The 70,948-nt window shown below is 46.7% G+C and overlaps 7 protein-coding genes across 8 annotated transcripts in view; all 7 read right to left on the bottom strand.

Annotated features, from left to right (window-relative positions):
- Positions 1–1,523, bottom strand: part of LOC139405421 (coiled-coil and C2 domain-containing protein 1A-like) — a 32,427-nt gene extending 30,904 nt beyond the window's left edge. Inside the window, exons 1-5 of the mRNA XM_071147745.1 lie at positions 1,359–1,523; positions 825–914; positions 589–712; positions 334–443; positions 1–50 (exon numbers count right to left, since the gene is read on the bottom strand). The exon at positions 1–50 is cut by the window's left edge and continues 178 nt beyond it. Of these exons, the coding sequence (XP_071003846.1) occupies positions 1–50; positions 334–443; positions 589–712; positions 825–881 (341 nt within the window). The 5' untranslated portion in view covers positions 882–914; positions 1,359–1,523. The remainder of the gene's footprint in view (positions 51–333; positions 444–588; positions 713–824; positions 915–1,358) is intronic.
- A 13,485-nt stretch (positions 1,524–15,008) lies between these two features.
- Positions 15,009–15,947, bottom strand: LOC139405406 (nanos homolog 3-like). The gene is made up of 2 exons (XM_071147724.1): positions 15,582–15,947; positions 15,009–15,206 (listed from the first exon to the last, which is right to left on the bottom strand). Exons 1-2 carry the CDS (start codon positions 15,945–15,947, stop codon positions 15,009–15,011), a joined length of 564 nt encoding a protein of 187 aa, XP_071003825.1.
- A 7,274-nt stretch (positions 15,948–23,221) lies between these two features.
- On the bottom strand, positions 23,222–23,887 carry LOC139405405 (nanos homolog 3-like). The gene has a single exon (XM_071147723.1). It carries the CDS (start codon positions 23,885–23,887, stop codon positions 23,222–23,224), a length of 666 nt encoding a protein of 221 aa, XP_071003824.1.
- Positions 23,888–29,550: 5,663 nt separating this feature from the next.
- On the bottom strand, positions 29,551–30,195 carry LOC139405424 (nanos homolog 3-like). Its single transcript, XM_071147751.1, has one exon. The coding sequence runs from the start codon at positions 30,193–30,195 to the stop codon at positions 29,551–29,553; it is 645 nt and encodes a 214-aa protein (XP_071003852.1).
- A 5,341-nt stretch (positions 30,196–35,536) lies between these two features.
- Positions 35,537–36,187, bottom strand: LOC139405425 (nanos homolog 3-like). Its single transcript, XM_071147752.1, has one exon. The coding sequence runs from the start codon at positions 36,185–36,187 to the stop codon at positions 35,537–35,539; it is 651 nt and encodes a 216-aa protein (XP_071003853.1).
- A 686-nt stretch (positions 36,188–36,873) lies between these two features.
- LOC139405397 (afadin- and alpha-actinin-binding protein-like) lies at positions 36,874–52,441 on the bottom strand. The gene is made up of 12 exons (XM_071147716.1): positions 52,378–52,441; positions 50,223–50,340; positions 49,517–49,586; positions 49,295–49,418; positions 47,250–47,319; positions 46,920–47,040; positions 41,864–42,017; positions 41,612–41,715; positions 39,588–39,749; positions 39,146–39,257; positions 37,265–37,448; positions 36,874–36,973 (listed from the first exon to the last, which is right to left on the bottom strand). Exons 1-12 carry the CDS (start codon positions 52,439–52,441, stop codon positions 36,874–36,876), a joined length of 1,383 nt encoding a protein of 460 aa, XP_071003817.1.
- Positions 52,442–62,867: 10,426 nt separating this feature from the next.
- The window catches only part of LOC139405411 (histone-arginine methyltransferase CARM1-like), a 24,128-nt gene continuing 16,047 nt past the window's right edge, over positions 62,868–70,948 (bottom strand). The window contains exons 13-16 of one of the 2 annotated variants that reach the window (XM_071147732.1): positions 66,982–67,079; positions 64,690–64,773; positions 63,969–64,037; positions 62,868–63,732 (exon numbers count right to left, since the gene is read on the bottom strand). In XM_071147732.1, the coding sequence (XP_071003833.1) occupies positions 63,593–63,732; positions 63,969–64,037; positions 64,690–64,773; positions 66,982–67,079 (391 nt within the window). In that variant the 3' untranslated portion in view covers positions 62,868–63,592. The remainder of the gene's footprint in view (positions 63,733–63,968; positions 64,038–64,689; positions 64,774–66,981; positions 67,080–70,948) is intronic. The other variant, XM_071147733.1, reaches the window with a different exon arrangement.

Raw genomic sequence — 70,948 nt, 5'->3', positions numbered from 1 at the left:
TTCTGAACCTCTTCATCATCATCGTTCTCCAACACCTCATTCAGCTCAGCCTGGGGATGGATAAAGACACATAAATGCATAAAACACACACAGATAGGGAGAGAGAGAAAGAGAGAGACACACACACACACAGATAGGGAGAGAGAGAGAAAGAGACACACACACACACACACACAGATAGGGAGAGAGAGAGAAAGAGAGACACACACACACACACACACACACACACACACACTTCAGGAAAAGTGTTGCCATTGGGAATGAAACAACAACAGATAGGAGGAAGATAAAGGACAAGAGAAGTGTGAAGAGGAGTGTAAACATGGTGGATACCAGGAGATCATCATCATCCTCCAGATCATCATCCCCATCATCATCATCCTCATCAAGGTCCTTCATACACAGAGCCGCCATACGCTCGATATCAGCCATGGGAACTGGAGCTGTGGAGAGGCAGGCAGGTCAGACACACACACACGGTTTCAACCCGGTTCTAGTGGTAGGGTCTGTGGAAGTTATTTCATACAAGATTGGGAGAAGATAATGGGTGAGGATGATGATGATGGTGAAGAATAGGATGATCCTCACCTTTTCCTGTCCCTTTCTTCCCCTGGGACCCGCCCATCAGAGCCAGTAGCTCCGCCTCCAGCTCTTTTTCATTTCCTCCTCCATCCATCCCTCCATCCGGAGACAGATCCAGGAGCAGCCCCATCTTAGAGAGACAAAGAGAGGGAGAAAGAAAGAGAATTTAAAACACAAATGACTGGTGTTATCAATGACCACTTGACTTACAGTTATCAAATCAATGATCAAAATGACGTTACCTGTTTGGCTCGCGCTGCCCCCTGTCCCCTGGGCGGGGGGTTCCGACTGTGACTCATGGAGAGAACCTTGTCAACGGACCTGTGGCACAACTACAACAACACAGAGGAACCAAAGAGACCTATTGTAACATGTGGCAAATAGTTCCAGTAGATAGCTACATTCAGCTTTTATCGTACACGTGTTGACAGACAAAAAATGGACAGCTAGCTACAGGACTCTGTTGAATTTACACTGCATTTAGCTAGTTGGATACGTTTCATTGATATCATGGCTGCTAATAACACATTCGTTGACTGCTCACGTTTTGTGTCAGTCTCTGACAACGCTTAGCAACAAATGAGTACAGTGACGTTAGCAATTAGCTAGCTATCAACAGCAAATTCATAGTATCATCCATGGCACAAATGTTGTTTATCCTCATTCGATGTTGAGCAGCTCTGACTTGTAGTAGTTAGCTTGTTAACAAGGTAACGTTAGCTTGCTATAAGCTGCCATGTCATTTGTAAACATTGCCACTAAAAGCTTTGTTTTACCTTGTCATACGTTATCCACGGACCATATGGTGAGCGCTTTCTTAGTCCATACGACGACTGATCATTTCGAAAACATACGAGAGAACCCTAGTCACGTATGAAGTATTGCTAGTTAGAGAGCTATTAAAAACACGAAAAGGTGTGTACATTGGCTACTTCCTACTTCCTGCATTGGGTAACCATTGGCAACGCGACTATCTCGCTTTACGGCGTTTGAAGGACACGCCCAGAAATCGCTGAAAAATATTCTAACAAGTGTCTGTCTAGCTGTAAGGTCCAGTCAAAGTTATATGTAAAAAATCTTATATTCGTCACCGAACATTAGATTTGTTTAAATCTTAGCAAGACAGTTGTGCTTGGTATGCACTGTAGCTATATGTTTCAGTGAGAGTGTTAAACGTTTGATAGCTAGCAAGCAAGAGAGACCACTCACAATCCGTCTTGATCTGCACTGCCAGGTAGGCTAGCTACCTACAGTTGTGACCAAACCAAGAGCTTGAGGAGAAACTAAGATCTCCCATCAAAATTCAAAAGTATTAGCTAGATAGATGTTATTGGCTAGTTGTCTTTGTTTTGAATGAGATGTTTTGTCAGTGTCGTGATATCTGATATTATTGGCAAATCATTGTTAGCTAACTTAGCCAACTGACACGTTGTCTCTGTTTTATTTTTGCATAGCATTGGAAGAGCTAGCTTGGGAGGATGACCAAAAAACAAAAGCAAACCACAAGTAAGACTGAAATAACCCCCGTTAAATTCACATCAACTGTATATTGGGGCTTAAAACGATCTCCAATACTTTCATTGGCTGAAATCATTCATTCCTAAAGTGAATACCTGGACATAAAACGTTCATCCAACGTAGTTTAATTTATCTGAGATTTTAATTTAACCAGGTAAGTCGACTGAGAACACATTCTCAGTTACAGCAACAACCTGGGAAATAGTTACAGGGATGAATGAGCCAATTGGAAGCTGGGGATGATTAGGTGACCAGGATGGTACGAGGGCCAGATGGGGAATTTACCCCAGACACCTTTATTAACACCCTTACTCTTACAATAAGTGCCATGGGATCTTTTAGTGACCACAGAGAGTCAGAACCCCCATTTAACGACCCATCCAAAAGACAGCATACACAGGGCAATGACCCCAATCACTGACCAATATTTGTTTTGACAAGAGGAAAGAGTGCCTCCTACTGACCCTCCAACACTACTTCCAGCAGCATCTGGTCTCCCATCCAGGACCAACCCTGCTTATCTTCAGAAGCCAACCAGCAGTGGGATGCAGGGTGGTATGCTGCTGGCAAGATACTGAAAAACAAAGTGAAAGGTTGCCAGTCCACCCGTTTGCTTGCTAATGTATGTGTGAAAGAAAGGACAGTTCCTTAGCATGAAGTGGATGTTTTCTCTCCAGGTTTCACACCTCCCCAGCCTAGGTCACTCAGGTCAAGGAAGAGAAAGTGCAGTGATGAGTCAGAGGAGAGCTCCCCCTCTGGAGAGACAGTGGAAGCACAGCCCTCACACCTTGAACAGGTAGCCACCAGAAGTTCCATTTGCTGGTTGAGCGTTTGTCAGTTACAATTCAAATGTTGCTATGTTCTAACTGATTCCTCCTCCTCTGCTGTGTGCAGCAGGACACTGAGGGAACAGTGTTAAACACCACCTCTCCTCCTAAAGATCCCCACTGCCCTCTGACCGCCTGTACTACTCATCCATCTCAGCAGGCTAACAAAGCGGGAGATACCACTGCACCCAAGCAAGAGGGGGATCCAGTGGAGGAAAGTCCGGTTGTGACTGGCTTCGAGGGAGAACAGGCCATTGGAGGGGCTGTGGAGCGGGCGGGCACAGAGGAGTCAGTTCCAACCAATCAGGATGGTGGAAATAGTCCACACGAAGACCATAGTGTGGAGTCCTCTGTCAAAGATGACAAGGGTAGAGAAGAAGAAGACATCAAGACACAGAGTTTCCTCAGCTTCCCCCCACACCCACTGACTGTAGCACAGCCCCAACCCCAGCCCTCCCTGCTTCCCTCCAAGGAGGTCAACGTTGGGGACGGGGACAGTCAAACCGACAAGAAAGAGGAGCAGTGTGGAGAGAAGAACCCAAAGCCCAATATGGAGGAGCTCGACAGTGAACAGCAGGAGGCTATAGATGACAGAGGTGTTTGTCTTGGTGGTGGGAGGGAGGGGCCACCAGTGGAGGAGGACAGATCTGTGGAGGAACCAGTGAAGAAGAGGAGAAGGAGAATGGGGATGTGTGGTCTGGGAGAGAGGGAGAGGAGGGGAATAGAGTGGCAGAAGGAACGAAAGAGTGTGACGGAAGGAGGGAGGGAGGGAGAAGAGATGGTGCTGGTGAGGAAAGCGGAGGAGGAGAAAGTGGAGAAAGAGAGAGAGGAGGACATCGGGCAGAGTGGTGATAGTGGTGGTGGTTGTGCCAACCTGGTGGCTGTAGAGGGAACTACAGCAGCATCATCCTCTGATCCGTCCCTCCTTTCATTCTTCCCTCCATCCGCTCCTCTGGGGAGTACCACTGAACAGAGGAAGGAAGAGGGGGAGAAGTTAGATGAGGAGCAGCTTCAGTCAGGGGGAGAGGCCAGCTATGCAGAACCCTGCGAAGTGGCTTATTCTGGGACAGAGCAGGTCACAGGAGAGGGTCTCCGGACCGGCCTGGAGGTGGACCCACTGAGTGAGCAGCCTGTGGTGTTAGTGGAAGAAGAGCTAGACACAGAGGGGGTTGTGGAGAAGAACCAGGAGGGGGACAGGGGGGGCTGTGGGTCTAATGAGCCAGAGGAGAGCCCCCCTAGGGCCCCTACACCATCCTCCACCACCACCCTTACCTCTATCCCTCTGGAGGCTGGGGCAGAGAGGGAGCATCACGGAGAGGTTCAGAGCTCATCTACCCAGAGAGAGGGGGGGGCTGAAGATGGGGCAGGGACTGTGGCCGACCCCCGGGCACTCATTCTGGCCCCGGCTGACAGAGGAGAGTCCACCATGCCTCCCCCCACAAAGCCAGGTCCTGGAAGGGAGGGGCACAACCAGGCTCCAGTGACACCTGGTGGCTCGGAGGAGAACAACCACGTGAGTGTTTTTGTTGACGTCTTTGTTTGTTACTTTGTTTGTTTGTTTGAGTCCTGATTGTTTGTGTATTTCAGTCCACCACCCCGGACCTGACCAGAGACAACGATGATGCTGCTGTCGTTGATCCGTTTGGAGTGCTGCCTCTGGACGACGTGTCTGACTCTCAACTCAACACCATCACTCTGACGTGAGAGAGGGGGAGGAAGGAGGGGGTATAGGAGGTAGACGCAGGCATGGGGGGAGGAAGGAGGGGGGTATAGGAGGTAGACACAGGCATGGGGGAGGAAGGAGTTTGGTATAGGAGGTAGACGCAGGCATGGGGGGAGGAAGGAGGGGGTATAGGAGGTAGACGCAGGCATGGGGGGAGGAAGGAGGGGGGTATAGGAGGTAGACACAGGCATGGGGGGAGGAAGGAGGGGGGTATAGGAGGTAGACGCAGGCATGGGGGGAGGAAGGAGGGGGTATAGGAGGTAGACACAGGCATGGGGGGAGGAAGGAGGGGGGTATAGGAGGTAGACGCAGGCATGGGGGGGAGGAAGGAGGGGGGTATAGGAGGTAGACACAGGCATGGGGGGATATACCACCTGCAGTACCCAGCGATAACCACTGATCTAGATATACCATCTGCAGTACCCAGCGATAACCACTGATCTAGATATACCACCTGCAGTACCCAGCGATAACCACTGATCTAGATATACCACCTGCAGTACCCAGCGATAACCACTGATCTAGATATACCACCTGCAGTACCCAGCGATAACCACTGATCTAGATATACCACCTGCAGTACCCAGCGATAACCACTGATCTAGATATACCACCTGCAGTACCCAGCGATAACTACTGATCTAGATATACCACCTGCAGTACCCAGCGATAACCACGGATCTAGATATACCACCTGCAGTACCCAGCGATAACCACTGATCTAGATATACCACCTGCAGTACCCAACGATAACCACTGATCTAGATATACCACCTGCAGTACCCAGCGATAACCACTGATCTAGATATACCACCTGCAGTACCCAGCGATAACCACTGATCTAGATATACCACCTGCAGTACCCAGCGATAACTACTGATCTAGATATACCACCTGCAGTACCCAACGATAACCACTGATCTAGATATACCACCTGCAGTACCCAGCGATAACTACTGATCTAGATATACCACAAATCAAATCAAATCAAATCAAATCAAATTTTATTTGTCACATACACATGGTTAGCAGATGTTAATGCGAGTGTAGCGAAATGCTTGTGCTTCTAGTTCCGACAATGCAGTAATAACAAGTAATCTAACTAACAATTCCAAAACTACTGTCTTGTACACAGTGTAAGGGGATAAAGAATATGTACATAAGGATATATGAATGAGTGATGGTACAGAGCAGCATAGGCAAGATACAGTAGATGGTATCGGGTACAGTATGTACAATGAGATGAGTATGTAAACAAAGTGGCATAGTATAGTATAAAGTGGCTAGTGATACATGTATTACATAAGGATACCGTCGATGATATAGAGTACAGTATATACGTATGCGTATGAGATGAATAATGTAGGGTAAGTAACATTTATATAAGGTAGCATTGTTTAAAGTGGCTAGTGATATATTTACATCATTTCCCATCAATTCCCATTATTAAAGTGGCTGGAGTTGAGTCAGTGACAGTGTGTTGGCAGCAGCCACTCAGTGTTAGTGGTGGCTGTTTAACAGTCTGATGGCCTTGAGATAGAAGCTGTTTTTCAGTCTCTCGGTCCCAGCTTTGATGCACCTGTACTGACCTCGCCTTCTGGATGATAGCGGGGTGAACAGGCAGTGGCTCGGGTGGTTGATGTCCTTGATGATCTTTATGGCCTTCCTGTGACATCGGGTGGTGTAGGTGTCCTGGAGGGCAGGTAGTTTGCCCCCGGTGATGCGTTGTGCAGACCTCACTACCCTCTGGAGAGCCTTACGGTTGAGGGCGGTGCAGTTGCCATACCAGGCGGTGATACAGCCCGCCAGGATGCTCTCGATTGTGCATCTGTAGAAGTTTGTGAGTGCTTTTGGTGACAAGCCGAATTTCTTCAGCCTCCTGAGGTTGAAGAGGCGCTGCTGCGCCTTCTTCACGATGCTGTCTGTGTGAGTGGACCAATTCAGTTTGTCTGTGATGTGTATGCCGAGGAACTTAAAACTTGCTACCCTCTCCACTACTGTTCCATCGATGTGGATAGGGGGGTGTTCCCTCTGCTGTTTCCTGAAGTCCACAATCATCTCCTTAGTTTTGTTGACGTTGAGTGTGAGGTTGTTTTCCTGACACCACACTCCGAGGGCCCTCACCTCCTCCCTGTAGGCCGTCTCATCGTTGTTGGTAATCAAGCCTACCACTGTTGTGTCGTCCGCAAACTTGATGATTGAGTTGGAGGCGTGCGTGGCCACGCAGTCGTGGGTGAACAGGGAGTACAGGAGAGGGCTCAGAACGCAACCTTGTGGGGCCCCAGTGTTGAGGATCAGCGGGGAGGAGATGTTGTTGCCTACCCTCACCACCTGGGGGCGGCCCGTCAGGAAGTCCAGTACCCAGTTGCACAGGGCGGGGTCGAGACCCAGGGTCTCGAGCTTGATGACGAGCTTGGAGGGTACTATGGTGTTGAATGCCGAGCTGTAGTCGATGAACAGCATTCTCACATAGGTATTCCTCTTGTCCAGATGGGTTAGGGCAGTGTGCAGTGTGGTTGAGATTGCATCGTCTGTGGACCTATTTGGGCGGTAAGCAAATTGGAGTGGGTCTAGGGTGTCAGGTAGGGTGGAGGTGATATGGTCCTTGACTAGTCTCTCAAAGCACTTCATGATGACGGATGTGAGTGCTACGGGGCGGTAGTCATTTAGCTCAGTTACCTTAGCTTTCTTGGGAACAGGAACAATGGTGGCCCTCTTGAAGCATGTGGGAACAGCAGACTGGTATAGGGATTGATTGAATATGTCCGTAAACACACCGGCCAGCTGGTCTGCGCATGCTCTGAGGGCGCGGCTGGGGATGCCATCTGGGCCTGCAGCCTTGCGAGGGTTAACACGTTTAAATGTCTTACTCACCTCGGCTGCAGTGAAGGAGAGACCGCATGTTTTCGTTGCAGGCCGTGTCAGTGGCACTGTATTGTCCTCAAAGCGGGCAAAAAAGTTATTTAGTCTGCCTGGGAGCAAGACATCCTGGTCCGTGACTGGGCTGGGTTTCTTCCTGTAGTCCGTGATTGACTGTAGACCCTGCCACATGCCTCTTGTGTCTGAGCCGTTGAATTGAGATTCTACTTTGTCTCTGTACTGGCGCTTAGCTTGTACCTGCAGTACCCAGCGATAACTACTGATCTAGATATACCACCTGCAGTACCCAGCGATAACCACTGATCTAGATATACCACCTGCAGTACCCAACGATAACCACTGATCTAGATATACCACCTGCAGTACCCAGCGATAACCACTGATCTAGATATACCACCTGCAGTACCCAGCGATAACTACTGATCTAGATATACCACCTGCAGTACCCAGCGATAACCACTGATCTAGATATACCACCTGCAGTACCCAGCGATAACCACTGATCTAGATATACCACCTGCAGTACCCAGCGATAACCACTGATCTAGATATACCACCTGCAGTACCCAACGATAACCACTGATCTAGATATACCACCTGCAGTACCCAACGATAACCACTGATCTAGATATACCACCTGCAGTACCCAACGATAACCACTGATCTAGATATACCACCTGCAGTACCCAGCGATAACCACTGATCTAGATATACCACCTGCAGTACCCAGCGATAACCACTGATCTAGATATACCACCTGCAGTACCCAGCGATAACCACTGATCTAGATATACCACCTGCAGTACCCAGCGATAACCACTGATCTAGATATTTCATCTGGTTTCAGTAACATTACTGGTCAGATACATTTATCCATCTTCCTAGAACCAGTACACTATTTTCTAACTTTGTATTGGCTTGTTTTGAAGCCTACGATGAACCCTTATTCCCCATATAGTGCACATGTGGCCCTGGTCGAAAGTAGTGCATTATATAGGGAATGGTGCCATTCTCTGTCTCTCTCTTCCCCTTAACTAGTGAGAAAGAGGAAGAGGATGGGCATGAAGACGCTACAGAACTGGTCTGTGGCCTGATCAGAGAACTCTCCTACCTAAAGTGAGTCTTCGTCTCTTTTCCTTCCTCTCCCTCCATCCTTCTACTGCTTCACCACTTTCTCCTAGTGATGACCTTTGACCTAATGAACTTTAGAAGTCAGCCTGATCTGCCCCACAGATTTCTGAGCTCAGATTGGCTAGATGGCTGTCTGCTCAGATGGACATAGATTAGGATCTCACCTCCTTAGTTAACACAGGAGAGGAGGAGAACAGGGGATGAGGTTCTAAATTCTGCTGTTAGCTGTGCCATGTGTTCCTCTCCCTCCTCCTTCACTACTGTTAGCTGTGCCATGTGTTCCTCTCCCTCCTCCTTCACTACTGTTAGCTGTGTAATGTGTTCCTCTCTCTCCTCCTTCACTACTGTTAGCTGTGTAATGTGTTCCTCTCTCTCCTCCTTCACTACTGTTAGCTGTGTAATGTGTTCCTCTCTCTCCTCCTTCACTACTGTTAGCTGCATCAAATCAAATCAAATGTATTTATATAGCCCTTCGTACATCAGCTGATATCTCAAAGTGCTGTACAGAAACCCAGCCTAAAACCCCAAACAGCAAGCAATGCAGGTGTAGAAGCACGGTGGCTAGGAAAAACTCCCTAGAAAGGCCAAAACCTAGGAAGAAACCTAGAGAGGAACCAGGCTATGTGGGGTGGCCAGTCCTCTTCTGGCTGTGCCGGGTGGAGATTATAACAAAACATGGCCAAGATGTTCAAATGTTCATAAATGACCAGCATGGTCGAATAATAATAAGGCAGAACAGTTGAAACTGGAGCAGCAGCACGGCCAGGTGGACTGGGGACAGCAAGGAGTCATCATGTCAGGTAGTCCTGGGGCATGGTCCTAGGGCTCAGGTCAGTTGAAACTGGAGCAGCAGCACGGCCAGGTGGACTGGGGACAGCAAGGAGTCATCATGTCAGGTAGTCCTGGGGCATGGTCCTAGGGCTCAGGTCCTCTGAGAGAGAGAAAGAAAGAGAGAAGGAGAGAATTAGAGAACGCACACTTAGATTCACACAGGACACCGAATAGGACAGGAGAAGTACTCCAGATATAACAAACTGACCCTAGCCCCCCGACACATAAACTACTGCAGCATAAATACTGGAGGCTGAGACAGGAGGGGTCAGGAGACACTGTGGCCCCATCCGAGGACACCCCCGGACAGGGCCAAACAGGAAGGATATAACCCTACCCACTTTGCCAAAGCACAGCCCCCACACCACTAGAGGGATATCTTCAACCACCAACTTACCATCCTGAGACAAGGCTGAGTATAGCCCACAAAGATCTCCGCCATGGCACAACCCAAGGGGGGGGGCGCCAACCCAGACAGGATGACCACATCAATGAATCAACCCACTCAGGTGACGCACCCCTTCCAGGGACGGCATGAGAGAGCCCCAGTAAGCCAGTGACTCAGCCCCTGTAATAGGGTCCACTGGGAGAATCCCAGTGGAAAGAGGGGAACCGGCCAGGCAGAGACAGCAAGGGCGGTTCGTTGCTTCAGAGCCTTTCCGTTCACCTTCCCACTCCTGGGCCAGACTACACTCCTGGGCCAGACTACACTGCATGACAGTGGTGATCAGATGTTCTGTATCCCTCCTCCTTCACTACTGTTAGCTGCATGACAGTGGTGATCAGATGTTCTGTATCCCTCCTCCTTCACTACTGTTAGCTGCATGACAGTGGTGATCAGATGTTCTGTATCCCTCCTCCTTCACTACTGTTAGCTGCATGACAGTGGTGATCAGATGTTCTGTATCCCTCCTCCTTCACTACTGTTAGCTGCATGACAGTGGTGATCAGATGTTCTGTATCCCTCCTCCTTCACTACTGTTAGCTGCATGACAGTGGTGATCAGATGTTCTGTATCCCTCCTCCTTCACTACTGTTAGCTGCATGACAGTGGTGATCAGATGTTTTGTAAGTAGTAGTAAAAACAGACAAATAGCAACTGAAAATAATATCACTCTCTCCCAATGCATCTCTTCCTCCCCTATCCTTCTCTCCTTTTCTCTCCCTCTTTTCTTTCCTCCCTCCATCTCTATCTCTCCCTCCTTCATCCCTCTCTTTCAGTCGGGTAGTGATGGCTACCCATCGGGAGCTAGAGTCTCTTCGCCGTGGCAACAAGACCGCGAGGCCTCCCCCACGCCGCGTCTTCCCCCCACGACGCTCTGAGATCTAGAATGCCTCCCAAATAGCACCCTATTCCCTATATAGTGCCCTACTTTTGACCTGGGCCCATAGACACTATATAGGGAATAAGGCTCTGGTCAACAGTGGTACACTATATAGGGAATAAGGTGCCATTTGGGACCTACAGCGAACCATCATCGCAATGCCCCCAAAGGCTCATGGGTAACAGTCTTCACATAGTGGAGGCTCACTTGAAAGTTGATTTGTATTTATGTTTTGACTTGAATACTTAAGATCAGTTTGAGAACAATGATCCAAAGTATCAACCCAGATGAGAACTGAATGTTTGTCAAGTTCTATGGACACAACGTTATAATAATAATGCTGGTCTATAATACCATTTAAGGGTTCTTTTCTTCTCCTCTGCCTTTCCTAATGCTGAGGACATCAGTTTGGAACAGTATGTAGTTACTGTGTTTTGTAGAATGTGTTATAAAATAAATGATCACTAAGGTGAATCTTTGGTTATTGTACATCTCCTCATCTCAGTCGTGTCTCTATGAAACATGTGGCTTTTATAACTAACCAGTCTAAAGATTCCCAGCATAAAGATCACCTTTACCACTAAGACCTAAAGTCCACCTGTAGACAATGCCCTATATAGTGCACTACTTCAGACCACAGCCCTATATAGTGCACTACTTTAGACCACAGTCCTATATAGTGCACTACTTTAAACCACAGCCCTATATACTTTAGACCACAGTCCTATATAGTGCACTACTTTAGACCACAGTCCTATATAGTGCACTACTTTAGACCACAACCCTATATAGTGCACTACTTTAAACCACAGCCCTATATAGTGCACTACTTTAGACCACAGCCCTATATAGTGCACTACTTTAAACCACAGCCCTATATAGTGCACTACTTTAAACCACAGCCCTATATACTTTAGACCACAGTCCTATATAGTGCACTACTTTAGACCACAGTCCTATATAGTGCACTACTTTAGACCACAGTCCTATATAGTGCACTACTTTAGACCACAGTCCTATATAGTGCACTACTTTAGACCACAGTCCTATATAGTGCACTACTTTAGACCACAGTCCTATATAGTGCACTACTTGAGACCACAGTCCTATATAGTGCACTACTTTAGACCACAGTCCTATATAGTGCACTACATCATACCACCAATAAAATAAAAAGTAGCATAGTAAAATAACAGGAGGCTGTGGGTACCGATATAGAGTCAATGTGCGGGGGTACAGGTTAGTTGAGGTCATTTGTTGGTGTAGGTAGGGGTAAAGGGGAACAACAGTTCTGTTTTTTCCTCCCCAAAGTAGCAGGGAGAAACGTGGCTAAACGTCTAATTCTCTAATGAGAGAGAATTACGTTGTTAATGTTGTATATGACTGTTGTAGCTGGAAACGGCTGATTTTTTATGGAATATCTACAGAGGCGTACAGAGGCCCATTATCAGCAACCATCACTCCTGTGTTCCAATGGCACAACATTACAACATTAACCATGTCTACACTGTATTTATGAGCACTGGTGTTATTTTAATGGACAAAGGACATTTCTAAGTGACCCCAAACTTTTGAACGGTTTTGGTCGGCCAACATGTGTTTTATGACTGCATATCACCGGCAAGGGTTTTGGTCGGCCAACATGTGTTTTATGACTGCATATCACCGGCAAGGGTTTTGGTTGGCCAACATATGTTTTATGATTGCATATCACCGGCAAGGGTTTTGGTTGGCCAACATATGTTTTATGATTGCATATCACCGGCAAGGGTTTTGGTTGGCCAACATATGTTTTATGACTGCAATGAGCGCAACAATACTCACAAAAATTAAGTGAAATCAAGCTTATTAAACAGTATTGCCATTTATTACAAAATAAATATATATTCACATATATGTATATAAATGTTCCCTGGCAGAGAGCCCAAAGAGGACCATTACTTGGAGTAAATCCTGAACGGTTTCAAAATGCCTACCTGTTGAATATCCTCGTCTGCAGCCAATAAAAGATATTATAGAGCATTGGTTAAATGCGGACATTCATACTACGGAAGAGTGTAGTGGTAGACTGAAAGAACTGTATTTAATGGAAAAGATCACCCATAACATAAAACTACAGACAGATTTAGTCTACTTGAAAAGGATTGGAACCGCTCGTTGTAAATAATATTGTGTAGACAGGACTCAGTCTCAAAGCAACCAAACATATGATAATTGTATATATATATGATGTTATTGTTTAATAATTATGACTTTAGTTTCTTAGTACTAAAGTTATCTTGTTTATTGTATAGCCTATTTGCTGGTATCTCAGACGACCAGAACCTTCATAATAATCATCACACTTACGTCACAGACAATAATTCTACGAGTTGACTGAACGGACACCTAGCAGGATACTGAAACTCAGTCCGCAATGGTCGGGAATGCGTTTTAGGGCTGGACACAAAGCAGGATACTGACATGTCTGCTCAGAAAAATCAACAACAGTATATATAGCAATACAAACACCATTTATTAAACGGGATTAAATAAATACAACATTACGGTATATTCATAACGTTCAACAATGCAGAAATATATATATATAGGCTATGGTGTTTAAAATTGTGTTTTCTCACGAATTAAGCCACAAAACAACGCACGAAATCTGCTGAAATGCATTATGTACATGCACGAATTGAATGTGAGATTGTGTTGTCAAATTGGCCTGAACCGGTTTTGAGTGACCATTTACAATTGATTTACAATCAATTTACAGAATAATAGCAAACCACTCAAGTCAATTGGGCACACATCAATTCACGGGAGACGGCCAGGGTTGGGTCGCTAACCTTGATTTACAGAATAATGATGATTAATGGCCCATTTCAGGATCCGAGACTCATATTGTCATTGGGGCCTAAACAACAATGGTTTGAGGATTGTCCATCTGTGGAGCATTCTAGAAGGACTGGGCTGATCCAGAAAGCTGGTTGTGTGTCTTGTGCTGCCCTACTTAGTTTGTTCATTTGGGAGTAAAAGATTACATGTTGACAACATTGAAACGGTGTCTGTTTCTTTACATCAGTGTTTCCCAACTCCAGTCCCCCAACAGCACATATTGTTGTTGAAGCCCCGGACAAACTCAGCTGATTCAACTAACTGAGGGCTTGATGATTATCTGCCACCACATCATAGTCTACAAAACTAGTCAGCCTGTTCCAAACGATTTCTAAGCTAAATATCCACTCCTAAATCATCTTACAATTGTCCGCATACAGTATGTTAGAGACGCTAAAGGAAGTCGCCAACACAACAGCCTGAACAGTCTCTTCAGCGCGTCTCTAGCTCCGGTCCCACCCATCTCGCAACAACAAGTATCTTCAGGCCTGGGGTAGTGTACCAACGGCCTGGACCAGAGTTAGGCTTCTCCGACTTGAACCAGTGGTGGAAAAAGTACCCACCTCATACTTGAGTAAAAGTAAAGATACCTTAATATAAAATGACTCAAGTATAAGTGAATGTCACCCGGTAAAATACCACTTGAGTAAAAGTCTAATAGTAAATGGTTTAACATATACTTAAGTATCTAAAGTAAATGTAAATGCTAAGATATACTTAGGTATCAAAAGAAAAAAAGAAAAGCAAACCAGGTGGCACCTTTTTGTTGTTCTTTATTAATTCACAGAAAGCCAGGAACACACTACAAGCATGTCGCTACAGTCGCATTAACATCTGCTACCCATTTGTATGTGACAAATAAAATGTGATTTGACACTCCAATACTCAGACATCATTTACAAACGAAGCTTGTGTTTAGTGAGTCGGCCAGATCAGATGCAGTAGGGATGTTCTCTTGATAAGTGTGTGAATTACACAATTGTCGTGTCCCGATGAGAATAAAACATCTGAATAATAGTTTTGGGTATCGGGGAAAATCTACGGAGTAAAAAGTACATCATTTTCTTTAGGAATGTAGTGAAGTAAAAGTAATAACCGTCATTTAATTAGGGATGTCAATTAAGAACAAATTCGTATTTACAATGACGGCCAAACCCGGACGACGCTGTGCGATACCCTGTCTGTAGTGACGCCTCAAACACTGAGTTGCAGTGCCTTTAGACCGCTGCGCCATTCTGATGCCCAAGTAAAGGACAGATACCCCAAAAACTACTTAAGAAGTAATTTCAAGTACTTCACTAAAGTACTTTACACCAATGGGGGACAATGGTGCATGGTGGCGGCTTGGGCCCCGGTGACCCCGCAGAGAGGGCAAAGACTTAGCTGCAGGTACCGGCACATCATGTCCCCATCTTGGTTCTTGATGCTGTGGGACAGAAACACCGACTCAGGCTGCCCGTTGTATTTGCAGAAGCTGCAGAACTTGCGCTCCGGTGATGGCACCTCCTCCGGCGTGTTTCTCCCACTCTGGTACCAGGTGCGCTCGGGTGATGGCACCTCCTCCGGCGTGTTTCTCCCACTCTGGTACCAGGTGCGCTCGGGTGATGGCACCTCCTCCGGCGTGTTTCTCCCACTCTGGTACCAGGTGCGCTCGGGTGATGGCACCTCCTCCGGCGTGTTTCTCCCACTCTGGCCCCAGGTGCGCTCGGGTGATTGCACCTCCTCCGGCGTGTTTCTCCCACTCTGGTACCAGGTGCGCTCGGGTGATGGCACCTCCTCCGGCGTGTTTCTCCCACTCTGGTACCAGGTGCGCTCGGGTGATGGCACCTCCTCCGGCGTGTTTCTCCCACTCTGGTCCCAGGTGCGCTCGGGTGATGGCACCTCCTCCGGCGTGTTTCTCCCACTCTGGTCCCAGGTGCCAGCGGGGGATCTGGACGGTGCTGTAGGGGGCTCGGGACCCTTGGTGCTGCTCGGCGATAAAGGAGCGTCTTCATGCAAGAGGACGATTTCGGAATCCAGGGGTTCCATTTCGTGCCATAGGGGTGGTGTCGCCACGGGTGTTATCGGTGACAGCAAGGCTCGCGGCGGAAACTCCTCAAATTCCACCATGGTCGACCATATCCCGGAGTCATGACCCTCAACGGTTGACGGTTCTGGGGTGAACTTGCCTAACTGCATCTCACGCACTAGGTCAGCTAACTTCATGTAGTCACGCCACGGTTCGAAACTCTTGTTTTCGGACTCCATGTAAGGCGGTAGGTCTTGGAGTTGACAAATCATAGCGTTCATATTCCCACTTGTATTTTTTATAGCCCAACAGACTAGTCTGATAACGATCAGAATGTACCAGAATAAAGAACGCTGGGTCTGAACTGACAACTCAACTGAAGGCAAATTTGACAACGTTCACCTTTTAACCTGTCCGTGTTTTGTTTACCAGCCAACCACATGGCGTTGTGCGGAGTCCGTGGAACGTGACAACAGCCAATCAAATGGTTTCAAACTGACAACTGCTGAATTGGTCATTTTAGAAGATCAACTATTTGGGATACAATTTTACACCTCAACAATATTAAAAACGTCAAATATAACTGTTTAATCTATTCTAGGGTCTAAATTGATAGGACTTATAATTCTTAGTTATAGGAAGCTGTTTGATAATAGCCTATTTTAACAAGAAAATATTTGATTTCATCTTTATTTAACCAGGTAGGCCAGTTGAGAACAAGTTCTCATTTACAACTGTGACCTGGCCAAGATAAAGCAAAGCAGTGCGACACAAACAACAACACAGAGTTACACATGGAGTAAAACAAACATACAGTCAATAACACAATAGAAAAAAGTATATTTACAGTGAACTTCCTTGCTGTTTACTATGCTTCGACGTCCTTGCTGTTCACTATGCTTCGACGTCCTTGCTGTTCACTACTGCCAAAACGATGTTATAACACATTGGAAATGACAAAGGAACAACAACTGAAACAGACCATATAAAACATACAATGGAAACGACATAAACAGGCATCCTACTGAAATGACCAGTCCAGACGGGGACGGGAGTTGGGGTAATCGGGGTTTGGAGAGAGGGATGGGGGACGGAGGGGAATACCGGGATCAGAGGAATGGGGAGATGGAGGAATTTAGTTACAGTCAAATAAATACACACGCAACAATCTACACAAAAGTCCTTCTGTTATCATATAAGATCAATGATTCCCTCAATCACCAATAACGATGTTCCCTTTGGGGATGATTAATAAAGTTACGTTGAAATCAATCGAATTGAAGAAAGATGACAAAGAAGGAAGGATTTAAACAGTTTAGTAACTAGGTCTGCGTGATAAATGACACCACATTCCCATCCAAAGTATCAACCCAGATGTGAACTGAAAGTATGTGAAGTTATATGGGCCCAACATTATAAATATAATGCAGGTCTGTATATCACATTGTGGGTGTAGCGAAATGCTTGTGTTCCTAGCTCCAACAGTGCAGTAGTATCTAACTATTCACAACAATACACACAAATCTAAAAGTATGAAATTATGAAAATATAAATATTAGGCATTGACTTACATACAGTAGAATATAATTTTTAATTTTATTAATCTAGGCAAGTCAGTTAAGAACCAATTCTTATTTTCAATGACGGCCTAGGAACAGTGGAACTGCCTTGTTCAGGGGCAGAAACGACAGATTGGTACCTTGTCAGCTCTAACCACTAGGCTACGCTGTATAGTATATACATGAGATGAATAAAGCAGCATGAAAACATTATTAAAGTGATTCATGTTCCATTATTAAAGTGATTAATGTTCCATTATTAAAGTGATTAATGTTCCATTATTAAAGTGATTCATGTTCCATTATTAAAGTGATTCATGTTCCATTATTAAAGTGACTAGTGTTCCATTATTAAAGTGACTAGTGTTCCATTATTAAAGTGACTAGTGTTCCATTATTAAAGTGATTCATGTTCCATTATTAAAGTGACTAGAGTTCCATTATTAAAGTGATTCAGGTTCCATTATTAAAGTGACTAGAGTTCCATTATTAAAGTGACTAGAGTTCCATTATTAAAGTGATTAATGTTCCATTAATAAAGTGACTAGAGTTCCATTATTAAAGTGATTAAGGTTCCATTATTAAAGTGACTAGAGTTCCATTATTAAAGTGATTCATGTTCCATTATTAAAGTGATTCATGTTCCATTATTAAAGTGATTCATGTTCCATTATTAAAGTGACTAGAGTTCCATTATTAAAGTGATTAATGTTCCATTATTAAAGTGATTCATGTTCCATTATTAAACTGATTCATGTTCCATTATTAAAGTGATTCATGTTCCATTATTAAAGTGACTAGTGGTCCATTATTAAAGTGATTCATGTTCCATTATTAAAGTGATTCATGTTCCATTATTAAAGTGACTAGTGGTCCATTATTAAAGTGATTCATGTTCCATTATTAAAGTGATTAATGTTCCATTATTAAAGTGACTAGTGTTCCATTATTAAAGTGATTAATGTTCCATTATTAAAGTGATTCATGTTCCATTATTAAAGTGGCTAGTGATTCCATGTCTGTGTATATAGTGCAGCAGCCTCTAACGTGCAGTTGAATTGGCATAAAAAAGCTACCACCCGGTTTAAGGGTATAACTTAAGGGTTATTTTCTTCTCCTCTGCCTTTCCTAATGCTGAGGACATCAGTTTGGAACAGTATGTAGTTACTGTGTTTTGTAGAATGTGTTATAAAATGAATGATCACTAAGGTGAATCTTTGGTTATTGTACATCTCCTCATCTCAGTCGTGTCTCTATGAAACATGTGGCTTTAATAACTAACCAGTCTAAAGATTCCCAGCATAAAGATCACCTTTACCACTAAGACCTAAAGTCCACCTGTAGACAATGCCCTATATAGTGCACTACTTTAGACCACAGGCCTATATAGTGCACTACTTTACACCACAGGCCTATATAGTGCACTACTTTAGACCACAGCCCTATATAGTGCACTACTTTAGACCACAGGCCTATATAGTGCACTACTTTAGACCACAACCCTATATAGTGCACTACTTTTCACCACAGCCCTATGGCCCCTGATCAAAAGTAGGGCACTATTTATGAAATACAATGCCATTTGGGACACAAACATGATGTGCAGACAGGGACCTCCGCTTTGAGGATAACACAGTGCCACCAACGTGGCCGCTAACAAGGACTGTGTGCTCTCCTCCTCCGTGGCCGACTTGAGTAAGACATCTAAGCATGTTAACCCTCGACAAGCTAGCTGGAGTGTTTATGGACATATTCAATCTCTCCCTATCCCAGTCTGCTGTTCCCACTTGTTTCAAGTTGTCCACCATTGCTCCTGTACTCAAGAAAGCAAAGGTAACTGAACTAAATGACTATCGGCCCATAGCACTCACTTTGCTTTGAAAGGCTAGTTAAGGATCATATCACCTCTACCTTACCTGACACCCTAGACCCACTTCATTTTGCATACCACCCCAATAGATCCACAGACGATGCAATCGCCAATCACACTGCACACTGCCCTCTCCCATCTGGACAAGAGAAATACCTATGTAAAAATGCTGTTCATTGACTATAGCTCAGCATTCAACACCATAGTACCCTCCAAGCTCATCATTAAGCTCGTGGCCCTGTGTCTGAACCCCGCCCTGAGAGCATCCTGTCGGGCTGTATCACCACCTGATTAGGCAAGTGCACTTCCCTCAACCACAAGGACTCTCCAGAGGGTAGTGTTGTCTGCCCAACACATCACCAAGGGGCAAACTACCTGCCCTCCAGGACACCTACAGCACCCGATGTCACAGGAGGGCCATAAAGATCATCAAGGACATCAACCACTGCCTGTTCACCCCGCAATCATCCAGAAGGCGAGGTCAGTACAGGTGCATCAAAGCTGGGACCGAGAGACTGAAAAACAGCTTCTATCTCAAGGCCATCAGACTGGTAAATAGCCATCACTAGTCGGCTCCCACCCGATTACGCAACCCTGCACCTTAGAGGCTGCTGCCCCATATACAGACTTAGAATCACTGGCCACTTTAATAATGGACCACTAGTCACGTTAATAATGTTTACATGCTGCTTTACTCATCTCATATGTATATGCTGTATTCTATTCTACAGTATTTTTAAAAAATGTCACTCCCGACATTGTTCGATCTAATGTGTACATATTTCTTAATTACGTTATTTTACTTCAATTTGTGTGTTTTGTTGTGAATTGTTAGATACTACCGCACTGTTGGAGCTAGGAACACAAGCATTTCGCTACACCCGCAATAACATCTGTAAAATATGTGTGTGTATGTGACCAATAAAATGTGATTTATTTGATATGCAGAACAAGGCAGAAAGTTACTTCCCCTGCAGCCGATTGTGTTGACGAGCTGGAACGCGCTCTGCATTACGTTGGGTTGAAAGTTGCCCATGTACAGCACTGATCTTGGGTCAGTTTTCCATTCTTTTCTGGTCGGCTTGGGGAGAGAAAGCTGATCCTAGATAAGTTACTACACTACCATTCAAAAGTTTAAGGTAATTTAGAAATGTCCTTGCTTTTGAAAGAAAAGCAATTGTTTTTGTCCATTAAAATAACATCAAATTGATCAGAAATACAGTGTAGACATTGTTAATTATAGAGCATTGGTTAAATGAGGACATTCATACTAAGGAAGAGTGGAGTGGTAGACTGAAAGAACTGTATTTAATGGAAAAGATCACCCATAACATAAAACTACAGACAGATTTAGTCTACTTGAAAAGAATTGGAACCGCTCGTTGTAAATAATATTGTGTAGACACGACTCAGTCTCAAAGCAACCAAACATATGATAATTGTATATAATATATATATTGTGTTATTGTTTAATTATTATGACTTTAGTTTCTTAGTTCTAAAGTTATCTTGTTTATTGTATAGCCTATTTGCTGGTATCTCAGACGACCAGAACCTTAATAATAATCATCGCACTTACGTCACAGACAATAATTCTACTAGTTGACTGAACGGACACCTAGCAGGATACTGAAACTCAGTCCGCAATCGGGAATGTGTTTTGGGGCTGGATACAAAGCAGGATACCAGCCCCTACTGTTGTCGATCACACATACTAATGCCACGTTCACGTGCAATCGGAGTTATCGGAAATCCCTAGTTCCGACTGGGTAGTTTCACTTGAATGACCCTCAAAATTGGAATTACAAGTGGGAAACAGAGAAAATGTTGTTGGCAATCTATTGGTTTATTAATTGTTCCAACTTGAAAATAACTTGAACACAATCATGTCGGAGTTACGACTTCCAATTTTCTAGTGTCCCAGGAGAATATGAAGCCAGCATAATACAGCAGTCAAGTGCTAGTCGGTGCTAGGAAACGGACACTTCTGACTCGCTAACATGATTGACACCGTAATAATCGTAATGATACGGCCTTGTAAGAGCCATAAGTGTCAACCAACATAATTCATTATTTTACATTAACCTGTTTAACTTGTATTAAATGCATTATGAAGAACATTGTGTGAATTAGGCTCCACGAAATATGAAATGCGTTATGAAGAATATCGTGTACTGTGTTGCCTTCACGAAAAAATGGGCCTTTCTGGCTACAAGTGCACCAGTATCCCAAAGTATTAAACGAAATCAAACATAGAAAACAGCAGTGGCATTAATACAAATGATTTCCTCACGGATTAAGTCGCACATAAATGTGTGTTTTTTCAGAAATTCTGATCAGAATGTCTGCTCAGAAAAATCGAAAACAGTATATATAGCAATACAAACACCATTTATAAAACGGGATTAAATAAATACAACATTACGGTATATTCATAACGTTCAATAATGCAGAAAAATATATATAGGCTATCGTGTTTAAAATATTGTATTTTCTCTCGAATTAAGCCACAAAAAACGCACGACATCTGCTGAAATACATTATGTACATGCACGAATTGAATGTGAGATTGTGTTGTCAAATTGGCCTGAACCGGTTTTGAGTGACCATTTACAATTGATTTACAATCAATTTACAGAATAATAGCAAACCACTCAAGTCAATTGAGCACACATCAATTCACGGGAGACGGCCAGGGTTGGGTCACTAACCTTGATTTACAGAATAATGCTGATTAATGGCCCATATCAGGGTCCTAGACTCATATGGTGATTGGAGCCTAAACAACAATGGTTTGATGATTGTCCATCTGTGGAGCATTCTAGAAGGACTGGGCTGATCCAGAAAGCTGGTTGTGTGTCTTGTGCTGCCCTACTTAGTTTGTTCATTTGGGAGTAAAAGATTGCCTGTTGACAACATTGAAACGGCGTCTGTTTCTTCACATCAGTGTTTCCCAACTCCAGTCCCCCAACAGCACATATTGTTGTTGTAGCCCCGGACAAACTCAGCTGATTCAACTCATTGAGGGCTTGATGATTAACTGCCACCACATCATAGTCTTCAAAACTAGTCAGCCTGTTCCAAACGACTTCTAAGCTAAATATCCACTCCTAAACCCTCTTACAATTGTCCGCATACAGTATGTTAGAGACGCTAAAGGAAGTCGCCAACACAACAGCCTGAACAGTCTCTTCAGCGCGTCTCTAGCTCCGGTCCCACCCATCTCGCAACAACAAGTATCCTCAGGCCTGGGGTAGTGTACCAACGGCCTGGACCAGAGTTAGGCTTCTCCGACTTGAACCAGTGGTGGAAAAAGTACCCACCTCATACTTGAGTAAAAGTAAAGATACCTTAATATAAAATGACTCAAGTATAAGTGAATGTCACCCGGTAAAATACCACTTGAGTAAAAGTCTAATAGTAAATGGATTAAAATAAAATAATAAAAGTATCTAAAGTAAATGTAAATGCTAAAATATACTTAGGTATCAAAAGAAAAGCAAACCAGGTGGCACCTTTTTGTTGTTCTTTATTAATTCACAGAAAGCCAGGAACACACTACAAGCATGTCGCTACAGTCGCATTAACATCTGCTACCCATTTGTATGTGACAAATAACATTTGATTTGACACTCCAATACTCAGACATCATTTACAAACGAAGCTTGTGTTTAGTGAGTCGGCCAGATCAGATGCAGTAGGGATGTTCTCTTGATAAGTGTGTGAATTACACAATTGTCGTGTCCCGATGAGCATAAAACATCTGAATAATAGTTTTGGGTATCAGGGAAAATGTACGGAGTAAAAAGTACATAATTTTCTTTAGGAATGTAGTGAAGTAAAAGTAAAAACCGTCATTTAATTAGGGATGTCAATTAAGAACAAATTCGTATTTACAATGACAGCCAAACCCGGACGACGCTGGGCCAATTGTGCGATACCCTATGGGACTCCCAATCACGACCGGTTGAGGTACAGCCTGGATTCGAACCAAGGTGTCTGTGGTGACGCCTCAAGCGCCTTAGACCGCTGCGCCACTCGTACGCCCAAGTAAAGTACATATACCCCAAAAACTACTTAATACTTAAGTAGTACTTTCAAGTATTTCACTAAAGTACTTTACACCACTGGACGTGACATAGACAGAGCTGTAGGTGGTGTCGACCAGGGGACAATTGTGCTTGGTGGCGGCTTGGGCCCCGGTGGCCCCGCAGAGAGGGCAGACACACAGCCGCAGGTACGGGCACATCATGTCCCCATCCTGGTTCTTGAGGCTGTGGGACACAAACACCGACTCAGACTCCCCGTTGTGTTTACAGAAGCTGCAGAACTTGCGCTCAAGTGATGGCACCTCCTCCGGCGTGTTTCTCCCACTCTGGCCCCAGGTGCCAGCGGGGGATCTGGACGGTGCTGTAGGGGGCTCAGGACCCTCGGTACTGCTCGGCCATAAAGGAGCGTCTTCATGCAAGAGGTAGATTTCGGATTCCAGGGGTTTCATTTCGTGCCATAGGGGTGGTGTCGCCACGGGTGTTATCGGTGACAGCAAGGCTCGCGGCGGAAACTCCTCAAGTTCCACCATGGTCGAGCATATCCCGGAGTCATGACCCTCAACGGTTGACGGTTCTGGGGTGAACTTGCCTAACTGCATCTCACGCACTAGGTCAGCTAACTTCATGTAGTCACGCCACGGTTCGAAACTCATGTTTTCGTAAGGCAGTAGGTCTTGGAGTTGACAAATCATAGCGTTCATATATATTCCCACTTGTATTTTTTATAGCCCAACAGACTAGTGTCTGATAACGATCAGAATGTCCCAGAATAAAGAACGCTGGGTCTGAACTGACAACTCAACAAAAGGCAAATTTGACCACGTTCACGTTTTTAAACTGTCAGTGTTTTGTTAATCAGCCAATCAGATGGCGTTGTGCGGAGTCCATGGAACCTGACAACAGCCAATCAAATGGTTTCAAACTGACAACTGCTAAATTGGTCAACTATTTGGATAGAATTGTACACCTCAACAATATTAAAAAATCTCAGTAAAATAACCGTTAAAATGTTTCTTTTTTTATATTTATTTGATTTCATCTTTATTTAACCAGATTGGCCAGTTGAGAACAAGTTCTAATTTACAACTGATAAGATAAAGCAAAGCAGTGTGACACAAACAACAACACAGAGTTGGACACACATGGAATAAACAAGCGTACAGTCAATAACACAATAGAAAAAAGTATATTTACAGTGAACTTCCTTGCTGTTTACTATGCTTCGACGTCCTTGCTGTTCACTATGCTTCGACGTCCTTGCTGTTTACTATGCTTCGACGTCCTTGCTGTTCACTATGCTTCGACGTCCTTGCTGTTCACTATGCTTCGACGTCCTTGCTGTTTACTATGCTTCGACGTCCTTGCTGTTTACTATGCTTCGACGTCCTTGCTGTTCACTATGCTTCGACGTCCTTGCTGTTCACTACTACCAAAACGACTTTATAACACTTTGGAAATGACAAAGGAACAACAACTGAAACAGACAATATTATAAAACATACAATGGAAACGACATAAACAGGCATCCTACTGAAATGACCCGTCCAGGCAGGGACGGGGACGGGAGTTGGGGTAATCGGGGTTTGGAGAGAGGGATGGGGGACGGAGGGGAATACCGGGATCAGAGGAATGGGGAGATGGAGGAATTTAGTTACAGTCAAATAAATACACACGCAACAATCTACACAAAAGTCCTTCTGTTATCATATAAGATCAATGATTACCTCAATCACCAATAACGATTTTCCCTTTGGGGATGACTAATAAAGTTACGTTGAAATCAATCGAATTGAAGAAAGATGACAAAGAAGGAAGGATTTAAACAGTTTAGTAACTAGGTCTGCGTGTTAAATGACACCACATTCCCATCCAAAGTATCAACCCAGATTTGAACTGAAAGTGTGTGAAGTTATATGGGCCCAACATTATAAATATAATGCAGGTCTGTATATCACATTTTATTTTGTCACATACACATATTTAGCAGATGTTATTGTGTGTGTAGCGAAATGCTTGTGTTCCTAGCTCCAACAGTGCAGTAGTATCTAACTTTTCACAACAATACACACAAATCTACAATTAAAATAATGGAATGAAGAAATATATAAGAAATATATAAATATTATGATGAGCAATGTCGGAGTGGCATTGACTTAAATACAGTAGAATATAATATAGTATCTACATGAGATGAGTAAAGCAGTATGTAAACATTATTAAAGTGATTAATGTTCCATTATTAAAGTGATTCATGTTCCATTATTAAAGTGATTCATGTTCCATTATTAAAGTGATTAATGTTCCATTATTAAAGTGATTCATGTTCCATTATTAAAGCGATTCATGTTCCATTATTAAAGTGATGAATGTTCCATTATTAAAGTGATTCATGTTCCATTATTAAAGTGATTCATGTTCCATTATTAAAGTGATTAATGTTCCATTATTAAAGTGATTCATGTTCCATTATTAAAGTGATTAATGTTCCATTATTAAAGTGATTCATGTCCCATTATTAAAGTGGCCAGTGATTCCATTATTAAAGTGACTAGAGTTCCATTATTAAAGTGACTAGAGTTCAATTATTAAAGTGACTAGAGTTCCATTATTAAAGTGATTAATGTTCCATTATTAAAGTGACTAGAGTTCCATTATTAAAGTGAATAATGTTCCATTATTAAAGTGACTAGAGTTCCAGTATTAAAGTGATTCATGTTCCATTATTAAAGTGACTAGAGTTCCATTATTAAAGTGATTCATGTTCCATTATTAAAGTGACTAGAGTTCCATTATTAAAGTGACTAGAGTTCCATTATTAAAGTGACTAGTGTTCCATTATTAAAGTGATTCATGTTCCATTATTAAAGTGATTCATGTTCCATTATTAAAGTGATTAATGTTCCATTATTAAAGTGATTCATGTTCCATTATTAAAGTGGCTAGTGATTCCATGTCTGTGTATATAGTGCAGCAGCCTCTAACGTGCAGTTGAATTGGCATAAAAAATCTACCACCCGGTTTAAGAGTTTAACTTAAGGGATATTTTCTTCTCCTCTGCCTTTCCTAATGCTGAGGACATCAGTTTGGAACAGTATGTAGTTACTGTGTTTTGTAGAATGTGTTATAAAATAAATGATCACTAAGGTGAATCTTTGGTTATTGTACATCTCCTCATCTCAGTCGTGTCTCTATGAAACAGTGTATGATACTTAGATTGGAGAGGAAGGCCCATCAAATGGTTGAAGCATCCAAATCATGCCACTGCAAGCGATACCAGAGCGCCAAGTCTAGGTCCAAAAGGTTCCTTAACAGCTCCGACACCCGAGTCATAAGACTGCTGAACAATTAATCACGTGGCCACCCGGACTATTTACAGTCACACACCCTCCGCCCTTTGTTTTTACACTTCTGCTACTCGCTGTTTATTATCAATGCATAGACACTTCACCCCTACCTACATGTACAAATGACCTCAACTAACCTGTACATTGCACACTGCACATTGACTCGGTACCGGTACCCCTTGTGTATAGCCTCATTTATTGTTGTTGTACTCTGTTACTTTTTATTTTATTGTTTATTTTATTTAGTAAATATTTTCTTAACTGTATTTCTTAAACGGCCTATTTAGTTATGGGCTTGTAAGTAATTAATTCACGGTAAGATCTACCTACACCTGTTGTATTTGGCGCATGTGACGAATAAAATGTGATGTCATTTGATTGGCTGTATACGACTTTAATGTTAAATCTAATCTCACAGAACTTTGTTTAAATAGTATGTTTGTTTATTATTATACATGTATTCTATAATAATAACAATAATATCTGCATTGGCTACTCCTGTGTGTCTTAATTATCAGCGAGGTATCCCTAAAAAGGTGTCCCTGTCTGCGCATCATGTTTGTGTCCCAAATGGCATTGTATTTCTTAAATAGTGCCCTACTTTTGATCAGGGGCCATAGGGCTGTGGTGAAAAGTAGTGCACTATATAGGGCTGTGGTCTAAAGTAGTGCACTATATAGGGCTGTGGTCTAAAGTAGTGCGCTATATAGGGCTGTGGTCTAAAGTAGTGCACTATATAGGGCTGTGGTCTAAAGTAGTGCACTATATAGGGCATTGTCTACAGGTGGACTTTAGGTCTTAGTGGTAAAGGTGATCTTTATGCTGAGAATCTTTTTAGACTGGTTAGTTATAAAAGTTTTAAAAAACAAACAAGAAACCACACTGTCTAGATCTATCAAAAAACAAGTATAACACTAAAATAGTAGCTAGCATGGTAAATTACAATGACACAAAAGTAGCTCTGCACACCACGTCATAAAACAGAAGTTGTCTTGGTGTCAATGGTAATGTTCTTATAATAGTTCATTTAGGCCCGTAGACTTGCATATGTACAGTTAGATTAGAGCATGTCGTTTTAAAGTCAGGAAAACAAGTCTCAAAACAAGACAACACTTCCGTTTTTTCCTCCCCAAAGTAGCAGGGAGAAACGTGGAAATACGTCTAATTCTGCAGTGAGAGTTTGTTGATAAGGGCGGTTTATTAGTAGACACAGTATTAGAGGTTGGGAGGTTTTACAAAATCTCACACCAACATGTAAAGACGCAGTTAGTTTGGTCACAGACAGACAGAGACATTTACACTTTAAAGTTAAAACAGAAAACTCAAACCCAACATGTGTTGAAAATAACAAGTGCACGGGCATGCAAATAATCAAAAACCACACGTCATAAATACATAGAAATAAGTGGACATTTTTTTTAAACCACACTAGAAAAAGTAAAGTTAAAACAAATCACACGATAAACAGGCTATTATTACACAGTCTACAAACTAGTCAGGCTATTCCAAACGACTTTTAAGCTAAATATCCACTCGTAAATCCTCTTACAATTGTCCGCATACAGTGCTAGAGACGCTAAAGAAAGTCTGCAAAACAACAGCCTGAAGTCTCTCCAGCGCTTCTCTAGCTCTGGTCCCACCCATCTCGCAACAACAAGTTGACTATGTTAGTAGGTCTAGAGGGTAGCGCAGTAACGGCCTGGACCAGAGCTAGCGCTGCTATGACTTGACATAGACCGAGTTGTAGGTGGTTTCCACCCGGGGACAGAAGCGCTTGGTGTGGGCTTGAGCCCCGGTGGCCCCGCAGAGAGGACAGTCTATGATTTGGATGACTGGAGTATTCAATCATTTGTTCGGCCTTCTTCTCTAATCTAAGTAGCATACACGTTGAAAAGTAAAAAAACAAACAAGAAACCACACGTCTAGATCTATTAAAAAACAAGTATAACACTAAAATAGTAGCTAGCATGGTAAATTACAATGACACAAAAGTAGCTCTGCACACCACGTCATAAAACAGAAGTTGTCTTGATGTCAATAGCAATGTTCTTATAATAGTTATTTTAGGCCTGTAGACCTGCAGATGTACAGTTAGATTAGAGCATATAGTTTTAAAATAATAGTCAGGAAAACAAGTCTCAAAACAAGACAACCATTCCGTTTTTCCTCCCCAAAGTAGCAGGGAGAAACGTTGAGTTTTGCCTGTTGTGTTTGCAGAAGCTGCAGGACTGGCGCTCCCTCCGGTGTCTTGAAGCGGGTCGCCTTCTTTCTCTCCTTCAAGACCCAGGTGCCCACGGAGGGTCTGGATGCAGCTGTAGGGGTCTTGGGACCCTTGCCGCTGCTCGGATGTAAAGGAGCGTCTTTACGCAAGGGGACAATTTTGGAAACCAGTTTTTTTTTTCCTCCTCAAAGTAGCAGGGAGAAACGTGGAAATACGTCTAATTCTGCAGTGAGAGTTTGTTGATAAGGGCGGTTTATTAGTAGACACAGTATTAGAGGTTGGGAGGTTTTACAAAATCTCACAGCAACATATAAATACGCAGTTAGTTTGGTCAGACAGACAGACAGAGACATTTACACTTTAAAGTGAAAACAGAAAACTCAAACCCAACATGTGTTGAAAAGAACAAGTGCACGGGCATGCAAATAATGAAAACCCACACGTCATAAATACATTGAAATAAGTGAAAAAAGTTGAAAACACACGAGAAAAAGTAAATAAATAAATCAAATCACACGATAAACAGACACAGTCTACAGACTAGTCAGGCTATGACACAGTCTACAGACTAGTCAGGCTATTCCAAAAGACTTCTAAACTAAATATCCACACCTAAATCCTCTTACAATTGTCCGCATACAGTGCTAGAGACGCTAAAGAAAGTCTGCAAAACAACAGCCTGAAGTCTCTCCAGCGCTTCTCTAGCTCTGGTCCCACCCATCTCGCAACAACAAGTTGACTATGTTAGTAGGTCTAGAGGGTAGCGCAGTAACGGCCTGGACCAGAGTTAGCGCTTCTATCACTTGACATAGACAGAGTTGTAGGTGGTTTCGACCCGGGGACAGAAGCGCTTGGTGTGGGCTTGGGCCCCGGTGGCCCCGCATAGAGGACAGACATACTGCCGCAGGTACGGGCACACCACGCCCCCATCCTGGTCCTTTAGACTGTGGGACCCAAACACAGACTCAGACTCCCCGTTGTGTTTGCAGAAGCTGCAGGACTGGCACTCAGGTGATGGCACTCCCTCCGGTATCTTGGAGCGGGTCGCCTTCTTTCTCTCCCTCTGGACCCGGGTCCCCACGGAGGGTCTGGACGCTGCTGTAGGAGTCGTGGGACCCTCGCTGCTGCTCGGATGTAAAGGAGCGTCTTTACGCAAGGGGCCAATTTTGGAATCCAGGGGTTCCTTTTCGTGCCTTAGAGGTGGTGTCGCCACCGGTGCTATCGGTGACAGCAAGGCTCGCGACGGGAACTGTTCAAATTCCACCATGGTCGAGCATATACTGGAGTGATGACCGTCAACGGTTGACGGTTCTGATGTGAAGTTCCCTTTCTTCATCTCCCGCACTGCGTCCGCTAGCTTCATGTAGTCCCGCCACAGTTGGAAACTCTTATTTTCGGACTCCATTTTCGGTAGGTGTTGGAGTTGATAACTAAACGATGCCATGGTTCAATGAATTGAGAACTAAACTGAATGCAAGTTGGACAATACGCACGCTTTGACCTGTCTGCGTTTTGGAAAGCAGCCAATCAAATGGTGTTGTGCGGAGGCGGTGGGAGGTGACAACAGCCAATCAAATGGTTTCAAACGGACAACTGCGAAATTGGTAATTTTAGAAGATCAACTATTTGGGATACAATTTTACACCTCAACAATATTAAAACACTTCAAATATAACTGTTTAATCTATTCTAGGGTCTAAATTGATAGGACTTAGATTATAATTCTTAGTTATAAGAATATGTTTTATAATAGCCCATTTTAATAAAATATCACTTAGCGGGTCGCCTTCTTTCTCTGTTAAAATTCAAAACTGCTTCGACTTCCTCGCTGTTCACTACTACCACCATTAAGTTATTGTAGCATTTCTCCTGGCTCATCGAGTCATTCCAGTAATAGTATTGGTACTGCGGAGTTGGAGGGATGGGTGGAGGGAATGGGGGTGAAGGAGAGGTTGGCGGGTAATGTTTCGGAGGAGGCATGGCTCTTGATCCTCGCCTCTCCGGAGTCAGTACTGGAGTTGCAGCAGTTGGGGTAAGACTGTAACTACCAATTGGATGTCACGAAATTTGGAAGAAAAAGGGGTAAAAAGTAAAACAAAATAAAGAATGGCCTTACTGAAGAGCTCAGTAACCTCAACTGTTGTTATTTGTGGAAGATTGTTGTTTTTGCGGACCACCTGCAGTACCCAGCGATAACCACTGATCTAGATATTTCATCTGGTTTCAGTAACATTACTGGTCAGATACATTTATCCATCTTCCTAGAACCAGTACACTATTTTCTACCTTTGTATTGGCTTGTTTTGAAGCCTACGATGAACCCTTATTCCCCATATAGTGCACATGTGGCCCTGGTCGAAAGTAGTGCATTATATAGGGAATGGTGCCATTCTCTGTCTCTCTCTCCCCCTTAACTAGTGACAAAGAGGAAGAGGAGAAAGAGGAAGGGCATGAAGACGCTACAGAACTGGTCTGTGGCCTGATCAGAGAACTCTCCTACCTAAAGTGAGTCTTCGTCTCTTTTCCCTCCTCTCCCTCCATCCTTCTACTGCTTCACCACTTTCTCCTAGTGATGACCTTTGACCTAATGAACTTTAGAAGTCAGCCTGATCCACCCCACAGATCTCTGAGCTCTGATTGGCTAGATGGCTGTCTGCTCAGATGGACACATAGATAAGAAACTCTCCTTAGTTAACACAAGAGAGGAGGAGAACAGGGGATGAGGTTCTAATCTCTCCAAGCCCTCCTCCATCTCTTCTCTCTCTCAATTCAATGTTTCAAGTGAAATAAAAAATAGTAAACATTACACAACATTTCAAAAGAATAGAGACATTTCAAATGTCATATTATGTATATATACAGTGTTGTAATGATGTGCAAATAGTTCAACTACAAAAGGGAAATTAAATTGGGGAAACACACCGAACCATCATCCCAACGTCCCCAAAGGCTCATGGGTAATAGTCTTCACATAGCGGAGGCTCACTTGAAGTTAATTTATATTTATGTTTTGACTTGAATACTCAAGATCAGTTTGAGAACAATGATCCAAAGTATCAACCCAGATGAGAACTGAATGTTTGTTTAGTTATATGGACACAACGTTATAATAATAAAGACGGTCTATAAATCAAATCAAGTTTTATTGTGTCACATTTAAATATTTAGCAGATGTTATTGTGGGTGTAGTGAAATGCCTGTGTTCCTAGCTCCAACAGTGCAGTAGTATCTAACTATTCACAACAAAACACACAAATCTAAAAGTAAAATAATATAATTAAGAAATATATAAATATTGGGATGAGCAATGTCGGAGTGGCATTGACTAAAATACAGTAGAATAGAATACAGTAGAATAGAATACAGTAGAATAGAATACAGTATATACATATATGAGTAAAGTAGTATGTAAACATTATTAAAGTGACTAGTGTTCCATTATTTAAGCTTTATTGGCACAAAAAAAGCTACCACCCAGTTTAAGGGTATACCATTTCTTCTCCTCTGCCTTTCCTAATGCTGAGGACATCGGTTTGGAACAGTATGTAGTTACTGCATCGGAATGGGGTTGGGGTACAGGGAACACAGGCGTATGTTACCAAACATAACAATGTGCATTTCATCAGTATTCTAATGAAATGTGTACATAAAAGGTATTAAACATGAATGTAAACCCACAACGAGAACGTTAAAGGTATTAAACATGACTGTAGAACCACAACGAGGACGTTAAGGGTATTAAACATGACTGTAAAACCACAACGAGGACGTTAAAGGTATTAAACATGACTGTAGAACCACAACCAGGACGTTAAAGGTATTAAACATGACTGTAGAACCACAACGAGGACGTTAAAGGTATTAAACATGACTGTAGAACCACAACGAGGACGTTAAAGGTATTAAACATGACTGTAGAACCACAACGAGGACGTTAAAGGTATTAAACATGACTGTAGAACCACAACGAGGACGTTAAAGGTATTAAACATGACTGTAGAACCACAACGGGACGTTAAAGGTATTAAACATGACTGTAAAACCACAACGAGGACGTTAAGGGTATTAAACATGACTGTAGAGGACGGTAAAGGTATTAAACATGACTGTAAAACCACAACCAGGACGTGGAAGTAAGTTTTCATAAATCATCGGGTAGAGTGCAAGAAAAAGCATCAGTCATTTGACGTTTTCAACATAACATGAACGTGCATTTATTTATTTTATTTAACTAGGCATGTCAGTTAAGAACAAATTCAAATGTTTAATGACGGACTAGGAACAGTGGGTTAACTGCCTGTTCAGGGGCAGAATGACATATTTGTACCTTGTCAACTCGGGGATTCGAACTTGCAAACTTTCGGTTGGTAGCCGAACGCTCGAACCACTAGGTACGTGGCACTGTTGCACAGTGCGCAGCCTCTGCATTTATAGCTACCATTCGGAAGAGGGCATAAAAGCGCCTGGTTCACTTTATTTTGTGGCTGGCAGTTGGCATGGACCAATTTGTTGCGTAAATTGCGACCTCTCTTATATACAATATGTGGTGGGTTCTTAAATTCAGCTGGCAGAGCTGGGTCCGATGATAAAACATGTGTGTCTTGACAGCATCTCCCACTTTGCGCGAGTTGAAAGTATATGTGGTGGTGAACATTACAGTGTTCTTTAGCTCGTGGGTCAATTTTATAGTGCTCCATCTCGTGTTTTCCCCATTGCCAAATCAAGCTCCATCCACACACCGTGGAGAGTAGCGGCTTCCTAGAGACCTATTGCGCACCTCCGCTTCTTTTTCTAGGTTGTCCGGAGTGGAGTGGCATATACGGCACAGACTGAAAAACTCGCTTCTTGGAAGTCCTCTTTTTAAATGGCTCAGCGTGGAAGCTGTTCGCCTGTATTAGAGTATTTCTGTCCGTTTCTTTTCTATACAGAGTTGTCAACAGGGTTCCGTTTGATTTCTCAATCCACATATCGAGGTAATGAACACGTTTAGTGTCACATTCCATAGTGAATTTGAGATTGGGGTCAGTGTCATTGAGTAATGCCATACAGTCTGACAGCTCTTCTCCCGTGACCTTTAGATTTGGTGGCATAGAGAAAGTCAAGATATCAGACAGGGGAGGTGACATAAATAATACTCTTTGTAAAAGAGGATGTTTTGGGATTTTCACCCTCCAGACAATATTGCCTAAAGGTCTTAATAATTAAATGCCCGGGCATATGATGCTGTAAATGTGAACATGAGTTAATACCTCCACTTCCTATTACTCTGACGGTTTATCCTGCACAGTACGCGACGATTTATAAAATTTTACTTGACGGGTCATGTCATCGTTGTGGTTTTACAGTATCGTTTAATACTTTATATACACACTTTATTAGAATACTTATGAAATGCACATTATTATATGTGGTAACATACGCTTGTGTTCCCTCTACTCCAACCCCATTTGATGCATTGAACGGATGTGGGCAGAGCTATGTTTAAATAAGGGTGCAAATTAAAAACAGCTCTGAGCAAGACCTCGAGGCTTAAAGCTTAATGAAGAGCAGTGGCAGGTTTATTATGTTTTCTCATTTTATTCAACTGTTACCAGGCATCTGCAACAAAGACAGCTCACATGTGCGATTGCCTTTTGAATAACTAACCAGTCTAAAGATTCCCAGCATACATATCACCTTTACCACTAAGATCTAAAGTCTACCTGTAGACAATGCCCTATATAGTGCACTACTTTAGACCACAGCACAGGGACACCTCGCTGATAATTAAGACACACAGGAGTAGCCAATGCAGATATTATTGTTATTATTATTATAGAAGACATGTATCATAATAAACAAACATACTATTCAACATGGGGTAGCGCAGTTCTTTAAAGTGAGATTAGACTTAACATTAAAGTCCTGTACAGCCAATGTAAGATGCATCGAGGTTGAAAAGTCAAATAAAAAAAAATAAAATAAAAAAACACTTCTAGATCTATTAAAGTAATTCAAATATAACAGTTCTCAATAGTAGCTAGCATGGTAAATGAGAAATACAAAGTAGCTCTGCTCACCACATCATAAAATAGTCTTGTCAATAGCAATGTTCTTATAATAGTTATTTTAGGCCTGTAGACTTGCAGATGTACAGTTAGATTAGAGCATGTCGTTTTAAAGTCAGGAAAACAAGTCTCAAAACAAGACAACACTTCCGTTTTTTCCTACCCAAAGTAGCAGGGAGAAACGTGGATAAACGTTTAATTCTGCAGTGAGAGTTTGTTGGTAAGGGCGACACAGTAGGCGACACATTAAGAGGTTGAGGTTTTACAAAATCTCACACCAACATGTAAAGACACAGTTAGTTTGGTCACAGACAGAGACATTTCCACTTTAAAGAAGAAAAAAAAAAACTCAAACCCAAAATGTGTTGAAAATAAATGCACGGGCACGCAAATAATCACACGTCATAAATACATAGAAATACGCGACAATGGTTGAAAACACACGAGAAAAAGTCAAGGAAATAAATAATAAAAATCACACGACTAACAGGAAATTACACAGTCTACAAACTTGTCAGCCTGTTCCAAACTGCGTCTAAGCTAAATATCCACTCGTAAATCCTCTTACAATTGTCCGCATACAGTGCTAGAGACGCTCAAGAAAGTCTGCAAAACAACAGCCTGAAGTCTCTCCAGCGCTTCTCTAGCTCTGGTCCCACCCATCCCGCAACAACAAGTTGACTATGTTAGTAGGTCTAGAGGGTAGCGCAGTAACGGCCTGGACCAGAGCTAGCGCTTCTATGACTTGACATAGACCGAGCTGTATGTGGTTTCGACTTGGGGACAGAAGCGCTTGGTGTGGGCTTTGGCCTTGGTGGCCCCACAGAGAGGGCAGATATATTGCCGCAGGTACGGGCATACCACGTCCCCATCCTGGTTCTTGAGACTGTGGGACCCATACACAGACTCTGACTCCCCGTTGTGTTTGCAGAAGCTGCAGATCTTGCGCTCAGGTGATGACACCTCCTCCGGCGTCTTAGAGCAGGTCTTCTTCATTCTCTCCTTCTGGCCCCGGGTGCCCGCGGAGGATCTGGACGCTGCTGTAGGGGGCTCGGGACCCTTGGTGCTGCTCGGACGTAAAGCAGCGTGTTTATGCAAGGGGACGATTTCGGAATCCAGGGGTTTCATTTCGTGCCCTAGGGGTGGTGTCGGCACAGGTGTTATCGGTGACAGCAAGGCTCGCGGCGGAAACTCCTCAAATTCCACCATGGTCGACCATATCCCGGAGTCATGACCCTCAACGGTTGACGGTTCTGGGGTGAAGTTCCCTAACTGCATCTCCCGCACTGCGTCCGCTAGCTTCATGTAGTCCCGCCACGGTTGGAATCTCCTGTTTTCGGACTCCATGTAACGCGGTAGGTGTTGGAGTTGACAAATCATTGCGTTCATATTCCCAACAGACTTGTGTCTGACAATCAGAATGTGCCAGAATAAAGAAAGCGGTGTCTAAACTTCTGAACAATGCGATGGGTTCAATTAATTGAGAACTCGACTGAAGGCAAGCTTGACAACATGCATCTTTGGGCTTTTCCGTGTTTTGGAAAGCAGCCAATCAGATGGTGTCGTGCGCCAGCAGTGGAGAGTTCGTGGCACGCGACAACAGCCAATCAAATGGTTTTAAACTGACAACTGCTAAATTGGTCATTTTAGAAGATCAACTATTTGGGATACAATTTTACACCTCAACAATATTAAAACACTTCAAATATAACTGTTTAATCTATTCTAGGGTCTAAATTGTTAGGACTTAGATTATAATTCTTAGTTATAAGAATGTTTTATAATAGCCTATTTTAATAAAATATCACTTAGCGGGTCGCCTTCTTTCTCTGTTAAAATTCAAAACTGCTTCGACTTCCTCGCTGTTCACTACTACCACCATTAAGTTATTGTAGCATTTCTCCTGGCTCATCGAGTCATTCCAGTAAACATTAGTAGAGAAGGAACCTGTCAAACAATTAATCTTTATTAAACACATTAAAAAACGATTTCATAAAACACAATAGAAACGACAAACAACTGAAACAGACAAAATTATAAAACATACAATGGAAACGACATATAAAACAGCAATACTACTGAAATGACCCGTCCAGGTGAGGACCAGGGGGGGCGAACTGGAGCCTCTCTGCCCCCACATCCCAGCACTCTGACTGGGTATCACTCTCACTGGACCTGCAGAATTGGAGGGACAGGGTGGGGTAATGGCAGAATTTATTTATATAGATATGTCATTACCTCAATCACTAATAATGATTTTCCCTTTGGGGGTGATTAATAAAACATCTTACTGAAGAATGATGAGACTGGATGGATTTAACAGTTTAGTAACTAGGTCCACATCTTAAATGACATCCCATTCCCTATATAGTGGCCTACTTCTGACCAGGCCCTGGTCAATAACAGAGCACCAAATAGGGAATAGGGGGCCATTTGGAACTGAGCCAGGACATGTCTGGGCCTGACCTGCAGCTGTAGGGCAGTTGGAGGGCAGAGTAGAGCTCCGGGGTGCTGGGCGTGTGAACTTTGACTTTGCCATGAACCTGCAGAGACACCGATGACCCTAACCAGGGTATGATCCCAGACTCGGCAGAGGAGGGCGTGGCCGGCCGGCAGCCGGACAAGATCATGTGATCAGAATCTGAGAGATCTGCGAGTGCACACAGGAATCCCCTGAAGTGACTAAAATACGATGCTTTAGTAAAACCCTTTAGTAAAGCAATAACTATAGTCGAAACCAAACTAGCAACGCTTTTGCAAATATCTAGCAGTATGTAGTGTTCATTGTTGATTATAAACTGGGTAGTTGGAGCCTAAATACTGATTGGCTGAAAGCCATGGTATATCAGACATGTACCATGGGTATGACAAAAACAAAGTAAAAATGTACATTGGTGACCAGTTTACAACAGCAATAAGGCACCTCAGGGGTTTGTGGTATATGGCCAATATTTTACATTTAACTAGGCAAGTCAGATAAGAACAAATTCTTATTTACAATGGACGGCCTACCGCGGCCAAACCCGGACAACGCTGGGACAATTGTGCGCCATCCTATGGGACTCCCAATCACGGCCCGGTTGTGATACAGCCTGGAATCAAACCAGGGTGTCTGCTGTGACGCATCAGACCTGAGATGCAGTGCCTTAGACCGCTGCGCCACTCGGGAATACCCAATATACACTACATTACAAAAGTATGTGGACACCCCTTCAAATTAGTAGCTTCGGCTTTTTCAGCCACGTTCCTTGCTGACAGCTGTATAAAATCGAGCACACCGCCATGCAATCTTCATAGACAAACATTGGCAGTAGAATGGCCTAACTGATTTTCAACATGGCACAGTGATAGGAGCTAGAGCTGCTCCTGTCAACTAAGTGCCATTATTGTGAAGTGGAAACATCTAGGAGCAACAACGGCTCAGCCGCAAAGTGGTAGGCCACGCAAGCTCACAGAACAGGACCACCGAGTGCTGAGGCACGTAGCGAGTAAAAATAGTCTGTCCTCGGTTGCAACAGTCAGTTCCGAACTGCCTCTAGAAGCAACATCGACACAATAACTGTTCGTCGGGAGCTTCATGAAGTGGGTTTCCATGGCCGAGCAGCCGCACACAAGCTTAGGACCACCATACACAGTGGTGTATAGCTCACTGCCATTAGACTCTGGAGCAGTGGAAACGCGTTCTCTAGAGTGATGAATCACGCTTCACCATCTGGCAGTCCAACGGACAAATCTGGGTTTGGAGGATGCCAGGAGAACGCTACCAGCCCCAATGTATAGAGCCAACTGTAAAGTTTGGTGGTGGAGGAATAATGTTCTGGGGCTGTTTTTCATGGTTCGAGCTAGGCGCCTTAGTTCCAGTGAAGGGAAATCTTAATGCTACAGCATACACTTACATTCTAGACGATTCTGCGCTTCCAACTTTGTGGCAACAGTTTGCGGAAGGCCCTTTCCTGTTTCAGCATGACAATGCCCCTGTGCACAAAGTAAGGTCCATACAGAAATGGTTTGCAGAGATCGGTGTGGAAGAACTTGACTGGCCTGCTCAGAGCCCTGACCTCAACCCCATCGAACACCTTAGGGAAAATTTAGAACGCCGACTATGAGCCAGGCCTAATTGTCCAACAGAGCCCGACCTCACTAATGCTCATGGCTGAATGGAAGTAAGTCCATGCAGCAATGTTCCAACATCTAGTGGAAATCCTTCCCAGAAGAGTGGAGGGGGACCAACTCCATATTAATGCCCATGATTTTGGAATGAGATGTTTGACCAACAGGTGTTCACATACTTCTGGTCATGTCATGTATATACAGTAGATGCATAGAACAAGATTTATGCTGACTCACTGAGGACGGTGCTCTCTCTCCTGTTGTGACGCTGCAACGTCCTCCCCAACGGAGAGTCAAACAGATACTGCTGCTTCACCACACAGGCCCTCTGTTGCTCAAACTCACGTCTCTACACACACACACACACACACACACATCTTTTTTCTAATGTATTACAAGCATTTCGCTACACTTGCAATAACATCTGCTAACCATGTATGTGACCAATACAAATTTGAATTGATTTGAGACACTAAGTACGTAATAAAATAATTACAGTCAAACACTTCACTAAGAGGGGTTGGGTTAAATGCGGAAGACACATTTCAGGTGACTGCATTCAGTTGTACAACTGACTTGGTATCCCTCTTTCCCTAACCACCCATCCCTCTAATCTTTCTTTCAATCCAAGGAGACCGTTTTCACTCCCTCCCCCTTTCCTGTCTCTCCCGTCCCTCACCTCGTGGCCCAATCGGATGGCGGCGTCGGTGAAGGCCCGTCTCTCCCTATGGAAGCTCCGCTTCTGGTGTTCTAGCTCCGCCCAGCTGTCCTGAAGCCGCTCCCACTCTTCCAGGAAGTAGCAGTCTGTCAGAGCGGCCGGGACCGGAGTGATCACACTGTCCTGGGAAGGGGGAGATTACATGGGGAAATGGGGAGGGGAGGTAGGTAGAGATGGAGGAGAGGAGAGGAGAGAGAGGGCATGGAAGAAGGGGGATGACATGGAAGAAGGGGGATGACATGGAAGAAGGGGGATGACATGGAAGAAGGGGGATGACATGGAAGAAGGGGGATGACATGGAAAAGGGGGATGACATGGAAAAGGGGGATGACATTTTAGCGCGTGTCGGTTTCTTTAGTAACTAGCCATAACATTTTAGCGTGTCGGTTTCTATAGTAATTAGCCGTAACATTTTAGCGCGTGTCGGTTTCTTTAGTAATTAGCCATAACATTTTAGCGCGTGTCGGTTTCTATAGTAATTAGCCGTAACATTTTAGCGCGTGTCGGTTTCTTTAGTAACTAGCCATAACATTTTAGCGTGTGTCGGTTTCTATAGTAATTAGCCGTAACATTTTAGCGCGTGTCGGTTTCTTTAGTAACTAGCCGTAACATTGTAGGGTGTGTCGGTTTCTTTAGTAGCTAGCCCTAACATCGTAGCGCGTGTCGGTTTCTTTAGTAACGAGCCGTAACATTGTAGGGTGTGTCGGTTTCTTTAGTAGCTAGCCCTAACATCGTAGGGTGTGTCGGTTTCTTTAGTAGCTAGCCCTAACATCGTAGCGCGTGTCTGATTCTTTAGTAGCTAGCCCTAACATCGTAGCGCGTGTCGGTTTCTTTAGTAGCTAGCCCTAACATCGTAGCGCGTGTCGGTTTCTTTAGTAACGAGCTGTAACATTGTAGCGGGTGCCGGTTTCTTCAGTAACGAGCCGTAACATTGTAGCAGGTGTCGGTTTCTTTAGTAACGAGCAGTAACATTGTAGCAGGTGTCGGTTTCTTTAGTAACGAGCCGTAACATTGTAGCGGGTGTCGGTTTCTTCAGTAACGAGCCGTAACATTGTAGCAGGTGTCGGTTTCTTTAGTAACGAGCCGTAACATTGTAGCAGGTGTCGGTTTCTTTAGTAACGAGCCGTAACATTGTAGCGGGTGTCGGTTTCTTTAGTAACGAGCCGTAACATTGTAGCGGGTGTCGGTTTCTTTAGTAACGAGCCGTAACATTGTAGCAGGTGTCGGTTTCTTTAGTAACGAGCCGTAACATTGTAGCGGGTGTCGGTTTCTTTAGTAACGAGCCGTAACATTGTAGCGGGTGTCGGTTTCTTTAGTAACGAGCCGTAACATTGTAGCGGGTGTCGGTTTCTTTAGTAACGAGCCGTAACATTGTAGCGGGTGTCGGTATCTTTAGTAACGAGCCGTAACATTGTAGCGGGTGTCAGTTTCTTTAGTAACGAGCCGTAACATTGTAGCGGGTGCCGGTTTCTTTAGTAACGAGCCGTAACATTGTAGCGGGTGTCGGTTTCTTCAGTAACGAGCCGTAACATTGTAGCGGGTGTCGGTTTCTTCAGTAACGAGCCGTAACATTGTAGCAGGTGTCGGTTTCTTCAGTAACGAGCCGTAACATTGTAGCGGGTGTCGGTTTCTTTAGTAACGAGCCGTAACATTGTAGCGGGTGTCTGTTTCTTCAGTAACGAGCCGTAACATTGTAGCGGGTGTCGGTTTCTTCAGTAACGAGCCGTAACATTGTAGCGGGTGTCGGTTTCTTCAGTAACGAGCCGTAACATTGTAGCGGGTGTCGGTTTCTTCAGTAACGAGCCGTAACATTGTAGCGTGTCAGTTTCTTTAGTAACGAGCCGTAACATTGTAGCGTGTCGGTTTCTTTAGTAACGAGCCGTAACATTGTAGCGTGTCGGTTTCTTTAGTAACGAGTCGTAACAGTGTAGCAAGTGTCAGATTCTTTAGTAACGAGCCGTAACATTGTAGCGGGTATAGTCCACCTGTAGTAGATGCTGCTGCAGTTTGACCAACTGTTGACTCTGATCCAACTCTGTCTCCAGCTGGGCCAAGAGCTTATCCTGGTCGGTCCCCACAGCCACGCGACCTATACACACAAAAACCACTGAATATTTCTTTAGTCATAAACAAATTCATGTTTATCTCCTACAAGTCGCTGTGTGCGTCCAAAATGGCCCTATGTTCATAAGTGGTGCACTACGTAGGGAACACGGTGCCGCTTCATCCCCTCTCACCCTGACTCAGGAGGTCCCCTAGTCTCCTCTGCACACTCTTCCATCCCTGGACCACACCCCCTGTCACATGTTCGCCCAGGGACTCCTCTGACTGGACCAGCATATTGGCGCTGTCTGGGTCCTCTTCCTGGTCACCCACAGTGTCCAATAGGGTCTGTGGGAAAAGTGACAAAGTAGTAGCTTTCGGCCAATCAGCTCAATCCTCTCACCATACCCAGGGTTGGGTTCAGTTGCCAAATATTGCAGATAGAAATGCCATGAATAGAGCTGACATGATTCCATGCATCGAGAGGCATGTTAGTTCTACATAACATGTTTATAGCTGAATGTTCCAAAATGTTCTCCCCTGCTGACCGTGCACAAGTTTCAGTTCCCATCCGTAGCCCCTTCCTCCCACCCCAAAACCGTGCCCCTTCCTCCCACCCCAAGACCCTGCCCCTTCCTCCACCCCAAGACCCTGCCCCTTCCTCCCACCCCAAGACCCTGCCCCTTCCTCCCACCCCAAGACCCTGCCCCTTCCTCCCACCCCAAGACCCTGCCCCTTCCTCCCACCCCAAGACCCTGCCCCTTCCTCCCACCCCAAGACCCTGCCCCTTCCTCCACCCCAAGACCCTGCCCCTTCCTCCACCCCAAGACCCTGCCCCTTCCTCCCACCCCAAGACCGTGCCCCTTCCTCCCACCCCAAGACCCTGCCCCTTCCTCCCACCCCAAGACCCTGCCCCTTCCTCCCACCCCAAGACCCTGCCCCTTCCTCCACCCCAAGACCCTGCCCCTTCCTCCACCCCAAGACCCCGCCCCGTCCTCCACCCCAAGACCCTGCTCCATCTGTATCCCCTTCCTCCACCCCAAGACCCTGCCCCTTCCTCCACCCCAAGACCCCGCCCCGTCCTCCACCCCAAGACCCCGCCCCATCCTCCACCCCAAGACCCTGCTCCATCTGTATCCCCTTCCTCCACCCCAAGACCCTGCCCCTTCCTCCACCCCAAGACCCTGCTCCATCTGTATCCCCTTCCTCCACCCCAAGACCCTGCCCCTTCCTCCACCCCAAGACCCTGCTCCATCTGTAGCCCCTTCCTCCACCCCAAGACCCTGCTCCATCTGTATCCCCTTCCTCCACCCCAAGACCCTGCCCCTTCCATAGCCCCTTCCTCCACCCCAAGACCCTGCCCCTTCCATAGCCCCTTCCTCCACCCCAAGACCCTGCCCCTTCCTCCACCCCAAGACCCTACTCCATCTGTAGCCCCTTCCTCCACCCCAAGACCCTGCCCCTTCCATAGCCCCTTCCTCCGACCCCAAGACCGTGCCCCTTCCTCCACCCCAAGACCCTGCCCCTTCCTCCGACCCCAAGACCGTGCCCCTTGCTCCACCCCAAGACCGTGCCCCTTCCTCCACCCCAAGACCCCGCCCCGTCCTCCACCCCAAGACCCTGCCCCTTCCATAGCCCCTTCCTCCGACCCCAAGACTGTGCCCCTTCCTTCCACCCCAAGACCCTGCCCCTTCCATAGCCCCTTCCTCCGACCCCAAGACTGTGCCCCTTCCTTCCACCCCAAGACCCTGCCCCTTCCTCCACCCCAAGACCCTACTCCATCTGTAGCCCCTTCCTCCACCCCAAGACCGTGCTCCATCTGTAGCCCCTTCCTCCACCCCAAGACCCTGCTCCATCTGTATCCCCTTCCTCCACCCCAAGACCCCGCCCCTTCCTCCACCCCAAGACCCTGCTCCATCTGTATCCCCTTCCTCCACCCCAAGACCCTGCCCCTTCCATAGCCCCTTCCTCCACCCCAAGACCCTGCTCCATCTGTATCCCCTTCCTCCACCCCAAGACCCTGCCCCTTCCATAGCCCCTTCCTCCACCCCAAGACCCTGCTCCATCTGTATCCCCTTCCTCCACCCCAAGACTGTGCCCCTTCCTTCCACCCCAAGACCCTGCCCCTTCCTCCACCCCAAGACCCTACTCCATCTGTAGCCCCTTCCTCCACCCCAAGACCCTACTCCATCTGTAGCCCCTTCCTCCACCCCAAGACCCTGCCCCTTCCTCCACCCCAAGACCCTGCTCCATCTGTATCCCCTTCCTCCACCCCAAGACCCTACTCCATCTGTAGCCCCTTCCTCCCACCCCAAGACCCTGCACCATCTGTATCCCCTTCCTCCACCCCAAGACCCTACTCCATCTGTAGCCCCTTCCTCCCACCCCAAGACCCTGCACCATCTGTATCCCCTTCCTCCACCCCAAGACCCTGCTCCATCTGTATCCCCTTCCTCCACCCCAAGACTGTGCCCCTTCCTTCCACCCCAAGACCCTGCCCCTTCCATAGCCCCTTCCTCCGACCCCAAGACTGTGCCCCTTCCTTCCACCCCAAGACCCTGCCCCTTCCATAGCCCCTTCCTCCACCCCAATACCCTACTCCATCTGTAGCCCCTTCCTCCCACCCCAAGACCCCGCCCCTTCCATAGCCCCTTCCTCCACCCCAAGACCCTGCTCCATCTGTATCCCCTTCCTCCACCCCAAGACTGTGCCCCTTCCTTCCACCCCAAGACCCTGCCCCTTCCTCCACCCCAAGACCCTACTCCATCTGTAGCCCCTTCCTCCCACCCCAAGACCCTGCACCATCTGTAGCCCCTTCCTTCCACCCCAAGACCCTACTCCATCTGTAGCCCCTTCCTCCACCCCAAGACCCTGCCCCTTCCTCCACCCCAAGACCCTACTCCATCTGTAGCCCCTTCCTCCACCCCAAGACCCTGCCCCTTCCTCCACCCCAAGACCCTGCCCCTTCCTCCACCCCAAGACCCTACTCCATCTGTAGCCCCTTCCTCCACCCCAAGACCCTGCCCCTTCCTCCACCCCAAGACCCTACTCCATCTGTAGCCCCTTCCTCCACCCCAAGACCCTGCCCCTTCCATAGCCCCTTCCTCCACCCCAAGACCCTGCCCCTTCCTCCACCCCAAGACCCTGCCCCTTCCTCCACCCCAAGACCCTACTCCATCTGTAGCCCCTTCCTCCACCCCAAGACCCTGCACCATCTGTATCCCCTTCCTCCACCCCAAGACCCTGCCCCTTCCTCCACCCCAAGACCCTGCCCCTTCCTCCACCCCAAGACCCTACTCCATCTGTAGCCCCTTCCTCCACCCCAAGACCCTGCCCCTTCCTCCACCCCAAGACCCTACTCCATCTGTAGCCCCTTCCTCCACCCCAAGACCCTGCACCATCTGTATCCCCTTCCTCCACCCCAAGACCCTGCCCCTTCCTCCACCCCAAGACCCTGCTCCATCTGTATCCCCTTCCTCCCACCCCAAGACCCTGCCCCTTCCATAGCCCCTTCCTCCCACCCCAAGACCCTGCCCCTTCCTCCCACCCCAAGACCCCGCCCCTTCCATAGCCCCTTCCTCCCACGCCAAGACCCTGCCCCTTCCATAGCCCCTTCCTTCCTTCCACCCCAAGACCCTGCCCCTTCCTCCCACCCCAAGACCCTGCCCCTTCCTCCCACCCCAAGACCCTACTCCATCTGTACCCCCTTCCTCCCACCCCATCTGAAGGGACTTGATAGGAAGGTTAATAAGGTGTTGCTGTACTGTTTCCACACATCTACTCCTCTCAGATCTGTGCAGTTTGTAGGGTTGTAGGGGCTACAGCAGTGCTCCCAGTGGTGTAAAGTACTTCAGTAAAAAGTAGTTTAAGGGTATTTTTGATTACTTTTACTCCACTACATTACTAAAGAAAATAATTGACTTTTTACTCCATACATTTTCCCTGACGCCCAAAAGTACTTGTTACACTTTGAATGCTCAGCAGTAGAGAACATTTTTCTAATTCACACACTTATCAAGAGAACATCCCTGGTCATCCCTACTGCCTTTGATCTGGAGGACTCACTAAACAGAGAATATCCCTGGTCATCCCTACTGCCTTTGATCTGGAGGACTCACTAAACAGAGAACATCCCTGGTCATCCCTACTGCCTTTGATCTGGAGGACTCACTAAACAGAGAATATCCCTGGTCATCCCTACTGCCTCTGATCTGGAGGACTCACTAAACAGAGAACATCCCTGGTCATCCCTACTGCCTTTGATCTGGAGGACTCACTAAACAGAGAACATCCCTGGTCATCCCTACTGCCTTTGATCTGGAGGACTCACTAAACAGAGAATATCCCTGGTCATCCCTACTGCCTCTGATCTGGAGGACTCACTAAACAGAGAACATCCCTGGTCATCCCTATTGCCTCTGATCTGGAGGACTCACTAAAAACACACATGCTTCGTTTATAAATGATGTCTGAATGTTGAACTGTGACCCTGGCTATCTGTAAATAAAACAAAAACAAATGATTTATACTTTGAGTTTTGACACTTAAGTACATTTAAAACCAAATACTTTTACTCAAGTAGTATTTTACCGGGTCACTTACTTTTACTGGAGTCATTTTCTTAAAAAAGGTATCTGTACTTTTACTTAAGTATGAAAATTGGGTACATTTTTCCACCACTGAGTGTTTCCCCAATCCTGGTCCTGGGAACGCCCCTTCCTCCACCCCAAGACCGTGCCCCTTCCTCCACCCCAAGACCGTGCCCCTTCCTCCACCCCAAGACCCTGCTCCATCTGTATCCCCTTCCATAGCCCCTTCCTCCCACCCCAAGACCCTGCTCCATCCTCCCACCCCAAGATCCTGCTCCATCCTCCCACCCCAAGACCCTGCCCCTTCCTCCACCCAAGACCCGGCTCCATCTGTATCCCCTTCCTCCCACGCCCGCCCTGCCCCACCTGGTCCTGGGAACACCCCTTCCTTCACCAAAAGACCCCGCCCCTTCCTCCACCCCAAGACCCCGCCCCTTCCTCCACCCCAAGACCCCGCCCTGCCCAACCTGGTCCTGGGAACCAGGATGTGTTAGTACTAAGGCACCCCTTTGGTGGAGACCTCTCCCCAGGACCAGGAAAGGTACAGGTCTAGGACCAGCATCCCCTCCCCCAATCATAACCTTAAATCATTAGTGGAGGAAATGCAAAACAGTGTCTAGGGCCACCGTCACACTGCTCTGAGCTATAGGAGCCATCTAACCCGTTCCATGTCTGCTCTGAGCGCGTGCAGTAGCGTGGTGAGTTTGTGTCGGAGCTTCATGGCCTCCCTTATCTCCGCCTCTCGCCGCTCCAGCATCACACGTAGCGCTGCCTCCTCCTTCCTGTGTGTGTGTGTGTGTGTGTGTGTGTGTGGGGAGGGGGAGGGGGGGGTAAATCAGGTGCATTAGTGCTGGGCTGGAACAGAAGCCTGCGTCTCAATTTCCTGGATCAGAATAGGTGATCTCCGGGGTTCCAACCGGAGTCCACAGCCCCAGTAGTCAACAGTAGTGCACTATAAAGGGAATAGGGTGCCATTTTGGACTCTCTCTACCTTCCGTTGGTCCTGGCTGGTCTGTCCCTCTTCACCTGACCTCTGGGCACCGGGTTCAACAGCTCCATGGCTACAGAGCGAGGGAGAGAGACAAGGATGCAGTTAAGCCCCGCCCCTCATCAACTTATCCATCAACAAATTGGCGAGGGCACTAGAACAGTCTGTAGCACCCGGCCTCACCATACTAGAATCCAAAGTCAAACGTCAACTGTTTGCTGATGACCTGGTGCTTCTGTCACCAACCAAGGAGGGCCTACAGCAGCACCTAGATCTTCTGCACAGATTCTGACAGACCTGGGCCCTGACAGACCTGGGCCCTGACAGACCTGGGCCCTGACAGACCTGGGCCCTGACAGACCTGGGCCCTGACAGACCTGGGCCCTGACAGACCTGGGCCCTGACAGACCTGGGCCCTGACAGACCTGGGCCCTGACAAAATCTCAGTAAGACAAAATAATGGTGTTCAAAAAAAAAAGTCCAGTTGCCAGGCCCACAAATATAAATTCCATCTAGACCCCGTTGCCCTGGAGCACACAAAAAACTATACATACCTCGTTCTAAACATCAGCGCCACAGGTAACTTCCACAAAGCTGTGAACGATCTGAGAGACAAGGCAAGAAGGGCCTTCTATGCCATCAAAATAAACTCAATTTGACATACCAATTAGGATCTGGCTAAAAATACTGGATTCAGTTATAAAACCCATTGCCTTTTATGCTTGTGAGGTCTGGGGTCCGCTCGCCAACCAAGAATTCACAAAATGGGACAAACACAAAATTGAGATTCTGCATGCAGAATTCTGCAAAATTACCCTCCGTGTACAACGTCAAACACCAGATAATGTATGCAGAGCAGAATTAGGTTGATACCCGCTAATGATCAAAATTCATAAGAGACGCTTATTTTCCCTTTTGAAATGTCTAACTTGTGAGTGTAATGTTTACTGTACATTATTGTATTGTTTATCTATTTCACATGAGAACTTGTTTTCCATGCCAATAAAGCCCCTTCAATTGAAATTGAATTGAGAGAGAGCTAATCATGTTTAGTCTGAAGTTACTTTAAAAACCTCTTAATTAACCTCTACAGGGTTGGTGGGTCCCCCGCAGGACAGTTGAGCTAACGTAGGCTAATGCGATTAGCATGAGGTTGTAAGTAACAAGAACATTTCCCAGGACATATCTGATATTGTCTGAACGCATAAATTCTTGTTAATCTAACTGCACTGTCCAATTTACAGTTGCTATAACAGTGAAAGAATACCATGGTAATGTTTGAGAAGAGTGCACAGTTTTGAACTGGAAAAGTTGTTAAACAAATTAGGCACATTTGGGCAGTCTTGATACAACATTTTGAACAGAAATTCAATGATTCATTGGATCAGTCAAACTTTACATACACTGCTGCCATCTAGTGGCCATAATCTAAATGGCACCTGGGCTGGAATAATACATTATGGCCTTTCTCTTGCATTTCATAGATCGTTTTTTTAACAAACATTTTTTCTCCATTGTATTACCTTTTACCAGATCGAATGTGTTATATTCTCCTACAGTCATTTCACATGTCCACAAAGTGTTTCCTTTCAGATGGTATCAGGAATATGCATATCCTTGCTTCAGGACCTGAGCTACAGCCAGTTACATTTGGGTCCTTTTAGGCAAAAATTGAAGAAAAAAGTGGAAGATCCTTCAAGCCAATAAGAAAAAGTTAAATATATTACTGTCATTTATTTATAAGGACTGAATGCTAAGGTTACCTTGGTTGCTAGCAACTTCAATTAGCACTGAGGTGTGACGTGAGGTGTCAAAGCTCATGAGCCCAACAACAGCAGGAGAGTTTCACAGCCTCCCCCACCCAAATGCAGAGGCCCTTGAAGCCCTCTCCCTCTGTGCAGAGGTCATTACAATAGGTAGGTAGAAGGAGAGTGGCAGAATGGTGTGTGGGTTTAAGATTAGGAGACATTTAGAGAGAAAGATGGAGTGGGATAGAATATGAGAGGGCACATTAAGTGTGAGAGAGATGGTTAGACAGAGATCCTTACAGGCGCCCCTCTCTCTGTGTCTCTCTGCAAGTTGGGTTAGTCTCTCCTTCAGTCTGGCGCTGTGCTGCTCTCTACGCCTCAACTCTGACCCCTGCTGATTACACCGACACTGCAGGCTGGAACCCTTTAGAGTGTGTGTGTGTGTGAAATAGATAAGAGGGAAATGGTTATTCATCAACATGTTTGATATTTTCCATCAAACTCATGACACATGAGACACACCTTCTCTCTCTCGCGTCTCAGTGCATCCTGTAGTCTGGCAACGTGCTGATTTCTCTCAACCAGTTGCTCCTGTGAACAAAACATTTTATTTTTTAATCAACCCATATTTTACCAGGTAAGTTAACGGAGATCACATTCTAATTTACAGCAATGACCTGGGGAATGGAGGAGCCCTTTCTAAACTGGGGATGATTAGGGGGCCATGATGGTATGAGGGCCAGATTGGGAATTTAGCCAGGACACCAGAGTTAACACCTTTACTCTTACGATGAGTCCCATGGGATCTTCTTGCCTTGTCTCTCAGATCGTTCACAGCTTTGTGGAAGTTACCTGTGGCGCTGATGTTTAGGCCGAGGTACATACATCCCATCCGAAAGACAGCACAGGGCAATGTCCCCTATCACTGCCCTGGGGCATTGGGATATTTCTTTAGACCAGAGGAAAGAGTGGGACCTATTGGTCCTCCAACACCACTTCAGCAGCATCTGGTCTCCCATCCAGGGACCAGATGCTTGAGAAGCCAGGGATGCAGGGATGCAGGGTGCTATGCTGCTGGCATGAGTTGTTAACACAGTAAAACACACTATTCTGTCACTCGCATTCTCACCTGACTGACTCTCAAACCCACAATATTCATTTGTTAAGTACACACCACACGCACAAGCTTACCCCAAGGGAGGGTCCTGTCTCTCTGTGCTCGTCTCTGCCAAGAGAGGGCCCTGTCTCTCTGTGCTCGTCCCTGCCAGACCACCAGGAGGCATGGAGAGACAGGTTACTGAGAGGGGGGCTAGGCTCCCCATGGAGGAGGTATGTGTCCTGGAGGTCTGGAGACAGTGAGAGAGGAGAGGGAGGGGGTTGGATGGTGGTATGAGTAGAGAGAGGGAGGGGGTGGTATGAGTAGAGAGAGGGAGGGGGTTGGATGGTGGTATGAGTAGAGGGGGGGAGTGGGTTGGATGGTGGTATGAGTAGAGAGGGGGAGTGGGTTGGATGGTGGTATGAGTGGAAAGGGGGAGGGGGTTGGATGGTGGTATGAGTAGAGAGGAGGAGGGGGAGGTATGAGTAGAGAGGGGGTGGTATGAGTAGAGAGGGGAGGGGGTGGTATGAGTAGAGAGGGGGAGGGGGTGGTATGAGTTGAGAGAGGGAAGGGGTGGTATGAGTTGAGAGAGGGAGGGGGTGGTATGAGTAGAGAGAGGGAGGGGGTGGTATGAGTAGAGAGGGGGTGGTATGAGTAGAGAGGGGGTGGTATGAGTAGAGAGGGGGAGGTATGAGTAGAGAGGGGGAGGGGGTGGTATGAGTAGAGAGGGGGAGGGGGTGGTATGAGTAGAGAGAGGGAGGGGGTGGTATTAGTAGAGAGAGGGAGGGGGTGGTATGAGTAGAGAGAGGGAGGGGGAGGTAGTAGTAGAGAGAGGGAGGGGGTGGTATGAGTAGAGAGAGGGAGGGGGTGGTATTAGTAGAGAGAGGGAGGGGGTGGTATTAGTAGAGAGAGGGAGGGGGTGGTATTAGTAGAGAGAGGGAGGGGGTGGTATGAGTAGAGAGGGGGTGGTATGAGTAGAGAGGGGAAGGGGGTGGTATGAGTAGAGAGAGGGAGGGGGTGGTATGAGTAAAGAGGGGGTGGTATGAGTAGAGAGGGGAAGGGGGTGGTATGAGTAGAGAGAGGGAGGGGGTGGTATTAGTAGAGAGAGGGAGGGGGTGGTATTAGTAGAGAGAGGGAGGGGGTGGTATGAGTAGAGAGGGGGTGGTATGAGTAGAGAGGGGGTGGTATGAGTAGAGAGGGGAAGGGGGTGGTATGAGTAGAGAGAGGGAGGGGGTGGTATGAGTAGAGAGAGGGAGGGGGTGGTATGAGTAGAGAGAGGGAGGGGGTGGTATGAGTAGAGAGAGGGAGGGGGTGGTATGAGTAGAGAGAGGGAGGGGGTGGTATGAGTAGAGAGAGGGAGGGGGTGGTATGAGTAGAGAGAGGGAGGGGGTGGTATTAGTAGAGAGAGGGAGGGGGTGGTATGAGTAGAGAGGGGGTGGTATGAGTAGAGAGGGGAAGGGGGTGGTATGAGTAGAGAGAGGGAGGGGGTGGTATGAGTAGAGAGAGGGAGGGGGTGGTATGAGTAGAGAGAGGGAGGGGGTGGTATGAGTAGAGAGAGGGAGGGGGTGGTATGAGTAGAGAGAGGGAGGGGGTGGTATGAGTAGAGAGAGGGAGGGGTGGTATGAGTAGAGAGAGGGAGGGGGTGGTATGAGTAGAGAGAGGGAGGGGGTGGTATTAGTAGAGAGAGGGAGGGGGTGGTATTAGTAGAGAGAGGGAGGGGGTGGTATTAGTAGAGAGAGGGAGGGGGTGGTATGAGTAGAGAGGGGGTGGTATGAGTAGAGAGAGGGAGGGGGGGTGGTATGAGTAGAGAGAGGGAGGGGGGTGGTATGAGTAGAGAGAGGGAGGGGGGTGGTATGAGTAGAGAGAGGGAGGGGGCAGGTATGAGTAGAGAGAGGGAGGGGGTGGTATGAGTAGAGAGAGAGAGGGGGTGGTATGAGTAGAGAGAGGGAGGGGGTGGTATGAGTAGAGAGAGGGAGGGGCAGAGGTGGTAAGAGATTATTTTTATTTAACTAGGCAAGTCAGTTAAGAACAAACAATTATTTACAATGACGGCCTCCACCTGCCAAACCCAGACGACGCTGGGCCAGTTGAGCACCGCCCTGTGGGACTCCCAATCATTTCCAGTGAGATGAGGGAGCGGTATATACAGTGGACTTGGACTGAAATAGGTTCCGGTACTCATTATGGGTGACAGTACTGTTTATATGTAGGTGCAGGAGCTCCACAATACTTCTGAGCTAATATTCTAGAAGAGGAACAGCAGGTGTGAGTTAATATAAAGATTTACCTGAGCTCTCCTGTCGTCTCTTCTGGGACCCTGCTGCCCGTCCCTGCCCACATCTAGAAGCCATCTGTGTTAACGTTTACGAATGGTAACGAGCTTAACGGGTATTCAGGTGTGTGTGTTGTGTTGGCCGATCTACCTGAGCAGAGGTTTGCTACTTCACTTGGCAGCCATCTTTAATTACCAGCTGGCAAGTGCAACCAGGTGCTAGCATTTCAGCTAATCAATAACCTCATTGATTGACATGCTCACACCACTATTTTTTCATACTGTTTGGTCACGTTCCTCTGCTCAGACATTGCTGACCATAACAGATCTTACAATGCCTGGATAGGTATTTTACGTACACTATACAAAAGTATGTGGACACCCAAATTAGTGGATTTGGCTATTTCAGCCACACCAGTTGCTGACCGGTGTATACAATTGAGCACACAGCCATGCAATCTCCATAGGAAAACATTGGCAGTAGAATGGCCTTTACCGAAGAGCTCAGTGACTTTCCACACAGGATGCCTCTTTTGCAACAAGTCAGTTCATCAAATTTCTGCTCTGCTAGAGCTGCATGTGCTGTTATTGTGAAGTGGAAACGTCTAGGAGCAACAGCGACTCAGCCACGAAGTGGTAGGCCACACAAGCTCACAGAACGAGACCCCTGAGTGTTGAAGTGCGTGAAAATCGTCTGTCCTCGGTTGCAACGCTAACGAGTTCCAAGCTGCCCCTGGAAGCATCGTCAGCACAATAACTGTTCGTCGGGAGCTTCATGAAATGAGTACACGATGCCAAGCGTCGGCTGGAGAGGTGTAAAGCTCTCCGCCATTGGACTCTCTCAGGTCAAACCTGGGTTTGCCGGATGCCAGGAGAACGCTACCTGCCTGAATGCAGAGTGACAACTGTAAAGTTTGGTGGAAGAGGAATAATAGTCTGGGGCTGTTTTTCATGGTTTGAGCTATGCCCCTTAGTTGCAGTGAAGTGAATTCTTAACACTACAGAATACAATGCGTATCAGCTAACCACGTTATAGCAATCTGGTACCCGAGCACAGTCGATGACATAGCCCGCAACCATTGGTTGATGCATGCAACATCTGAGCAGGGGAACACGACCTATATGTGTAAAAGGATTGGAGAAATGTAAGCCATTTTGATTATTGACAATCCATTTAAAATGGCTTAAAATGTAGGCCAAAAATAGTGTGTAATGTAAATGTTGATTATCTATATCAAGGGTGTCAAAACTCAAATCCTGGAGGGCAGTAAAGTACAAGGGAGGAGTGAAAAGCAGCAGACACTCGGCCCTCCAGGAATTGAGTTCTGCACCCTGCTTTATATTCTAGGGCAGACGTATTCAACTCTGACCCTACGAGGAGCCTGCTGGTTTTCTGTTCTACCTAATAATGAATTGCGCCCACATGGTGTCCCAGGGCTAACTCAGTCCCTGATTAGAGGGGAACCACCCACATGGTGTCCCATGTCTAACTCAATCCCTGATTAGAGGGGAACCACCCACATGGTGTCCCAGGGCTAACTCAGTCCCTGATTAGAGGGGAACCACCCACACGGTGTCCCAGGGCTAACAGAGTCCCTGATTAGAGGGGAACCACCCACATGGTGTCCCAGGTCTAATTCAGTCCCTGATTAGAGGGGAACCACCCACATGGTGTCCCATGTCTAACTCAATCCCTGATTAGAGGGGAACCACCCACATGGTGTCCCAGGTCTAACTCAGTCCCTGATTAGAGGGGAACCACCCACATGGTGTCCCAGGTCTAACTCAGTCCCTGATTAGAGGGGAACCACCCACATGGTGTCCCAGGTCTAACTCAGTCCCTGATTAGAGGGGAACCACCCACATGGTGTCCCAGGTCTAACTCAGTCCCTGATTAGAGGGGAACCACCCACATGGTGTCCCAGGTCTAACTCAGTCCCTGATTAGAGGGGAACCACCCACATGGTGTCCCAGGTCTAACTCAGTCCCTGATTAGAGGGGAACCACCCACATGGTGTCCCAGGTCGAACTCAGTCCCTGATTAGAGGGGAACCACCCACAGGGTGTCCCAGGTCTAACTCAGTCCCTGATTAGAGGGGAACCACCCACATGGTGTCCCAGGTCTAACTCGGTCCCTGATTAGAGGGGAACCACCCACAGGGTGTCCCAGGTCTAACTCAGTCCCTGATTAGAGGGGAACCACCCACAGGGTGTCCCAGGTCTAACTCAGTCCCTGATTAGAGGGGAACCACCCACAGGGTGTCCCAGGTCTAACTCAGTCCCTGATTAGAGGGGAACCACCCAGAGGGTGTCCCAGGTCTAACTCAGTCCCTGATTAGAGGGGAACCACCCACAGGGTGTCCCAGGGCTAACCCAGTCCCTGATTAGAGGGGAAAACCCACAGGGTGTCCCAGGTCTAACTCAGTCCCTGATTAGAGGGGAACCACCCACATGGTGTCCCAGGTCTAACTCAGTCCCTGATTAGAGGGGAACCACCCACAGGGTGTCCCAGGTCTAACTCAGTCCCTGATTAGAGGGGAACCACCCACATGGTGTCCCAGGTCTAACTCAGTCCCTGATTAGACGGGAACCACCCACATGGTGTCCCAGGTCTAACCCAGTCCCTGATTAGAGGGGAACCACCCACAGGGTGTCCCAGGTCTAACTCAGTCCCTGATTAGAGGGGAACCACCCACATGGTGTCCCAGGTCTAACTCAGTCCCTGATTAGAGGGGAACCACCCACATGGTGTCCCAGGTCTAACTCAGTCCCTGATTAGAGGGGAACCACCCACATGGTGTCCCAGGTCTAACTCAGTCCCTGATTAGAGGGGAACCACCCACAGGGTGTCCCAGGTCTAACTCAGTCCCTGATTAGAGGGGAACCACCCACATGGTGTCCCAGGTCTAACTCAGTCCCTGATTAGAGGGGAACCACCCACATGGTGTCCCAGGTCTAACTCAGTCCCTGATTAGAGGGGAACCACCCACATGGTGTCCCAGGTCTAACTCAGTCCCTGATTAGAGGGGAACGACCCACATGGTGTCCCAGGTCTAACTCAGTCCCTGATTAGAGGGGAACCACCCACAGGGTGTCCCAGGTCTAACTCAGTCCCTGATTAGAGGGGAACCACCCACATGGTGTCCCAGGTCTAACTCAGTCCCTGATTAGAGGGGAACCACCCACATGGTGTCCCAGGTCTAACTCAGTCCCTGATTAGAGGGGAACCACCCACAGGGTGTCCCAGGTCTAACTCAGTCCCTGATTAGAGGGGAACCACCCACATGGTGTCCCAGGTCTAACTCAGTCCCTGATTAGAGGGGAACCACCCACATGGTGTCCCAGGTCTAACTCAGTCCCTGATTAGAGGGGAACCACCCACATGGTGTCCCAGGTCTAACTCAGTCCCTGATTAGAGGGGAACCACCCACATGGTGTCCCAGGTCTAACTCAGTCCCTGATTAGAGGGGAACCACCCACATGGTGTCCCAGGTCTAACTCAGTCCCTGATTAGAGGGGAACCACCCACATGGTGTCCCAGGTCGAACTCAGTCCCTGATTAGAGGGGAACCACCCACAGGGTGTCCCAGGTCTAACTCGGTCCCTGATTAGAGGGGAACCACCCACATGGTGTCCCAGGTCTAACTCGGTCCCTGATTAGAGGGGAACCACCCACAGGGTGTCCCAGGTCTAACTCAGTCCCTGATTAGAGGGGAACCACCCACAGGGTGTCCCAGGTCTAACTCAGTCCCTGATTAGAGGGGAACCACCCACAGGGTGTCCCAGGTCTAACTCAGTCCCTGATTAGAGGGGAACCACCCAGAGGGTGTCCCAGGTCTAACTCAGTCCCTGATTAGAGGGGAACCACCCACAGGGTGTCCCAGGGCTAACCCAGTCCCTGATTAGAGGGGAAAACCCACAGGGTGTCCCAGGTCTAACTCAGTCCCTGATTAGAGGGGAACCACCCACATGGTGTCCCAGGTCTAACTCAGTCCCTGATTAGAGGGGAACCACCCACAGGGTGTCCCAGGTCTAACTCAGTCCCTGATTAGAGGGGAACCACCCACAGGGTGTCCCAGGTCTAACTCAGTCCCTGATTAGAAGGGAACCACCCACAGGGTGTCCCAGGTCTAACTCAGTCCCTGATTAGACGGGAACCACCCACATGGTGTCCCAGGTCTAACCCAGTCCCTGATTAGAGGGGAACCACCCACAGGGTGTCCCAGGTCTAACTCAGTCCCTGATTAGAGGGGAACCACCCACATGGTGTCCCAGGTCTAACTCAGTCCCTGATTAGAGGGGAACCACCCACAGGGTGTCCCAGGTCTAACTCAGTCCCTGATTAGAGGGGAACCACCCACATGGTGTCCCAGGTCTAACTCAGTCCCTGATTAGACGGGAACCACCCACATGGTGTCCCAGGTCTAACCCAGTCCCTGATTAGAGGGGAACCACCCACAGGGTGTCCCAGGTCTAACTCAGTCCCTGATTAGAGGGGAACCACCCACATGGTGTCCCAGGTCTAACTCAGTCCCTGATTAGAGGGGAACCACCCACATGGTGTCCCAGGTCTAACTCAGTCCCTGATTAGAGGGGAACCACCCACATGGTGTCCCAGGTCTAACTCAGTCCCTGATTAGAGGGGAACCACCCACAGGGTGTCCCAGGTCTAACTCAGTCCCTGATTAGAGGGGAACCACCCACATGGTGTCCCAGGTCTAACTCAGTCCCTGATTAGAGGGGAACCACCCACATGGTGTCCCAGGTCTAACTCAGTCCCTGATTAGAGGGGAACCACCCACATGGTGTCCCAGGTCTAACTCAGTCCCTGATTAGAGGGGAACGACCCACATGGTGTCCCAGGTCTAACTCAGTCCCTGATTAGAGGGGAACCACCCACAGGGTGTCCCAGGTCTAACTCAGTCCCTGATTAGAGGGGAACCACCCACATGGTGTCCCAGGTCTAACTCAGTCCCTGATTAGAGGGGAACCACCCACATGGTGTCCCAGGTCTAACTCAGTCCCTGATTAGAGGGGAACCACCCACAGGGTATCCCAGGTCTAACTCAGTCCCTGATTAGAGGGGAACCACCCACATGGTGTCCCAGGTCTAACTCAGTCCCTGATTAGAGGGGAACCACCCACAGGGTGTCCCAGGTCTAACTCAGTCCCTGATTAGAGGGGAACCACCCACATGGTGTCCCAGGTCTAACTCAGTCCCTGATTAGAGGGGAACCACCCACATGGTGTCCCAGGTCTAACTCAGTCCCTGATTAGAGGGTAACCACCCACAGGGTGTCCCAGGTCTAACTCAGTCCCTGATTAGAGGGGAACCACCCACATGGTGTCCCAGGTCTAACTCAGTCCCTGATTAGAGGGGAACCACCCACATGGTGTCCCAGGTCTAACTCAGTCCCTGATTAGAGGGGAACCACCCACAGGGTGTCCCAGGTCTAACTCAGTCCCTGATTAGAGGGGAACCACCCACATGGTGTCCCAGGTCTAACTCAGTCCCTGATTAGAGGGGAACCACCCACAGGGTGTCCCAGGTCTAACTCAGTCCCTGATTAGAGGGGAACCACCCACAGGGTGTCCCAGGTCTAACTCAGTCCCTGATTAGAGGGGAACCACCCACATGGTGTCCCAGGTCTAACTCAGTCCCTGATTAGAGGGGAACCACCCACAGGGTGTCCCAGGTCTAACTCAGTCCCTGATTAGAGGGGAACCACCCACATGGTGTCCCAGGGCTAATTCAGTCCCTGATTAGAGGGGAACCACCCACAGGGTGTCCCAGGTCTAACTCAGTCCCTGATTAGAGGGGAACCACCCACAGGGTGTCCCAGGTCTAACTCAGTCCCTGATTAGAGGGGAACCACGGAAAGAATGCAGTGGAACTGACTTCCAGGTTCAGAGTGGAGTCTGAGGGTTCTACAGTAAAGTATCACATTCTCCCTATAAAATGGATGGGGCTCATTAGATACTTAATATTGCCATGAGACAGTCCACATTCATTAGAAATCTGAGAATGCACACAACTGTATATTAGGAAGAATCCATACAATATATATAAATTAGAAAGCTGACTTGTTCCCCAGCAATGTTTAATTTGCCTCTTTGGAGGGTATTTCTGTTTTAACGTTTTATTTATGGGGAAAAGGAAGAAAACAAAGAGATGAAAACAAAACCACGAACATTTTAGACCGTTTGACCAAACAGATGATGTAGGGGGGAATGAGTCTTTATCTCAGGGATGGGTATCTCCCATCTCCCTAACAGATGATGTAGGGGGGGACTGAGTCTTTATCTCAGGGATGGGTATCTCCCATCTCCCTAACAGATGATGTAGGGGGGACTGAGTCTTTATCTCAGGGATGGGTATCTCCCATCTCCCTAACAGAAGATGTAGGGGGGGACTGAGTCTTTATCTCAGGGATGGGTATATCCCATCTCCCTAACAGAATATGTAGGGGGGGACTGAGTCTTTATCTCAGGGATGGGTATCTCCCATCTCCCTAACAGAAGATGTAGGGGGGGACTGAGTCTTTATCTCAGGGATGGGTATCTCCCATCTCCCTAACAGAAGATGTAGGGGGGGACTGAGTCTTTATCTCAGGGATGGGTATCTCCCATCTCCCTAACAGATGATGTAGGGGGGACTGAGTCTTTATCTCAGGGATGGGTATCTCCCAAACAGAAGATGTAGGGGGGGACTGAGTCTTTATCTCAGGGATGGGTATCTCCCATCTCCCTAACAGAAGATGTAGGGGGGACTGAGTCTTTATCTCAGGGATGGGTATCTCCCATCTCCCTAACAGAAGATGTAGGGGGGGACTGAGTCTTTATCTCAGGGATGGGTATCTCCCAAACAGAAGATGTAGGGGGGGGGGGGGGGGGGGGGCTGAGTCTTTATCTCAGGGATGGGTATCTCCCATCTCCCTAACAGAAGATGTAGGAGGGACTGAGTCTTTATCTCAGGGATGGGTATCTCCCTAACAGAAGATGTAAGGGGGACTGAGTCTTTATCTCAGGGATGGGTATCTCCCAAACAGAAGATGTAGGGGGGGACTGAGTCTTCCTCTGGGGCCTGATTAGTGTCACACTTTTCCTCCAGATCGTTACTACACCCGCCTCAATCAATCAACCAATCCTGATCTTCAGGTTGGAATGCAATTATATAAACACAACATAACACAATTTCAAAGATTTTCCTGAGTTACAGTTCATAGAAGGAAATCAGTCAATTGAAATAAATTAATTAGGCCCTAATCTATGGATTTCACATGACTAGGCAATGGGTGAGGTATAGGCCCACACTTGGGAGCCAGGCCAAGCAAATCAGAATGAGTTTCGCCCCACAAAATGGCTTTATTACAGACAGAAATACTCCTCAGCACCACCCCTCCTCCACAGACGATCCTGCAGGTGAAGATGCCAGATGTGGAGGACCTGGGTTGGCATGGTTACACGTGGTCTGTGGTAGTGAAGTCAGATGTGGATGTCCTGGGCTGGCGTGGTTACACGTGGTCTGTGGTTGTGAGGCCGGTTAGACGTACTGCCAAATTCTATAAAATGATGTTGGATTACGGTAGAGAAATTAACATTACATTATCTGGCAACAGCTCTGGTGGACATTCCTGCAGTCAGCATGTCAATTGCACGCTCCATCAACTTGAGACATCTGTGGCGTTGTGTTGTGTGAAAAAAAAAAAACAGCATATTTTTGAGCTGCCTTTTAAAATTGTCCCCAGCACAAGGTGCACCTGTGTAACAATCATGCTGTTTAAATCAGCTTCTCGATATTCCTTAACTTGTCAGGTAGATTAGCAAATGAGAAATGCTCACTAACAGCGATGTAAACAAATTTGTGCACAAAATTTGAAATAATGTTTGTGCGTATGGAAAATGTCTGGGATCTTTTATTTCAGCTGATGAAACATGGGACCAACACTCTACATGATGTGTCTGTAAGGTGACTGTCAGTGTCCCAAACGGCGCCCTATATAGCATACATCTGTAGACCAGAGCCCCAAGGGACCTTCATCAAAGGAGTCCACTGGGGAATATGGAGCCATTTGGGATTTCCTAGGAGGTTGCATGACGTGTCTCACAGTTCCCAATAAACACTTGTTAAACAGCGAAAACATTACACCCTAAACAACAGAGGCCATATTCAGTAAGGTGCCAGGACTCCCCTGGCTAGTCTACAGACTCCACCCTACAGAACCCCTGGCTAGTCTACAGACCCCACCCTACAGACCCCCTGGCTAGTCTACAGACCCTAGTCTACAGACCCCACCCTACAGAACCCCTGGCTAGTCTACAGACTCCACCCTACAGAACCCCTGGCTAGTCTACAGACCCCACCCTACAGACCCCCTGGCTAGTCTACAGACTCCACCCTACAGAACCCCTGGCTAGTCTACAGACCCCACCCTACAGAACCCCTGGCTAGTCTACAGACTCCACCCTACAGAACCCCTGGCTAGTCTACAGACCCCACCCTACAGACCCCCTGGCTAGTCTACAGACGCCACCCTACAGAACCCCTGGCTAGTCTACAGACCCTAGTCTACAGACCCCACCCTACAGAACCCCTGGCTAGTCTACAGACCCCACCCTACAGAACCCCTGGCTAGTCTACAGACCCCACCCTACAGAACCCCTGGCTAGTCTACAGACCCCACCCTACAGAACCCCTGGCTAGTCTACAGACTCCACCCTACAGAACCCCTGGCTAGTCTACAGACCCCACCCTACAGAACCCCTGGCTAGTCTACAGACCCCACCCTACAGAACCCCTGGCTAGTCTACAGACTCCACCCTACAGAACCCCTGGCTAGTCTACAGACCCCACCCTACAGAACCCCTGGCTAGTCTACAGACCCCACCCTACAGAACCCCTGGCTAGTCTACAGACCCTAGTCTACAGACCCCACCCTACAGAACCCCTGGCTAGTCTACAGACGCCACCCTACAGAACCCCTGGCTAGTCTACAGACCCCACCCTACAGAACCCCTGGCTAGTCTACAGACCCTAGTCTACAGACCCCACCCTACAGAACCCCTGGCTAGTCTACAGACCCCACCCTACAGAACCCCTGGCTAGTCTACAGACCCCACCCTACAGACCCCCTGGCTAGTCTACAGACGCCACCCTACAGAACCCCTGGCTAGTCTACAGACGCCACCCTACAGAACCCCTGGCTAGTCTACAGACCCTAGTCTACAGACTCCACCCTACAGACCCCCTGGCTAGTCTACAGACCCCACCCTACAGACCCCCTGGCTAGTCTACAGACTCCACCCTACAGAACCCCTGGCTAGTCTACAGACCCCACCCTACAGACCCCCTGGCTAGTCTACAGACGCCACCCTACAGAACCCCTGGCTAGTCTACAGACGCCACCCTACAGAACCCCTGGCTAGTCTACAGACCCTAGTCTACAGACTCCACCCTACAGACCCCCTGGCTAGTCTACAGACCCCACCCTACAGACCCCCTGGCTAGTCTACAGACTCCACCCTACAGAACCCCTGGCTAGTCTACAGACCCCACCCTACAGACCCCCTGGCTAGTCTACAGACGCCACCCTACAGAACCCCTGGCTAGTCTACAGACCCCACCCTACAGAACCCCTGGCTAGTCTACAGACCCCACCCTACAGAACCCCTGGCTAGTCTACAGACCCCACCCTACAGAACCCCTGGCTAGTCTACAGACCCCACCCTACAGAACCCCTGGCTAGTCTATAGACCCCACCCTACAGAACCCCTGGCTAGTCTACAGACCCCACCCTACAGAACCCCTGGCTAGTCTACAGACCCCACCCTACAGAACCCCTGGCTAGTCTACAGAACCCACCCTACAGAACCACTGGCTAGTCTACAGCGGCTACAGACCCCGCCCTACAGAACAGAACCCCTGGCTAGTCTACAGACCCCACCCTACAGAACCCCTGGCTAGTCTACAGACCCCACCCTACAGAACCCCTGGCTAGTCTACAGAACCCACCCTACAGAACCCCTGGCTAGTCTACAGCGGCTACAGACCCCGCCCTACAGAACAGAACCCCTGGCTAGTCTACAGACCCCACCTTACAGAACAGAACCCCTGGCTAGTCTACAGACCCCACCATACAGAACAGAACCCCTGGCTAGTCTACAGACCCCACCCTACAGAACAGAACCCCTGGCTAGTTTACAGACCCCACCCTAAAGAACAGAACCCCTGGCTAGTTTACAGACCCCCGCCCTACAGAACCGAACCCCTGGCTAGTCTACAGACCCCAGCCTACAGAACAGAACCCCTGGCTAGTCTATAGACCCCACCCTACAGAACAGAACCCCTGGCTAGTCTACAGCGGCTACAAACCCCGCCCTACAGAGACAATCTCCTGTCCCGATTGGCTAAAACCTGGATCACCCTCTCTTCCGCGCAGCTGCCGGTTTGGTCAGACACTCAGACTGTTTGCTTTGATTGGTCGGTTGAATAAGGTAACCTTGGGTGAAAGGTTAGGATTCAGGAATTTATTGATCGGGACGTTGGGTCACAAGCGACGGGCTGGGGAAGATGGGAGTGACTGATAAAACTTCACAGAAGCTCAAAGTCCTTTCTGTCCTGCAGGAGGCTCTGTGTGTATAATACAACTGTGTGTGTGTGTGTGTGTGTGTGTGTGTGTGTGTGTATATATAATACAACTGTGTGTGTGTGTGTGTATATATATAATACAACTGTGTGTGTGTGTGTATATATAATACAACTGTGTGTGTGTGTATAATACAACTGTGTGTGTACGTTTCTAAACCCCCATAGCCACAGTAAGTACATAAGATCCTTCTAAATGTTTCTATGTGGGTTGTGAATACATAAAACAGAATGGTTACGAGCACACACCTTTCACTCTGCCTCAGAATGTGTTGAGATCAAGGGGATGTGTTTAGGCAACATTACTAAAACCATCAACGGGTTGCAACCCAGACAGAACAAGTAGGACATCAGAAATCCTCCAACCAGAATGGAGAACCTGGACATTTGACAGCCCTGTCAGTGTGTAGTTGTTTCTGGACTGGGCCGGAGACATCAGGAACCAGAGAACGGAGGGGTGAAGGGAGGAGAGGCACGTCCATATTATCAGTCCAGTTTGGTTTCCTTCCAGGAGGGGGGGTGGGAGGGAGAGAGAGAAGAGGGGGATGGGAGGGAAGAGGGGGAGCTACGGACGGTTGGTAGGTCTTAGCTCCCATAGTGCATAGTGTTGCTAGGCATCGCCATGGGAGACGACATGGAGATGGAAGGCCCGCCCATGGTGAACTGGCTGTTGTTGTTTGGGTATTGAGGACTGTTGCCGGGCCCCGATTGTCCAGTTGTCACTCCTGAGGAAGAGAGAAAACAGGAAGTGAATTGCGGTCTTCAAAGAGCAGCTCGGGACAGTTTCCCAGACCCAGATAAAACCTAGTGCTGGACTAGGAAGCACGCTATATCTAAAATAAATCAAACATTAAAACAACTAAAATGTCAGACCACACACTAACTGAACTGTGGACAAGACTACAACATTAGCAACAGTAAACAGCTGTAGCTCTGTAACCATGGCGACACACTCACTCACCCTGGCCCACGCCTGTACTCATGATAGACCCAACTCTAGAAGATGTATGGTTCACTACCCCTGTGTTCACTGCCCACACACACACACACACACACACACACGTGCAAGCGCGCACACACACACACACACACACACACACACACACACACAGAGAGGAGATAATTTACAAATTGGCAAATTTTATTTGGAACAAGAAAACACAGCAAAACTAGTATACAAAAGGTCAGTTACAGATACAGCCGGAGTCCAACACACAGATACACAACTGACATTACACACAGTCAGGGTTACAACATCCCAGTAACTTTCACAACCTTTCCACAAATCCTGGTAGGACAAATAACGGATTTCCAGGAATATTCTAACTGGAATTTCTGGAAAACTTGGGGAACATTTCCAGTATGTTGTAACCCGATACAGCAGAGTTATTCCACTGGAACGTCTAGACTACTGCTGGTTTTCTACCTGATTATTCATTACACACCCACCTGGTCTCCCAGGTGGAAATCAGTCCCTGGAACGTCTAGACTACTGCTGGTTTTCTACCTGATTATTCATTACACACCCACCTGGTCTCCCAGGTGGAAATCAGTCCCTGATTAGAAGGGATTCATTTTTAAAAAGCAGTGAAACTGGCTTAGGAGATTCAGATTTGAATTTGAGGGCTATACAGAACAGTAAGGAGGGTTAGGGGTTGGTCAGTCACACACACACAGCGTACCAAGAGGGATGAGATTGTTGTGAGACACGGTGGAGCCCCCGCCACCAATGACCGTACTGAGGTCATACACAGCAGGCATCCCTCCTGATAGACAGAGAGACACATTAACAACAGAGAGACACATTAACAACAGAGAGACACATTAACAACAGAGAGACACTTCAGTATTCACCTGTCTGCGTGTGTATAGATCTATATGTGTGTGGTACCTGATTAATGCCGTGTGTGTGTGTATAGATCTATATGTGTGTGGTACCTGATTAATGCCGTGTGTGTGTGTGTATAGATCTATATGTGTGTAGTACCTGATTAATGCCGTGTGTGTGTGTGTATAGATCTATATGTGTGTAGTACCTGATTAATGCCGTGTGTGTGTGTGTATAGATCTATATGTGTGTGGTACCTGATTAATGCCGTGTGTGTGTGTATAGATCTATATGTGTGTGGTACCTTATTAATGCCGTGTGTGTGTGTGTATAGATCTATATGTGTGTGGTACCTTATTAATGCCGTGTGTGTGTGTGTATAGATCTATATGTGTGTGGTACCTTATTAATGCCGTGTGTGTGTGTGTATAGATCTATATGTGTGTGGTACCTGATTAATGCCGTGTGTGTGTGTGTATAGATCTATATGTGTGTGGTACCTTATTAATGCCGTGTGTGTGTGTGTATAGATCTATATGTGTGTGGTACCTGATTAATGCCGTGTGTGTGTGTGTATAGATCTATATGTGTGTGGTACCTGATTAATGCCGTGTGTGTGTGTATAGATCTATATGTGTGTGGTACCTGATTAATGCCGTGTGTGTGTGTATAGATCTATATGTGTGTGGTACCTGATTAATGCCGTGTGTGTGTGTATAGATCTATATGTGTGTAGTACCTTATTAATGCCGTGTGTGTGCGTATAGATCTATATGTGTGTGGTACCTGATTAATGCTGTGTGTGTGTGTATAGATCTATATGTGTGTAGTACCTGATTAATGCCGTGTGTGTGCGTATAGATCTATATGTGTGTGTAGTACCTTATTAATGCCGTGTGTGTGTGTATAGATCTATATGTGTGTAGTACCTGATTAATGCCGTGTGTGTGTGTATAGATCTATATGTGTGTGGTACCTGATTAATGCCGTGTGTGTGTGTATAGATCTATATGTGTGTGGTACCTGATTAATGCCGTGTGTGTGTGTATAGATCTATATGTGTGTGGTACCTGATTAATGCCGTGTGTGTGTGTGTATAGATCTATATGTGTGTGGTACCTGATTAATGCCGTGTGTGTGTGTATAGATCTATATGTGTGTGTGGTACCTGATTAATGCCGTGTGTGTGTGTATAGATCTATATGTGTGTAGTACCTGATTAATGCCGTGTGTGTGTGTATAGATCTATATGTGTGTAGTACCTGATTAATGCCGTGTGTGTGCGTATAGATCTATATGTGTGTAGTACCTGATTAATGCCGTGTGTGTGTGTGTATAGATCTATATGTGTGTGGTACCTGATTAATGCCGTGTGTGTGCGTATAGATCTATATGTGTGTGGTACCTGATTAATGCCGTGTGTGTGCGTATAGATCTATATGTGTGTGGTACCTGATTAATGCCGTGTGTGTGTGCGTATAGATCTATATGTGTGTGGTACCTGATTAATGCCGTGTGTGTGTGTGTATAGATCTATATGTGTGTGGTACCTGATTAATGCCGTGTGTGTGTGTATAGATCTATATGTGTGTGGTACCTGATTAATGCCGTGTGTGTGTGTATAGATCTATATGTGTGTGGTACCTGATTAATGCCGTGTGTGTATAGATCTATATGTGTGTAGTACCTGATTAATGCCCCGTGTGTGCGTATAGATCTATATGTGTGTGTAGTACCTTATTAATGCCGTGTGTGTGTGTATAGATCTATATGTGTGTAGTACCTGATTAATACCGTGTGTGTGCATATAGATCTATATGTGTGTGGTACCTGATTACTGCCGTGTGCGTGTGTATAGATCTATATGTGTGTGTAGTACCTGATTACTGCCGTGTGTGTGTGTGCGTATAGATCTATATGTGTATGGTATGTGTGTGTATAGATCTATGTGTGTGTGGTGTGTGTAGTACCTGATTACTGCCGTGTGTGTGTGTTTGATCTATGTGTGTGTGGTGTGTGTAGTACCTGATTAATGCCGTGTGTGTGTGTAGTACCTGATTAATGCCGTGTGTGTGTGTATAGATCTATATGTGTGTGGTGTGTGTAGTACCTGATTAATGCCGTGTGTGTGTGTGTGTGTGCGTACCCTGGTTCATGTTGTAGACTCCTCCATTGCTCCACATGTTCTCTGAGGGGGAGGAGTAGTGAGAGCCTGGGGGCGGGGCTGACGTGCTGCCTGTGTACCTGCGGAACACACAATCAACCAATCAGAGGGAGGCAAGCTCAGGGACAGTAGGTCATATACAGAGGACTTTAACGTGTCTAGCAGGGAAAGAGGTTTGAGACCACGATAAAGAGGAGGATAGATAGCAGATAAATAACAGCTTTAGGAACAACAGAAGGGACAGAAAGTGAAAGAGAAGGAAGGAGAGACGGTATAGTGTTGACGACTTGGAGAGAGAGAGAGAGAGAGACGGTATAGTGTTGTTGACTTGGAGAGAGAGAGAGAGACGGTATAGTGTTGTTGACTTGGAGAGAGAGAGAGAGAGAGAGAGACGGTATAGTGTTGTTGACTTGGAGAGAGAGAGAGAGAGAGAGAGAGAGACGGTATAGTGTTGTTGACTTGGAGAGAGAGAGAGAGAGAGAGACGGTATAGTGTTGACGACTTGGAGAGAGAGAGAGAGACGGTATAGTGTTGACGACTTGGAGAGAGAGAGAGAGAGAGAGAGACGGTATAGTGTTGTTGACTTGGAGAGAGAGAGAGAGACGGTATAGTGTTGTTGACTTGGAGAGAGAGAGAGAGAGAGAGAGACGGTATAGTGTTGTTGACTTGGAGAGAGAGAGAGAGACGGTATAGTGTTGTTGACTTGGAGAGAGAGAGAGAGAGAGAGAGACGGTATAGTGTTGTTGACTTGGAGAGAGAGAGAGAGAGAGAGACGGTATAGTGTTGACGACTTGGAGAGAGAGAGAGACGGTATAGTGTTGTTGACTTGGAGAGAGAGAGAGAGAGACGGTATAGTGTTGTTGACTTGGAGAGAGAGAGAGAGACGGTATAGTGTTGACGACTTGGAGAGAGAGAGACGGTATAGTGTTGTTGACTTGGAGAGAGAGAGAGAGACGGTATAGTGTTGACGACTTGGAGAGAGAGAGACGGTATAGTGTTGTTGACTTGGAGAGAGAGAGAGAGACGGTATAGTGTTGACGACTTGGAGAGAGAGAGACGGTATAGTGTTGACGACTTGGAGAGAGAGAGACGGTATAGTGTTGACGACTTGGAGAGAGAGAGAGAGACGGTATAGTGTTGACGACTTGGAGAGAGAGAGAGAGACGGTATAGTGTTGACGACTTGGAGAGAGAGAGAGAGAGAGAGACGGTATAGTGTTGTTGACTTGGAGAGAGAGAGAGAGACGGTATAGTGTTGTTGACTTGGAAAGAGAGAGAGAGAGAGAGAGAGACGGTATAGTGTTGTTGACTTGGAGAGAGAGAGAGAGACGGTATAGTGTTGTTGACTTGGAGAGAGAGAGAGAGAGACGGTATAGTGTTGTTGACTTGGAGAGAGAGAGAGAGAGAGAGACGGTATAGTGTTGACGACTTGGAGAGAGAGAGAGAGACGGTATAGTGTTGTTGACTTGGAGAGAGAGAGAGAGAGACGGTATAGTGTTGTTGACTTGGAGAGAGAGAGAGAGACGGTATAGTGTTGTTGACTTGGAGAGAGAGAGAGAGAGAGAGAGACGGTATAGTGTTGTTGACTTGGAGAGAGAGAGAGAGAGAGAGAGAGACGGTATAGTGTTGTTGACTTGGAGAGAGAGAGAGAGACGGTATAGTGTTGTTGACTTGGAGAGAGAGAGAGAGACGGTATAGTGTTGTTGACTTGGAGAGAGAGAGAGAGACGGTATAGTGTTGTTGACTTGGAGAGAGAGAGAGAGACGGTATAGTGTTGTTGACTTGGAGAGAGAGAGAGAGACGGTATAGTGTTGTTGACTTGGAGAGAGAGAGACGGTATAGTGTTGTTGACTTGGAGAGAGAGAGAGAGAGAGACGGTATAGTGTTGTTGACTTGGAGAGAGAGAGAGAGACGGTATAGTGTTGTTGACTTGGAGAGAGAGAGAGAGACGGTATAGTGTTGTTGACTTGGAGAGAGAGAGAGAGACGGTATAGTGTTGACGACTTGGAGAGAGAGAGAGAGAGAGAGAGAGAGAGACGGTATAGTGTTGTTGACTTGGAGAGAGAGAGAGAGACGGTATAGTGTTGTTGACTTGGAGAGAGAGAGAGAGACGGTATAGTGTTGTTGACTTGGAGAGAGAGAGAGAGACGGTATAGTGTTGTTGACTTGGAGAGAGAGAGAGAGACGGTATAGTGTTGTTGACTTGGAGAGAGAGAGAGAGAGAGAGACGGTATAGTGTTGTTGACTTGGAGAGAGAGAGAGAGACGGTATAGTGTTGTTGACTTGGAGAGAGAGAGAGAGAGAGACGGTATAGTGTTGTTGACTTGGAGAGAGAGAGAGAGAGAGACGGTATAGTGTTGTTGACTTGGAGAGAGAGAGAGAGAGAGAGACGGTATAGTGTTGTTGACTTGGAGAGAGAGAGAGAGAGAGAGACGGTATAGTGTTGTTGACTTGGAGAGAGAGAGAGAGAGAGACGGTATAGTGTTGTTGACTTGGAGAGAGAGAGAGAGACGGTATAGTGTTGTTGACTTGGAGAGAGAGAGAGAGAGAGAGAGAGACGGTATAGTGTTGTTGACTTGGAGAGAGGGAGAGGGGAGAGAGACGGTATAGTGTTGTTGACTTGGAGAGAGAGAGAGAGAGAGACGGTATAGTGTTGTTGACTTGGAGAGAGAGAGAGAGAGAGACGGTATAGTGTTGTTGACTTGGAGAGAGAGAGAGAGACGGTATAGTGTTGTTGACTTGGAGAGAGAGAGAGAGAGAGAGAGAGAGAGAGAGAGACGGTATAGTGTTGACGACTTGGAGAGAGAGAGAGAGAGAGAGAGACGGTATAGTGTTGTTGACTTGGAGAGAGAGAGAGAGAGAGAGAGACGGTATAGTGTTGTTGACTTGGAGAGAGAGAGAGAGAGAGACGGTATAGTGTTGTTGACTTGGAGAGAGAGAGAGAGACGGTATAGTGTTGTTGACTTGGAGAGAGAGAGAGAGAGAGAGAGAGAGAGACGGTATAGTGTTGACGACTTGGAGAGAGAGAGAGAGAGACGGTATAGTGTTGACGACTTGGAGAGAGAGAGAGACGGTATAGTGTTGTTGACTTGGAGAGAGAGAGAGAGAGAGAGAGAGAGACGGTATAGTGTTGTTGACTTGGAGAGAGAGAGAGACGGTATAGTGTTGTTGACTTGGAGAGAGAGAGAGAGAGAGAGACGGTATAGTGTTGACGACTTGGAGAGAGAGAGAGACGGTATAGTGTTGTTGACTTGGAGAGAGAGAGAGAGAGAGACGGTATAGTGTTGACGACTTGGAGAGAGAGAGAGACGGTATAGTGTTGTTGACTTGGAGAGAGAGAGAGAGACGGTATAGTGTTGTTGACTTGGAGAGAGAGAGAGAGAGAGAGACGGTATAGTGTTGTTGACTTGGAGAGAGAGAGAGAGACGGTATAGTGTTGTTGACTTGGAGAGAGAGAGAGAGAGAGAGAGAGAGAGAGAGAGACACGGTATAGTGTTGTTGACTTGGAGAGAGAGAGAGAGACGGTATAGTGTTGTTGACTTGGAGAGAGAGAGAGAGAGAGAGAGAGAGAGAGAGAGACGGTATAGTGTTGTTGACTTGGAGAGAGAGAGAGAGACGGTATAGTGTTGTTGACTTGGAGAGAGAGAGAGAGAGAGAGAGAGAGAGAGAGACGGTATAGTGTTGTTGACTTGGAGAGAGAGAGAGAGACGGTATAGTGTTGTTGACTTGGAGAGAGAGAGAGAGAGAGAGAGAGAGAGAGAGACGGTATAGTGTTGTTGACTTGGAGAGAGAGAGAGAGACGGTATAGTGTTGTTGACTTGGAGAGAGAGAGAGAGAGAGAGAGAGAGAGACGGTATAGTGTTGTTGACTTGGAGAGAGAGAGAGAGACGGTATAGTGTTGTTGACTTGGAGAGAGAGAGAGAGAGAGAGAGAGAGAGAGACGGTATAGT

This window comes from Oncorhynchus clarkii, unplaced genomic scaffold, assembly GCF_045791955.1.
Source record: "Oncorhynchus clarkii lewisi isolate Uvic-CL-2024 unplaced genomic scaffold, UVic_Ocla_1.0 unplaced_contig_11936_pilon_pilon, whole genome shotgun sequence".
NCBI classification, from domain to species: domain Eukaryota; kingdom Metazoa; phylum Chordata; class Actinopteri; order Salmoniformes; family Salmonidae; genus Oncorhynchus; species Oncorhynchus clarkii.
This window is presented reverse-complemented; position numbering and strand designations above follow the sequence as displayed.

Coding starts and splice junctions, on each gene's coding strand:
- LOC139405406 (XM_071147724.1), bottom strand. CDS start 15,947: ATGGAGTCCGAAAACAAGAGTTTCGAACCGTGGCGTGACTACATGAAG. Junction 15,207..15,581: donor GGAGAAACACGCCGGAGGAG/GTGCCATCACCC, acceptor AACACGCCGGAG/GAGGTGCCATCACCGGAGCG.
- LOC139405425 (XM_071147752.1), bottom strand. CDS start 36,187: ATGAACGCAATGATTTGTCAACTCCAACACCTACCGCGTTACATGGAG.
- LOC139405424 (XM_071147751.1), bottom strand. CDS start 30,195: ATGGCATCGTTTAGTTATCAACTCCAACACCTACCGAAAATGGAGTCC.
- LOC139405397 (XM_071147716.1), bottom strand. CDS start 52,441: ATGGCTTCTAGATGTGGGCAGGGACGGGCAGCAGGGTCCCAGAAGAGA. Junction 49,419..49,516: donor TGAGACGCGAGAGAGAGAAG/GTGTGTCTCATG, acceptor CACACTCTAAAG/GGTTCCAGCCTGCAGTGTCG. Junction 47,320..49,294: donor ACACAGAGAGAGGGGCGCCT/GTAAGGATCTCT, acceptor CTCGCTCTGTAG/CCATGGAGCTGTTGAACCCG.
- LOC139405405 (XM_071147723.1), bottom strand. CDS start 23,887: ATGAACGCTATGATTTGTCAACTCCAAGACCTACTGCCTTACGAAAAC.